Here is a 52383-nt window from a genome sequence, read left to right as displayed (position 1 = left end):
ACTTGAGATCGTGCCACTACACTCCAGCCTGGGCAACAAGAGTGAAACTCCATCTCAAAAAAAAAAAAGTAAAGAAAGAAAATTGCAATTTTCATATAAAAATGTATAAATTTTTAAATAGTCTTTACTTGATTGGTAATTTATTTTATATAGATTCTTCCCCCTGCTGAGATGCAAATGTTTGTAACCATTGCTGTCTTTTTTACAGGTCTCTATTGGGCCAGCAGGGTGGTGGCCCTGCCCTGAGGAGGTCCTTTTGGCTGTGGTCTCTGCATCCAGCGCTCCAGACTTTAAGTCATCCTTCTTAATTGTATTGTCTCTTTCAGTCCAGACTGGCAATGTTTCCACTGGTATAAAATTCTCAAAAGCCTGGTCGACCTCCCAAGAAATTCATAGTGATCTAGGCCTTCAGACAAGAGGGCCCTACACAGATCTTTCTCGAACAACTGCATCTCTATTCCTGGCTTCTGATGAGATAACCGACTGGATCCACAAGCCACATACCTCATTTATTTAGCAAACACTTGTTGAGCCATACTTTTGACATTTCTGTAATATACGATTTGGGCGGATGGAGAATTTTCCAAATCAGTTTCTGCTTCCTTTTTGCTTAGCAGTTCCTTCTTTGAGTTATCTCTTTCTTCTCACATTTTATTACAAGCAGCAAGGAGAAATCAGGCTTCCTTTTTGCACACTTTGTTTGGGAATCTCCTCAGCTAAATATCCAAGTGCATTATCACTTACAAGTTCTAGTTTCCTTCCAACAGCACAGCACAACATAATACAGCCAAGCTCTCTGCTACTTTATTACAAGGATCAATCACCTTTCCCTCTGTGTTGAATAAAGTTTCCTTCTTTCCATCTGAGACCTCACCAGAAATACCTGCAATGTTCGTAATTCTAGGAACATTCTGTATGTGGTGGTACATCTATTCTCTAAGACAGTGGATGCTTTCTCTGTAGCTCTCCTCTCTTCCTTTTGCGACCTCATCAGAATTGTCTTATTTTTCCCCCTGAGATGAAGTCTTGCTCTGTTGCTCAGGCTGGAGTGCAGTGGCAAGATCTCGGCTAACTGCAACCTTTGCCTTCCAAGTTCAAGCAATTCTCCCGCCTCAGCCTCCCAAGTAGCTGGAATTACAGGTATACCACCTTGCCTGACTAATTTTTGTATTTTTAGTAGAGATGGGGTTTCACTCTATTGGCCAGGCATCAAACTCCTGATCTCGTGATCCACTCACCTTGGCCTCCCAAAGTGCTGGGATTGCCGGCATAAGTTACCACGCCTGGCCCCAAATTGTCTTTTATGTCTGTATTTCTACCAACAATCTCTGAATGTGATCTAGGCATTTTCTATCAAGTGCTTAAAACACATCTAGCATCTACCCATTACAAAATTACATATTTGGTTTCAACATGGTGCAAAAAATTACAACCCCCGACAGAATTACATATTTGGTATAGCCGCACCCTACTTTTCAGTACCAAAATTGCTATCAACAATTCATTGAGCCTTATGATTTCATGGGTGACAGAGAAACGGGCTATTGAAATGAGTCCCTAGTCCTAGCTCATGGCATCCAAATAGCAAGATCTGTGACATTGACCATTGAAAGTGAACTGGGAGGATGCTCATCACCATTAAAAATGAAGAGACTACACAGTCAGTGGGTGTTAACCAACATTGCCTGGAAAAACGGGCCGGCCAAGGTTCAGATGGGAAATGTTGGCGTGGATAAGTAATCTGGATAAAAAATACTTTTAATGCTGAGAGGCATGAGTCATGAGGAACTAGAATGCAGGGATCACTTCCTTTCAACTCTTTAAAAAGTACATCTGGTAAATATTTGCTGATTTAGACTATGTAGAGAAGAATCAAAATGGGGAAGAATATGTATGAAAAGCGTGTATTTTGAGCAGAATCTGATGAAGCTGACCAAGAGTTCCCTATGGAAGGAACTATGGAATGAAGGACTAAAAATTTGGTTAAAGGGCAGATAAGAGTGATTTGTTACTATTCTTACATAAATCACCATTTATTAAGTGCTTTTGGACAATGTAATTCCTTAAAGAAATGATTCTCCTTGCAACCTTAATTCAGCGATAAATTTACTTTTTCAATCTCTCATTCTTCCAGCATAGCCTTGAAATTGATTTTGTAAACTTTTACATTGATTTTTGCACAGATGATCAACAATCTATATTAACTGGGTCTGACATTATGAGCTTTTATTTTATCACCAATTCATTGGTCCCTGTGATCTTCTGGGTGACTGGGACTAGACCAGATTTTCAAAGAAAAGCAAGGGAAAGACAGCCATATTTATTGTATTAGGTACAGCTTGGATTCCTCCCCTAATGATCTTATTTACTTCTTACAACAAGACAGTGGGTAATTTTTATCTTTTTTTTATCAGTGGGACTCAGAAAGGTTAAGGAGTCTGAGTAAGATCAGCTAGCTGTGATTAAGTACAACAGAAAAAAAAAATCTGATGGCAGTAATAGCTGGGATGTTCATAAATATACGAAGCTCCTCAGAGCAGCCCACCAGCTCTGCAGGAGCCAGAGCCCCCAAGTTCCAGGATTCCCTGTACATAGCAACACTAGTTGCTGTCCCAAACCAGAAGTCCACTGCTTTCACTGCACCCAACTTCTTTGCAAAGGTTAGAAATTTGCATTTTAACATAATTAGGAGCAAGTCAGAGCATTTCTTCGGTGACATTTTAACTGGTTTTCAAATGACCTTTGAAGCAGAGGTTAAACACTAAATAAAAACTAACACATGCTTGATTTATTAAAAAGTATGCCACTGGGATAACATGGGATTGTAAATTCACTGTTGTCTTTTTTTTCCCCATGGTTATAACTCTGCCTTTAATTGTAAAAATAGAAAGCATGCCTTGAAGTTAGAAAAACAGCCCTAAAGAAGGAGTGTTTGAATCTTTCAGGCTGAGTTTTTGTTCCTTTCCATCTCAGAGAGACCAATGATCAAGAAATATTGTACTATTTATGTTTTCAAAGCTTTTCCTAGGTAGTCATTCGTTTTCTGTAGTCCATAAGGAAAGCCGTTCAGTTCAGAGGGGCTGTGTAAGCAGAATGCTAACAGATTAAATAAATACATACCATTCATCTACTTTTTACAATAAATGAAGATACTAGCAGGGGGCAAACTTGGTGCCCATCTTAATCAGAGTCATGGGAATCTCACATTGAAGAGGATTTGTCATACCTATTGCTCCATGTGATCACTCATTCCTTGAGTCTTTTCGTTGTGCTGATGATGGACTTCCTAATTTAGTTGAACCAACCCACCGAACCATTTTGAGTTATACAGTCTGCTGCTAGCATTAGGGGAGGAATCAGGAGTTATTTCCAATGTAAAAACCGAAAGCATGGTCTCTCCTGGGTCTCAAAATGGTGAGTGATGTTTTGTCCATGCCTGATTCAGAAAGAGGATTTGAGATTTCCTGGCTAATTTGGGGGGCTTTATTTGAGACAGGGTCTCACACTATTACCCAGGCTGGAGTGCAATGGCATGATCATACCTCCCTGCAGCCTCCATATCCTGGGTTCAAGTGATCCTCCCATCTTGGCCTCCCAAAACTCTGGGATGATAGGTGTGAGCCACTGCACCTGGCCCTAAAAATCATTTCTACTCTGTATTTTATTATTAGTAACCCAGGAATTAATGTTCTCCAAAATACACTTGTAAAAACTGCAATGGATCTGGTGACAAGAAATTATGGATTTTTATAAAGTATGCAATTATTTAATATCTCACTTTGCAGAGGATTATTTCTAATAAATTCAAGTTTCGTCTGGCTATTCCCCTTAACTGCCAGCAGGACTAATCAGTGTAAATAACAATCTCAATTGCTAAACTCACTTAAAACTTAGTGGTTTCAGGCTCCAGCACAAGCCTGTGGCTTAGATGAGCTGGATGATGACCAGTCCCTCCATTCTTTGTAGATGGTCTTTCCCTCATCCATGGCCATGGAAGCTAGATATGGGTTCCTACACAGAGACTGGATTGTAACCCATGTTATACACCTGCTTCCATGAAGGCATTATAGCAGGAAATCTCCTCACGACTATGCCTGTGTGATGCACATTACAATCTCCCTCTTCAGGTAAGGAAAACTGAGGCCCCAAGACACAAAGAAACTTGTACGGGATCAAAGGACTTGAAATAGTGGTTTAGAGATTTAAATTTACCCAACTACAATCTCCATGTTCTTCCCACCAGTAAATCCTCTTTTCCATATTCCAAAGCTGTTTTAAGAGTAAATAACCAACACATTCTTGAGAATCAATGGTAGCTTGTAGTTCTCATTCCAAAGAATAACTTTAAATAAGTTAAATGCTTGGAAAACATATTATTTGACTTTTTATGGTCAGTTAGAAAAGTCTCGTTCAATGACTGTGCTTTCAACAAGCACTTCTAGGTTACCTAGTTTTGTTTTTTTTTTTGTTTTTTTGTTTTTTTTTTTTTGACAGGGTCTTACTCTGTTGCCCAGGCTGGAGTACAGTGGCGAGATCTTGGTTCACTGTAACCTCTGCCTCCTGGATTCAAGCGATTCTCGTGCCTCAGCCTCCAGAGTAACTGGGACTACAGGCATGTGCCGCCATGCCTGGCTAATTTTTGTATTTTTAGTAGAGACAGAGTTTTGTCATGTTGGCCAGGCAGGTATCGAACTCCTGGCCTCAAGTGATCTGCCTGCCTCTGCCTCCCAAAGTGCTGGTATTACAGGCTCAATACCTTTGATGGGTCAGAAACTGTGCTAGACTCCAAGGTGACAAAGCTGAATTCCTGCTCTCCAGGAGATCCCAGGCTAGTGGTAAGGTGTGCGTGTCAACACATCAATACCTTTCAAAGCCATCAGTACTGCAAATTGTATAGCTTACAATTGATGACTGTGTAGTGTGTGGCAGGCATTGTTTTAACATGTACTAGCGAATGGAATCCTCAAAACATATTATCATCCCCACTTCACAGATGAGGAATCTGAGATATAAAGAGGTCCAGTAACTTGCCAAAGGTCACATGTTTGTAAGTAGCAGAAAAGGATTTTGACCTGACTGTCTGACTGCAGAGTCCATGGTCTTAAATGGCATGCCAGAGCTGGACTGAGATGAGGTCTAATGGAAAGAGGGGAGGAGATAGAGAGGGTCAGGGAGGCTCCAGGAAGGAAGTGATGAACGACCAAGTGGGTGAGACCTCAGCTGGAACTGCTGGAGCCTTTCTATCTATAATAAAAGGTGCCCTCGGACGGGCGCGGTGGTTCACGCCTGTAATCCCAGCACTTTGGGAGGCAGAGGAGGGTGGATCATGAGGTCAAGAGATCGAGACCATCCTGGCTAACATGGTGAAACCCCGTCTCTACTAAAAATACAAAAAAATTAGCTGCGCATCGTGGCGCGCGCCTGTAGTCCCAGCTACTCCAGAGGCTGAGGCAGGAGAATTGCCTGAACCCAGGAGGTGGAGGTTGCAGTGAGCCGAGGTCGCACCACTGCACTCCAGCCTGGCGCCCGGTGAGGGAGTGAGATTCTGTCTCAAAAAAATAATAAATAAAAATAAAGAAATAAATAAAAGGTGCCCTTATCCTGCCTGCCATCAGCCAACCCGGAGGCTTCTCATTTTGAACATAAATTCTTACGTTTCAGTATGGGTACATAGCGGAAAAGAATTGTAACGGAGGCCAAAATATCAACTTAGAAAATTACTTCTAAGTGTCGTATTTGAATTTTATCTGTGACGTGATCTTGTTTAGGTATCACATAATTCTTTTAGAAATAGGTACTAAAAACAAATAAAATAGCCCGGATGGTCATCTTAGCCTCCTGAGTAGCTGGGATTATAGGTGTGCACCACCACACCTGGCTAACTTTTCTATTTTTTGTAGAGACAGTGTCTTACTATATTGCCCAGGCTGATCTCAAACTCTTGAGCCCAAGCATCCCCCCACCTTGGCCTCCCAAAGTGCTAGGATTATATTTATGAGCCCCTGCACCCTGTCAAAAATAAATTTACAGCAAAAACGGAATGAATGCAATGCAGCCTTACTTAATCTTTCAGCTGTACAAAAACACCTGAGGTCAGGAGTTTGAGACCAGCTTGGCCAATATAGTGAAACCCCATCTCTACTAAAAATACAAAAATTAGCACGTGGTCATGGTCGCCTGTAATCTCAGCTACTGGGGAGGCTGAGGCAGGAGAATGGCTTGAACCCAGGAGTCAGAGTTTGCAGTAAACTGAGATATTGCCATTGCACTCCAGCCTAGGCAACAGAATGAGACTTTGTCTTAAATAAATAAAAGTCTTAGAAGATAAAATGAAATTTGGTGGGGAGGGTGGGGCAGGAGAAAAGTTACTGACAACCATGTGAAAAGTCCTCTGATGATTTTCCTGTCTTTATTCATAAACATTAAGGCCGCTTTTAACTTTGACTACAGTCACAGGAATAAGAAGCTTCTAAGTCAGTGCTTCTCAAAGTGTAGTCTCTGAACCAGCATATCAGCATCATTTGGAAATTTGTTAGAAATGTAAATACTCAGACCCCATTCCACACGTATTGAATCTAAATGTCTGTTTCTGTTCTGTTTTGTTTTGTTTGTTTGTTTTGTTTTTGTTTTTGAGATGAAGTTTCACTCCTGTTGCCCAGGCTGAAGTGTAATGCCACAATCATAGCTCACTGCAGCCACAAACTCCTGGGCTCAGCCTCCCAAGTAGATAGGACTACAAGTGGCAGGCTAATTTTTACATTTTTTTTTTTTTTTTAAGAGAGAGTCTCACTATATTGCCCAGGCTGCTCTTGAACTCCTGGGCTCAAGCAATCCTCCCACTTTGGCCTCCCAAAGTGCTGGGATTACAGCCATGAGCCATCACACCTGGCCAGCAATTTTCTCTTATTTTACCTCACTTTCCTAGCTGTGATCTACATTCACCCACCTCACACCAAGTAGCTTTTGCCTTCTAAAGCAATCCACCATTTTTCCTCACAATAAACACCAGTACATGCCATTAGGTACAAACTGGTTTAGCTGGAAGCTATCATTGGGCCTGATTCAAACACCAGAGATCATCACAAAAAGCATATCTGCATATGCTTTTCCCATGTTACCGATTACACCCAAAAGCCAAAAACAGCAAGAATAAATTTTTACCCAACTTGAAGAGCGCTTGGGTAAAAGTCTACCTGAGAACCCAAAGAGTGAGGACACAGATTAGGTCATAGCAAAGGGCATTCTCAGGCTTAGTAAATCTATGGGTTTATTTCAGTTGTCTAGAAATTCAGGGGACAGGGATTTGAGGAGGCCTAGCCCAACCGCCTTCATGCCATCCTCCACCCACTGTGCATTCCCCTTATAGCAAATGAAATCATCACTACAGGTGGGCTCAGATAACTGGCTAATGCCACCAGTTCCAAGAGAAACTGTGGCCGAAACTGACTTGACCAAGAGAGCTACTAAGTAGTTTCTTACGATTTCTTCAGGGCCGCCCAAAAAAGTAAAGCCAAGAAAACGGAAGAGTAGAAGGCAAACTCTCACACATTTCCTCCCGTGACATTCAACGTCAAACTGGTCGTTCGCCCTGTATTTTCCTGACCACGGAGATGGTATCGCAATGGGCTCCTCATTTTCGTACTGATAAGTATCAAAGGGAAAGAAGACGGTCCGGTTCTTCCAGTACTGAAACACCCTTCTTAATCTTTCGGCTCTGACTGGGAAGAATAAACTATTTTGTTATGTACTAGTAAGCAACGGTATCTGAGCAGCCCTAGATTGTTCCGGAAATCTTGTCAAGTGTAAAAAAGATTCATTTATCCATTATGACCTCTTCTGGCCACCATAGCTTATTGCAATCAAATTACATTTATAAAGTTTAAAAGGCGGATCACCAAGACAATAGCTGCTGTGTTTTTTACACCTGGAAGTATGAATTCACACCTTATGAATATCTGTCATTCAATTTGTTTCCCTGAATTTCAGTTTCCCATTGCTTTCCAATGTATTGTTAAAAACTCATGTAAACCATGAAACTAGACCCACTTTGGCAAACGCCAAGCTATGATTCCTGGGGTTGATACATGTCATCCTGATGATGTTAAGTGTCAGAGGCCCAGGGTGTATTTCACGTCCTGATGTTTTTTGTCTTTGCACTATCCCCAGTTAATCTTGCAGATGACACATGAGATCTTCCCCGTTTGGACATACTCCTACTTGGTGCTGCTGCTGCCTGTGTTTATCTTCACCGATTACGTCCGCTACAAGCCAGTCATCATCTGCCAAGGCATTAGCTTCATCATTACCTGGCTGCTTCTCTTGTTTGGCCAAGGAGTGAAGACCATGCAGGTTGTCGAGTTCTTCTACGGGATGGTCACTGGCGCCGAGGTGGCCTACTACACCTACATATACAGCGCAGTCAGCCCTGAGCACTACCAGAGAGTGAGTGGCTACTGCAGGAGCATCACATTGGCCACCTACACGGCAGGGTCCGTGCTGGCCCAACTCTTGGTATCCCTGGAGAACCTGTCGCACTTTTACTTCATTGTCATATCCTTGGCCTCTGTCTCATGGCCTTCCTTTTCTCACTTTTTTTCAAACCAATGCCCAAGAACAGCATATTTTTTCATGCAAAACCCCAAAAAGAAGCTCCTCAAAAGCCACCAGGAGAGGATGCCATCTTAGAGGAATCTCACAAGGATCACAAAGCAGTTCACTCAGAATTATTCATCGTTTCAGGGGACCTGGATGCCAGCAGTGGAGCAGCCCAAAGCCTGGCAATGTGGTTTGAGAGATTTTGTGCAGTGGTTCCGGGATTGCAGGACTGCTACTCCTCAAAGCATCTTCATTACTGGCCTCTGTGGTGGGCTTTTCCCATAGCAGGTTTTAATCAGATTTTAAACTATGTTCAAATCCTATGGGATTACAAGGCACCATCTCAAGGTTTCACAATACATGTAAATACATCCATTTTCATGCTGCTGATAAAGACATGCCCACGACTGGGTAATTTACAAAAGAAAGAGCTTTAACTAACTCACAGTTCCACATGGCTGGGAGGCCTCACAATCATGGCAGAAGGCAAAGGAGGAACAAAGTCACATCTTACATGGCAGCAGACAAGAGGGAATGAGAGCCAAATAAAAGGGGAAACCCCTTATAAAACCATCAGATCTCGTGAGAGTTATTCACTACCTTGAGAACAGTATGGGGGAAACAGCCCCCGTGATTTGGTTATCTCCCACCAGGTCCCTCCCACAACACATGAGAATTATGGGAACTGCAATTCAAGATGAGATTTGGGTAGGGACACAGTCAAACCCTTTCAATATATAAAGGAGCAGTAGAAGCCCTTGAAACCTTTGGGTTTCAAAGTGTATAAAATATGTATATAAGATTTTTATCTCATCAATGTGCAGAAAATGTGTTGCTCTATGTTGCTAAGACACTCCATGGTACAAAATTAAGCCTGTTTGGAAGTAACTCCAATCAATGCATTTCAGTGCCATAGAGTCCTAAAAAAGTAAGATAGTAAGAACTGATATTACAAGACCTAAGCTAGGACAAGTATACCACACATATTTAATTTTTATTTTTGCTGCTTATAAAGAAGCTAATTAGTAGCTTTAAAAAATAAAATACTGGGCTCAATTTTTTATGTAGGTTCTATCATCTGACAAGTAGGCAAAGCAATGAAAATTCTAGCAATCCATTTTCTCTTCTTTAAAAAGCCAGAACAGTATCTACTAGTTTATTTAGTTCATTTCACATAATTGCTTTTTTTTGGAGACGGAGTCTTGCTCTGTCACCAGGCTGGAGTGTAGTGGTACGATCTTGGCTCACTGCAACCTCCAACTCCCTGGTTCAAACAATTCTCTTGCTTCAGTCTCCCAAGTAGCTGCATGGGATTGCTTTAAAGATCAAAAGATACCATGCATTCAGAAGCATTTGTGTATTGTAGTACCTTAGGTAAAAATTTATTGTTTGTATTTAATTTTCTTGAACATAAAATAAATGATACAACTTTCAAATTGTATTATGTAGTGATCCTGTTGTACTGATTTCAACACCAACTACCAGATAGTTTGAAAAATAAGTTTTGTCACAAATTTAAAAGAGACAACTAACATAGGGTTAAAAAAAGGTACACTCATCCCTAAAAACAGGGCTACAAACTGGTGTCCTGCTGTCCAAATATGGTTTGACCATGTAGAGTTAGATGATTTAAGGTTAAACCATCAAAACTCTTTTCAGGCAAGCAAGGTGGCTCATGCCTGTAATCCCAGAGCTTTGGGAGGCCAAGGAGGGGAGGCTAGGAGTTTGAGGCCAGCCCAGGAAACATAGTGAGACCCTGTTTCTATACATTTTTTTTTTAATTAGCTGAGCATGGTAGTGTGTACCCATTGTCCTAGCTACTGGGGAAGCTGAAGCCAGGAAGGTCATTTGAGCCCAGGAGTTCTAGGCTTCAGTGAGCTATGATTGTGCCACTGCACTCCAGCCTGGGTGTCAGAGTGAGACTTTGTCTCTTAAAACAAACAGGCCGGGCATGGTGGCTCACTCCTGTAATCCCAGCACTTTGGAAGGCCAAGGTGGGTGGATCACGAGGTAAGGAGTTCAAGACCAGCCTGGCCAACGTGGTGAAACCCCATCTCTACTAAAAATACAAAAATTAGCTGGGCATGGTGGCATGCACCCGTAATCTCAGCTACTCCAGAGGCTGAGGCAGGAGGATTGTGTGAACCTGGGAGGCAGAGGTTGCAGTGAGCCAAGATCATGCCACTGCACTCCAGCCTGGACAGCAGAGCAAGATACTGTCTCGGAGGGAAAAAAAAAACCTTTTTACTTTCTCGACTCTTTCAATAACTGTGGTCTTTAAAATGTGATTTGAAAGGCCGAGTGTGGGGGCACATGCCTGCAATTTTTGCACTTTGGGAGGCTGAGACAGGTGGAGCAGCCTGAGCAACATGATGAAACCCCATCTCTACAAAAAAATGCAAAAAATTTAGCCAGGTGTGGTGCGTGTACCTGTAGTCCCGGCAATTCAGGAGGCTGAGGCAAGAGAATCACTTGAGCCCAGGAGGTGGAGGCTGCAGAGATCCGAGATGGCACCACTGCACTTTATCCTGGATAATGAAGTGAGATCCTGTCTCAAGAGTAAAATAAAAACTAGAATGTGGTTTGCAGACCGTTAGGTAGGCATACTCAGGGTAATGGTCTGCAAACTTGATATGCAAAAACCCACACTAAGCCATAGTTCACTGCAGCTGATAGTTTTACATTTTTAAGGGACGTAGAAAAAAATATGTGTCAAGAGTTATTCACTATCTGGCCCTTTAGAGACTGTGGATCTTGAACTCAATATAGTGGGTTGCTGACAAGCATTTTTAAATCAAAGAGTAGACTAGTCTAGAATAGGGAGCACATCAGCTTGTAAGGATACTTTTTGTTTTGCAAAAATTCTGTTCACACACATATATGTGTACTAATTAATATATAAAATATATTCTTCTCAGGCTATGGTCAAAGAAGATTGAAAACAAGACAACATAATTGCATCTTTCCTTAATTGTACATATGGGGATTTGCCAAAGCTTGTTGCCTTCTGATTTAAGACTTCTCGACACTCGGCTTTCCCATTCTCTACCATATCCAAATATTTGCTCAATTAACTCTTGTAACTTCTCATTCTGTCTTCTCTCCACAACTAAGTTATTGCATTATCCTGTATAATTTTCTGTCTGGCATTTTATGCATCTTATATTTTTATTCCATTGTCATTAGTAAGACCCTCAGACCCAAGAACAAGTAGTGATCCTTGATGAGGTGATAATGGCAGCAGGAAACAAATGCGCTAGGAGAAAGTCCAGGTGGGAAGTGGGGGATGAAGCTGGCTCTCCCAGTGGGTGTGTGTGCGCCCGAATATCATTGCTGTCCCTTGAGGTGGCTGATGTCTCCTTCTTCCTTATTCAAAGATGAATTTCTGATATTGTGTGTTGTCTGACAGGAAAAAAGGCAGGAAGACTGAGCAACCAAGAGAAACCTTGGGAAGGTCTCTGGGGGATTGAGCGTTTTCAGCTCCCACTCCTGTGTTCACCCTTCAAGCCTGGGCCTTCTGCTTGAGCAAAACCTTCCTCTTGGCTCAGAAGTTACAGTAGTTTGGAGAGTTTTAGATGCTTGTCCATGCAGTCTTCATCTCTTCCAGAATACACTTTGTGAAGTTAAAATACTCTTTCACAGGGAGTGTGGTGCAAGAAGGGAGAGGTGGGCCAACACAGGCGTTAATACTCCAGTGTGAAAAGGGCAGGCCCAGAGCTGTCTTTGAAGTTAGCCCAACAATGCGCATGTATTTTCCTGACAAAACAAAGCTTTCACATCAAATGAGACTTTGAAGCTATTTATTTTAAAGCTAGGCTGTTCCACACCCACCTGTTTATTGAACATGGCAGGGCCCATTGTTGAGGCCATTATTGAACATTCCGAAAATTCCAGACATTGGTTGCTTAGGTCAAGGCTCAGATCCATGTTTCATCTTCTGCTCTTCTGGTGTCTTGGGCTGGGGGATTCTTTGTTGAGGGAGACTGTTCTGAGCTCTGTAGGATGTTCAGCAACACCGTATATGCCTTTAAGCCACTATGTACCAGGATGCACCCCAATGTGACAACCAAAAATGTCTTCAAATATTGCCATCTGTCCATTAGAAAGCAAAAACACCCCTGGTTGAGAATCACTGGATTAGATTTAGGGTCAGAGCTTTATTTGAGGGGGTGGGGGGAAGTGGGGAACGGAGTCTAGCTTTGTCACAGGCTGGAGTACAATGGCGCGATCTTGGCTCACTGCAACCTCCGCCTCCCAGGCCCAAGCAATTCTCCTGTCTCAGCCTCTCTAATTTTTGTATTTTGAGTAGAGACGGGGTTTCACCATGTTGGTCAGCCTGGTCTCGAACTCCTGACCTCAGGTGATCCACCCACCTTGACCTCCCTACAGACCTCTTTTATAATCTTTTTCATACTGTATGCATTTATTTATCTATTAACTTAAATTTATTTAATTTCCCCACTAGGCTGTATTGTTTTCAAAGCAAGGACCCAAAGTTTACTACTATATTGTTCCACAGAGAAGTGCTTGCTAGTTTAACGAATGCAGGAAGGAAGGAACAAATAAAGAAGGGAATGATCATTTCAGGCATAGTGGCTCACACCTGTAATCCCAATATTTGGGTGGCCAAGATGGAAAAATTGCATGAAGCCAGGAGTTCGAGCCCAGCCTGGTCAACATAGTGAGACCCCATCTATATATATATGAATTTTAAAAAAAAAGAAAAGGAAGAAGGGAGCCGTCCCCCTCGACAAAGAATTGCCTAGCCCAAGATGCCAGTAGAGCAGAGGATAAAACACCAATCAATCAAACCATCAAATAGAGAAGAAGTATGCAGAGGGGAATTCTTGAAAAGAAGTTTGGCATCTGTCAGGGATCTTGAGAAAAATTTTTAAATGGTGTTACAGAAAGGAAAGAGAAAACAGAGACAAGGGCAAAGAGAGAGAGGCCATCCTTCCTAGGGCATTGATAATAAACACACAGAAAGGACATGGGAGAAAAGATCAGGCCCCACCCATTAGAAACCTTTAGGCTCCAGACCTTGTGAATCTTAAGCCAACGACCAACTGTTCAGTTTCCCATTTCTCATTCTCTGTTTGTCTTGATCAGAGTTTATTCAGGCACCTTGATTTCCTACAGGCCCCTAAATGCTGCTTACTCCAAACCCTGAGCAAACACAAAAAAATGTGGAATGTGTTCCTCTTATCAGCTCCAAATGGGAATCGGCTGACCACAGTGGGACACTTTCCTGTCAAACGCCACTGAACATTTCCCGTTATGAGTCCAGCTTCCTCTGCAGAGATTCTGCTTATCTCTGCTTGTACCCTCTTTACCCTATAAAAGAAAATCCTTTTTCTGTTTGATTTTGAGTCATGCAGATTTCTGCAATCAGAGAGTTCTTTTTATTGCAATAGTCTTTCTTCTAAATAAAGCCTCTGCTATCTAAGTCACATATCTTTTTAACTTGACTCCAGGTTTCTAAGCCTGAGTTTTAACATCTGCAAAGGGGAAGAGGAAAGAAAAAATGGCCCTCCATGGGTCCTCTCCAGTCTATGCTTCATGGAAGCCTAAATTCAGCTGGTCTATTTCAACCCTTAAGAGAAAATGATATGTACAGTTGACAGAGCTGGATCAAGCAATTTTTCATTCAAAGTTCACAATAAGTCAGCATTTTTTTTAACTGTAGTCTGAAAATGCTTTAGTGCTTCTGTAACTGTGGATTTTAACACAGCTGTGTGCTATTTTTATTATACATGGATTAACAAGATGTAGTACATGTTATTTTATTTTATTTTATTTTATTTTATTTTATTTTATTTTATTTTATTTTATTTTATTTTATTTTATTTTACAGGCCGTGGCAGCCTTCACAGTGGCTATGTCAAAATTAACCAGGGTCTTCTGGGAGAGTTGCCCTTGATGTTCTTCTCAGCAGCAGATGCAGGTTCTCTATTTCTCATGCATTTCACAACTAACATTTGGGTGTGCTAGGCTGGTCTCTTGACATTCAAGTAAAGTTATATGTTCCTTATAACCATAGCTATGTTAAGTATTTACCATTTCTTTCCTCTAACTACTTAAACCTGAAGCAACGAAACATGTTTATTTATTCTTCCAGTTCCTCTGAATAGCATTTTGCAATGTTATACTTAAGGCTCCCTAAAAGAGACAATGAAATTGTATACCCATTTGAATCAACTTTCACTTACCACTTGACTAAGATTCCTAATGGGAGGGGGAATGAAGCTCTTACAATTCATAAGCGATAGTACATTGTTAGGTTTTGATTTTGTCTGACTTAGCAACATGGATGCAATAAGATGCGATTCTGATTTTGACTAAGTTGAGTTTTCACTCCCAATTTTCCTTGACTACTTGTATAGTCAGAACATGTCTATTTCTCCTTGAAACAACTTATCAGATATTCTCAGGGCTGTTATAGAAGTGAAGCTGTTCTATAAAACTACATATAAATACTATATCACACGGTAGTTCAGAAATATGAAGTCTTAGATTTAGATTAATTATAAAGTAAAGAAAACGAGCTAAGGAGGTGGTGATGCTGGTTGGAGAACACCTCAAGGAATTAGATGCTGTTTCTCATTTCCTGTGTAACAATGTGTTTCATTCTGTATAGCAAGTTAATCAGAAATAAACCTCTGAAAATATTTTCCTTGGCTGAACATTATTGACAGAATAATCTTTGCCATGCTCTTTGGCCTTCAAGTCTTCCAGTCTATTTGTCTACAAAATGAAGGTGATATGTATTTCTTTCAAAGGAGTATTAGTAAGAGTGAGATCTGAATTCTCAGCAAAAATGCTGGAAGCCAGAAAACAATGAAACAACATTTTAATTTTTATTTATTATTATTATTATTATTATTTTGAGATGGAGTCTTGCTCTGTTGCCCAGGTTGGAGTGCAGTGGCACAGTCTTGACTCACTGCAACCTCTGCCTTCCGGATTCAAGCGTTTCTTCTGCCTCAGCCTCCTGAGTAGCTGGAACTACAGGTGTGCACCACCACGCCTGACTAATTTTTCTGTTTTTAGTTGAGATGGGGTTTTATCATATTGGCCAGGCTGGTCTGGAACTCCTGACCTCATGATCTGCCTGCCTTGGCCTCCCAAAGTGCTGGGATGAACCACTGCACCCAGCCTATTATTTTTAATTTTTTAAAATAATTTCACTTTTTATTTTAGATTCAAGGAGTACACGTGCAGGTTTGTTACACAGGTATATTGCATGATACTGAGGTTCGGGATACAATTGATCCCATCACCCAGGTAAGCATAGTACCCAATGGGTAGTTTTTCAACTTCTGCCCTCCTCCCAAGAACATTTTTAAAGTGTGGAAAGTAAAGAACTGCTAGCCTAGAATTTTATACTCAGCAAAATAGTCATCAAAAATTAAATCAAAGACATTTTAAAGACAAACAAAAATTAAGCGAAACTATTGTGGTTTACACTGAAAGAAATATAAAGGAAATTCTTCAGGCAGAACGAAAACGATCGCCATTAGCATTGCAGTAATGTAGGAAAAATAATACTGGAAAGGATAAATATCTAAGTAAATCTAAGCAAATCTTGATTTTTGAGACAGAATCATGCAGGCTGGAGTGAAGAAGTATAATCTGAGCTCATTGCAATCTCTGCCTGCCAAGTTCAAGCAATTCTCATGACTCAGCCACCTGAGTAGCTGGGATGACAAGTGTGCACCACCATGCCTGGCTGAATTTTTATATTTTTTGTAGAGATGGAGTATCACCATGTTGGCCAGGCTAGTCTTGAACTCCTGGCCTCAAGTGCTCTGACCCCCTCAGCCTCCCAAAGTGCTGGAATTCTCTTGCCACTGCCATGTAAGAAGTGCCTTTTCCCTTCCACTATGATTGTAAGGCCTCCCCAGGCATGTGGAACTATGAGTCCATTAAATTCTCTTTTTCTTTATAATTTAGTCTCAGGCATGTCTTTCTCAGTAGTGTGAAAATGGCCTAATACAGATGGTGAGCTTATTCAGCTCTGTGTGGATTCATTCAGCCGCCATGTAAACCTGCATTGAACATATACTATGTGCCAAGGAGTCCCCTGGACTATGAGGACACAATGGTAGTAGAAATAAGAAAATGCCTCCACTTTCATGGAACTAACAGTCTAATGTGGGAAATGATCAATAAGCAAAAAAAAAAAAAAAAAAACGGGATAAGGAGGGAGGATAATGGGGAACCCCTTCTGAACTCTGGGGGTTAAAGATGTGAGCCACTGCACCTGGCCTAATGTTTCTAGTTTTAAAAATATATGTAGATGTTGGGCATGGTGGTTCATGATTATAATCCCAGCACTTTGGGAGGCCAAGGCAGGAGGATCACCTGAGGTCAGGAGTTTGAGACCAGCCTGGCCAACATGGCAAAACCCCATCTCTACTAAAAGATACAAAAATCAGCTGGGCATGGTTGCAGCTGCCTATAATCCCAGCTACTCAGGAGGCTGAGGCAGGAGAATCCCTTGAGCCCGAGAGGTGAAGTTTGCAGTGAACTGAGATCCCACCATTGCACTCCAGTGTGGGCAACAGAATGATACTCCATCTCAAGAAAATAAATAAATAAAAATCTTGTGGAGATAAAATTTATGATGGTCATAGTAGAAAAGGAAGGGGAAATAATAAATTTAAAGTATTACAAAACTCTTATATTGTCAAAGAAGTGGTAAAAATACTATTTTAGGGTAGCCTCTGCTAGGTCAAAAATTCATGCTATAACATATATGGTAAGCACTGAAAGAATAATATGATAAAATATTACTAACAAACTAATGAAGAGGGGGAAGTGTTTTTAAACTTAATTAATGCAACAAAAGGCAAGAAACACAACAAGGAACATAAATCAGGCAGGACAAATAGATGGTAAATTTAAAACTCAATATACCAGCAAAATCAATAAAATATGCTGAATAACTACTCCAATTATAAGACAAAGTCAGCTGAATGGATTTTAAAACTCGAAACCTAATTATGTTGCTTTTAAGACACCATTCTTGAAAATAAGGTCTCCAAAAGGTTGAAAAGTTAAATGGGAAAAGCACTGTACAAATGCTAATACAAGGAAAGCTAGTTTAGTTATCCTAATAGCAGAAGAAATAAGCAACAACACCAGAGTTATTTGTCTTTCCATTGTGAGTTTCATAGTCATTTTATAATGATAGAAGTGTTAATCAACAACTAGATAAATAAAGCTATTATTATTATTATTTTTTTTTTTTTTTTTTAGAGGGAATCTTGCTCTGTTGCCCAGGCTGGAGTGCAGTGGCACGATCTCATCTCACTGCAACCTCCGTCTCCTGGGTTCAGGTGATTCTCCTGCCACAGCTTCTGAGTAGCTGGGATTACAAGTGGGCACCACCACACCCAGCTAATTTTTATATTTTTAGTAGATACGGGGTTTCATCATGTTTGCCAGGCTGGTCTCAAACTCCTGGCCTCAAGCGATCAGCCCGCCTCACCTTCCAAATTGCTGGGATAACAGGTGGGAGCCACCTTGCCCGGCCAATGGAGCTATTCTAAATTTGTTTGCACAAAAAACACAGCCTCAAAGTGTATTATGCAAAATGCCAAAACAAAATTTAGAGAAATAAAGAAGTCCACACTCACAGCTGCAAATGTGAACACACCTCTCTAAACAACAAGCAGACAAATAACATCAGTGAGGATTAGGAAGATTGAAACTACATGTTGAATAAAGTTGCAGTGATGAATATGTGGAAACCGTATGCAACTGCAGGATAAAGGTTATTGTCAAGGGAACATACAACAGTTAACCAAAAACAGGCTTGGACTAGGCCAAAAAGTAGCCCTCAATAAATATCAAAAGATTGAAATCCTATGGAAAAAGTGTTCTGACAACCACAAGCTAAAAGCAGTAGCACAATTGTAATTTTAAAATACCCAAATGTTTTATACATAAAGAAAGAACATCATCAAAAAAATTATACTTAGAATATAATTTGAACTGAATGGCAATGAAAATATGAAAAAATCACAACTTATAGCATGCAGTTAAGCAGTACAAGGACAGAAACATACAGTCTCAAATGCATTCATTTTTCTAAAAAAGAAGACAAAAATTAAGCCACTTAAACATTCATCTTCAGAAGCTAGAAGAGAACAGCAAATGAAACTCAAAGAAAAGAAGAAAATGTTAGACATAACAAAAAATAAAATCAATGGAATAGAAAATAGGAAAAATTAGCAAAGCCAAATGAGTCATTTGAAAAGTCTAATAAATGTGAGAGAGAGTGCTCATGCATAGAATGGAAAAAACACAAGTTATTAATATCTGAAATGAAAAACGGGACATGGCCACATACCTTCCTCAGTTTACTGCAACTTCTGCCCCTGGAGTTCAAGTGATAAGTGATTCTCCTGCCTTAGCCTCCCAAATAGATGGCACAGTAGGGTGCCATCTAGCCCAGCTGATTTTCATAAATTTTGTAGAGACAAGGTTTTGTCATGTTGCCCAGGCTGGTCTTGAACTCCTGAACTCAAGCAATCTGCCTGCCTCAGCCTCCCAAAGTGCTGGAATTACAGGTGTGAGCCACCATGCCTGGCCTAGTTTGCCCACTTTTTAATCGGAGTGTTTGATTTGGGCTCATTAATTTGAGCAAGTTCCTTACTGATTCTGGATATTAGACCTTTGTCAGATGCATAGTTTGCAAATATTTTCTCCCATTTTGAAGGTTATCTGTTTACTTCATTATAGTTTCTTTTGCTGTGCAGAACCTCTTTAGTTTAATTAGGGCCTATTTGTCAACTTTTGTTTTTGTTGCAATTGCTTTTATTTTAATCAATTTATTTTTGTTTATTTATTTATTTATTTGAGACCCAGTCTCATTCAGTTGCCCAGGCTGCAGTGCAGGGGCACGATCTCGGCTCACTGCAAACTCCACCTCCCAAATTCAAGCGATTCTCCCGGTTCAGCCTCCCGAGTAGCTGAGACTACAGGTACAAGACACCCCATCTTGCTAATTCTTGTATTTTTAGTAGAGTTGGGGATTCACTATGTTGGCCAGGCTGGTCTCAAACTCCTGACTTCAGGTGGGCTGCACCCGACTTGGCCTCCCAAAGTGCTGGGATTACAGGTGTGAACCACCGCGCCCAGCCTGCAATTGCTTTTAGATTTTCTGTTTTTATTTTATTCTCAGCAGTTTATGCCTATTTTTTCTTTATGGAAAAATACGATTTTTAGCTTAACTTGTTATTTTCTTACTGTAACAGAAAGTAAATCTCTATCTTCCCCCAATATTCATTCTAAATATTTTGTTTTCTCTTAGCAATCTACCTCTTGATTAGGAAAAATAATTCCAGCCAAACCTAAATCAGTTTAGCTTCATGATCAATAGCTATACTTAGGAAGGAGAAACTGAAAGTTAGTAAAAATAATAACAATTTTTCAGTTATTTTTACTATTCCTGACTATAACCTCCATGCTGTTAAAAGGTAAATGCATATTATTCTTGGATATTTCAGAACATATTGGTTAGCAGCCATATTGTATTTCTGCTGCATGTTAGTTAACCTTATTCTACCGATGGATGTAAGTTAACACCATTCTACTGAAGAAAATAATAGGAAAATTAGAAAAATATTAATAACTAACTGTCAGGATATGAGATATTTAGAAAAAACAAACGAAATCTTTTGATGAATTAAGAAATGCTCAGAATGCTTTGTTATAGACATGGAAGGAGTGAAAGATTAAGCCATGGCCGGGTGCGGTGGCTCAAGCCTGTAATCCCAGCACTTTGGGAGGCCGAGGAGGGTGGATCACGAGGTCAAGAGATTGAGACCATCCTGGTCAACATGTTGAAACCCCGTCTCTACTAAAAATACAAAAAATTAGCTGGGCATGGTGGCACATGCCTGTAATCCCAGCTGCTCAGGAGGCTGAGGCAGGAGAATTGCCTGAACCCAGGAGGCAGAGGTTGCGGTGAGCTGAGATCGCACCATTGCACTGCAGCCTGGGTAACAAGAGCAAAACTCCATCAAGAAAGGAAAGAAAAAGAAAGAAAGAAAGAGAGAGAGAGAGAAAGAGAGAAAGAGAGAGAGAGAGAGAGAAAGAAAGAGAAAGAAGGAAGGAAGGAAGGAAGGAAGGAAGGAAGGAAGGAAGGAAGGAAGGAAGGAAGGAAGGAAGGAAGGAAGGGAAGGAAGGAAAGAAAGGTTAAGCCACATGAAGAGATTCTAAGAGGCCATAAAGTGAGACTCAAAATCTGAGTGTTAGGATTTTCCCAGAGAATGTGTTCAGAGCTTTCTATCAAAGCCCGCACAATCATCTTTTATCTCATTTGTCAATTCAGTCAGATGATCAGTAAGTTTAGTGAAGAGAAAAATTATTTCAGACATGATTAATTTCGGTGACATTTTTAAAATTAATTACTGGACAAGGATTGAATAAAGTTAGTAATTTAGTGTCTGAAGACATACTCAGTAGAGAAAAAAGGGAACTTGACCAAATTGATGTGTGAACTTTGGCACTAAATAAAATTATCATTTACATATCTAACTCAACATACTGACAAAATATCATTTTCTACATATGTGAATTCAATCTCTGTAAGTTCATTTACATCTAATTACTGCTCTAACTTCTAGGCAACTTACAAATTTAGCAAGTGTAGAATAAATTTACTTCATACAAAGGGTTAGTAATCAGGTTTATAAGAAATTCTAAGACTGTTGATCATCCATGATTTCAGACATTATGCAATAGAAGTTTCTATAAAATAATTTGTGATTTTGTTTTTTGGAGTCTCGCTTCATTGCCAAGGCTGGAGTACAGTAGTGTAATCTCAGCTCACTGCAACCCCCACCTCCCGGGTTCAAGCTATTCTTTTGTCTCAGCCTCTTGAGTAGCTGGCATAATAGGCAAGCAACACCACGCCTGCCTAATTGTGTATTTTTAGTAGAAAGGGGGTTTCTCCATGTTGGCCAGGCTGGTCTCAAATGCCTGACTGCAAGTGATCTGCCCACCTCTGCCTTCTTAAGTGCTGGGGTTACAGGCGTGAGCCACTGCACCTGGCCTAATTTGTGATTCTTATATAAAAAGATATTTACTTTGCATTTTTATGATAGAAAAATGGATCAATCTAATTAAATATTAATCAAAGCAGTTATCTGGTACTAATTTATTCCCTGAGGGAGTGCAAGCTCCATGGGTGCCCTCCTTGTCTAGTTTGTTTGCTGTTGTGCCTCTGGCGTTTCCTCGAGTTCTTGCTTCACGTAGGCACTTGGTTAGTATGTCTTCCAAATAAATAAATACAATATGAGAAGAAAACTTTGAGCTATTGAAATGTTTTAAATGTAATCATTGCATTGTTACACAGGCACAACCTAATTTTTTTATGCTTTGTCAGATGCTCCTATTACTTTCCTTTAAGTCATAGAGTAAATTGGGAAATGCTAATCTCATACTTCCATAATACACAATATATAAATGATCAAATAAAACTTCAAGGTAGTTCTATTTTTTAAGTTACAGACGATCTCCCAGAGGCTCATCTGTATTTAGTGCTAAATGCCAACTAGAAGAACATAAATACCAAACTCATTTTTCTAAGAACTTGCTAGTGTCCTAGGCAAAGTTCTCTGCATGGTAGCTCAATTTCTCCACAGTGACCAAGTGGAGGCCACTGTGAAATAACTCAGCGGGAGTTTCAAGTTAAGATTTTAGAGGTGGCTCTCGTGGAGGCAGCTGTCTCGAGGCTGGGGAGCATTGATCCACGTGTCATGCCCTGCACTGCCCAGACTAGTGAACAATACAGTCAGGATGGCTAAAGGTGACCCCAAGAAACCAAAGGGCAAGGTGTCTGCTTATGCCTTCTTTGTGCAGACGTGCAGAGAAGAACATAAGAAGAAAAACCCAGAGGTTCCTGTCAATTTTGCAGAATTTCCCAAGAAATGCTCTGAGAGGTAGAAGACAATGTCCAGGAGAGAGAAATCTAGATTTGATGAAATGATAAAGGTGGATAAAGTGTGCTATGATCAGGAAATGAAGGAAGCAGCTAAGGGAGGCAAGAAGAAGGATCCTAATGCCCGCAAAAGGCCACCATCTGAATTCTTCCTGTTCTGTTCAGAATTTCGCCCCAAGATCAAATCCACAAACCCTGGCATCTCTACTGGAGATGTGGCAAAAATAGCTGGGTGAGAGGAGGAATAACCTAAATGACTGCGAAAAGCAGCCTTACATCACGAAGGCAGCAAAGCTGCGGGAGAAGTATGAGGAGGATGTTGCTGAATGTAAGTCGAAAGGAAAGTTTGATGGTGCAAAGGGTCCTGCTAAAGTTGCCTGGAAAAAGGTGGAAGAGGAAGATGAAGAGGATGAGGAGAAAGAAAAGGAGGAGGGGGAGGAGAAGGAGGAGGATGAATAAAGAAACTGTTCATCTCTCTCCTTGTGAATACTTAGGGGAGCGTCGTAATTGACACATCTCTTATTTGAGAAGTGTCCGTTTCCCTCATTAGGTTTAATTATAAAACTTGATCAGGAGCATACTGTAGTCTCTCAAAGTGCTCGAGAGATTGTCAGTGGGTTACGTGAAGTGGCCATGGGTGTCTGGAGCATCCTGAAACTGTATCAAAGTTGTACATTTTCCAAACATTTTTAAAGGAAAAGGCGCTCTCGTGTTCTCCTCACTCTGCACTTTGCAGTTGGTGTGACAAGGCATTTAAAGATGTTTTGGCATTTTTTTTTATTTTTAAGGTGGTGTTAACTATATGGTAATTGGCTAGAAATCCTGAGTTATCAACTATATATATCTATAATTTATAAAAATAACAAAACAACCAAGAAAAAAAAAGATAAGATTTTAGATGGTATGATTACATGTAATTTCAGGTATCTTGGAAATAATTTGGGGGTTTGAACTGAAAATTCTAGGATTCAAAGCCACTCTGAGCCCACCATCAGAACTGTTTTTTTCTAATCCATCACATGTAGAGGTCTTATCCAAAACCAAATAAATCACTGTCAAGCTGCTTAGGCATTTGTACGGATTAAATCAAGATTCCAACATGAAATAATTTGCATACTAAAAGGAAATCTGCCATTTGAGTTCATCTAAGTTTTAAAAGCATCTATGTAGTTCCACATTTGTTCAAGGGAAAAATTGTTAGCTGAATAAGCAACACCTGAAATTACAAATCCCATTTGGACCACCTGTCATGGTCACTGTGTGGGACCTAGAGTCATTTAAGGTTTTTGCTATGTTTAGTTGGTAATATCCTGCATTGAAATAATGCCTTTTCATTGAATCACATAGTTTTAAAATGCTTATATTTGTTTTTTTTCTGCAAAGAATTTTGGAAGGGACATAAAAATAGTTCACATTTTTCATTTGGTTTCATTTTGTAAATAGATTCACGTTACAAATGTTTTAACTAAATTGTGTGGAAGAACTTTAACTATATATGTCAGTCTTGGCTGACTAAATTTAACATCCCAGTACAATTATTTAAAATGAATTAATTACAAAATTGAATTAACTATGGAAGGAAATAATTTTAGGACTTTCCAGAGAAATATTCACCAATTTGACTCTGAAATTGCTAATTCAGACAATTAATAATCTAGTAATTAAGTCTTTAAATAAATAAAAAATTCATCATACTGACCTGTTTTCACTTACTGATAAGTCTAAATTTTTTATTTATTTATTTATTTATTTATTTTTTGAGATGGAGTCTTGCTCTGTCATCAGGCTGAGAGCACGATCTCCCTCACTGCAACTTCCATCTCCCGGGTTCAAACGATTCCCCTGCCTCAGCCTCCTGAGTAGCTGGGACTACAGGTGCGTGCCACCATGCCTGATTAATTTTTTGTATTTTAACAGCATTTCACCATGGCCAGAATGGTCTCGATCTCCTGACCTCATGATCTGCCCACCTCAGCCTCCCAAAGTTCTGGGATTACAGGCATGAACCACTGTGCCCAGCCAACTTTTTTTTGCCCAGCCAGCATTTTTTTTTTTTTTTTTTTTGGTACAGAGTCTCCCTCTGTTGCCCATGCTGGAGTATAGTGGCACAATCTCGGCTCACTGCAACTTCCACCTCTTGGGTTCAAGGGATTCTCCTGCCTCAGCCTCCTGAGTAGCTTGGACTACAGGCATGTGCCACCACGCCCAGCCAATTTTGGTATCTTTTTTGTAGAGACAGGGTTTCACCATGTTGGCCAGGCTGGTCTCAAACTACTGACCTCAGGCTATCCACCTGCCTCAGCCTCCCATAGTGCTGGGATTACAGGTGTGAGCCACTGCACTCCGCCTGATATGTCTACTTTTAAAAATTACTTACTAAGCCATATTTATCTCAAGCAATGTTCAGTGTTCTTTAGTTGCAGAGTATTTTGAAATTTTGCTTTAATTGTAGAATTGGTTAGCTAGTTTTAAATTCTTAGCATACTATATCCCATCCCATGGAATGTTAAAATGCATTGCACCATTCCATTTGTCTATTTTTTCAGACTATCTCTGCTAAAAGAGGTTTTAGAAAGAAACTGTCAATAGAAACCTGGGCTTCCTCAGCAGAGCAAAGCCTTGAGAAGAACACAATTCACTGTTTTGTATTTGAATGCCTGTGTGTGTTCTCTGTGTGTGTGTGTGTGTGTGTGTGTGTTCTTTTAAAAACTCTTTTCATTTGTATGATGACAGATTTCAGATGGGCATTAATCTGAGTGTGGAACACTATGCCCTGGTGTTTGGAATCAATCCCTTCATTGCCTTGATGATTCAGCCCGTCATGATGATGACTGTGGTTGACAACCAAGGACTGGGGCTTCCTGTTGACATTCCAGTAAGTGCGTGGCCACTGTGCTCTCATGGACAAAGAGGCATATTTTCAAAACTATGTATCTGTATCCATTTATCTTTATACTTTTAAAATCAAATTTATTGATAAATAAATTACATGCAGTAAGTTCACACTTTTTATGTACAGTTCTATGAATTTGGGCAAATGTGCAGCTGTGTGACCCCCACAACAATGAAGATAAACAGAGTTCCATCAGCCCAAACAGTGCCCTTGTGTTCCTCTACCGCCAATCCCTTCTCCCCACCCCTCATCCCTGGCCACAACTGATTGATTTTCTATCCATGTACTTTGGCATTATAGAATGCCGTATCAATGGAATTATTTTATATATAGCCTTTTGTTTCTAGTTTATTTCACTTAGCATAATGTCTTCAATGGAATAATTTTGTATTAAAAAAAAGACTTATGGTGTACTTAAGGCACATTCTATTTCTTAAGAAACCTTTTCATTAAACAGGTGGCCTTTTCACTTAACAGGTAAAGGATAAAAAAACTGCATAAAATAAAGCTGTAAGGTCATTCCAGTGGAAGTGGTTCTCATTAGCTAGAGCAAAAAGTTTTTCCTTGCCCTAGCTAAAGTTCAATCTCATTAAAGATTAGTTCACAAATTCCATAAATCTACTCTGTCTCATGGATGAAATCGTCATTCTCGCCTATCTCTATAAATAGCTAATTCCTACAAAATGTTTAGAAGTTATCTTCTTTAAAAACAAAAAGCAAAAAGAAATCATTTCAGAATACAAAATTAAATGAAGTAACACAAGACATTTTTTAAAAATCAATTTTGTCATCACATTTGTTCAACAGGGAGAAGATTGCTTCCATTTAATAAATCTTAACACTAAGATTCATGTATGCTTGTTTGAGGCCATTCAACATGCGAGTATTACTTTCCAAAATAAAACTTAAATTCTTAATTTACTATCTGGTTGGCAAATTGCTCTTCAGTTTTTCAGAAATCATTCTGTGTATCATATATTAGAGAGAGAACAAGCTTGAAATCAGCAAAATCTGGTTTTGAATTTTGATGTTTATTAGTGACATGTAAAAACTTTTCATTTTGGAAAATTTCAAATAAATAAAACATTTGGAAACAATAGTATAATGAAACCTCACTTTCTCCTTACTCAACTTTAACGAGTATCACTTTATGGCTAATCTTGTTTCATCTGTACCCCATGAGATTTCTCACCCCTGTTTCTAGATTATTTTAAAGTAAACCCTAAAGTGCAATTTTTTTTAATGTCTCAATTTTCTCATTAAAAAAGTGGAGACTATAAATAAGACTTACTTATTCTTCCACAGGTTAAGTGCTGGCCTCTAAACCACACTATTCCTGGCCTTTAGTGTTGTCAATATACAAACATCTCTCTCTCTCTTTTCCTAATTGAAAAAAAATAACATCTATTTACATTAGTCAACATGGTTAGGAGGCACTTACCTTTTCTAAAGACTTTTACATTAATCAGCTCCAGATATTTCCTTTACTTTTCCACAAATCCATTATATCCTAATTTGAAATGAATGAATTCCTGTAACTAAATTAGATAAAATAAGACTAGTCATGAAAATAACCCATCAATCCTATTCTCCTTTCTGCCACTATTTTGTGTAATCTAATTTAAGTGTCTTGTTTGTTGGCAAATCAATACCTTTTGCTCTTTCTTCAAAAGGGAGGAGGTCACACAAGCATGAAAAGCTGAAAACAAATCTAAAATATGGCAGAAAAATTCAAGCTTTACCTTTTGTATTCCCTGATACTTCAAGATGTCCAAATCCTTTTAACTTCTTGACCAAGAGAAATATAAATTTAAGTCACTCCTCTAAAATCTTTGTATTGCTACCACATCTTCTCTGCTAGTCTCTGCTGACATCCTCGATGCTGGAACAACTTTCAATTCAGTTCTTCCAGGGAAAGTTATGTTAAAGCTCAGTTGATAAAGAAGAGACCAGTTTACCCAGGTACAGAGCAGGATAAGCAAAAACATACACCTCAGAGGCATAGCAGAAGACAAATCCTATTCCCGTAAAATATTTCCCCGGACCAAAAAGAAAAAAGATGTTATTAAAAATGTCTGGTCCTGAACACTGTGCTTCTTAAAAATCGGTTTTTGGTAGAAATCTAATTAAATATGCTTGCATTCAGTTTTTAAGAGCTAATAATATGGAAATACATTGATTAGTAACTCCCAAATATCAGTTCGAAATGTCCCTTTGTCCCTGACTCCGCACTCATGAGATTCCACTAATAGGATGCCAGATGCCGTTTGTAAAAATTGGAATCTGAAAAGTAGAAAATACAAACCAAATCAGCATTTTTCTCCGACACAGAGATTCAGCAAAGAGTGGGCTGCATCAACACTTCCTGAAGCAGTTCCTTCATTTTCCCAGCCTTTCTCAAACTGCTATCACAAAGTAAGCCATTTATGGATTTTAAAAGATCTTAGAGGATTTATAAAGATCTTAAAAAGAGGTTTCAAGATGCATCTTTGAAGATGACTGAAAGATTAGGGGAGGAGACCCATGAGAAAAGTTAAAAGAAGCATTTTTATCTCAACTAGAAAAAGCTGAGGAGTAATTTAGTAATAATTACTAAGCCAGTTACGGAAGAAGTGGTAGATATAATCATCTTTACTGAAGGCGTAGGACTATAATGTGGTTGCCTAATGATATAAAATGATTTTCTGGCAGGATCTTATTTCCAAAAATAGATGAAATTCACAAGTTTGAATATAAGAGGGATTTGGAGGGGGTGGGTAAATAACCACACATCTCAAATAAGCTTAATTTTTAAAAAATAAGCCTTTAATTAGGTAAATGAAGTAATAGCACCCCACAGATTTTACACCAGAACACCCAACTCTTGGCTACCTGTTACCAGACCTCTTCATCCCTCTCATCACCCCCCACTTCCCCACTTTCATCCGCCAATTTGCAGAGATAACTTTTGGAATGAGAAACAGATGGAGCAAGCGTCCATTTCTTCTTGATCACAGAAATTGTCAGTGAGACCCCCTCTGTCATTCACTAATTTCTTTCCCTTCACTGTCCTCCTCCCTGGATGGTCTTGAGGCTTAAGACGCGAAAAGCAACTCTTGCCACCAAGTTTGGGGAGTATACATAAATTTTTAAAAAATGGAAAAGGCCAGTGGTGCCGAGTGCCCCCTTGATATCACAGAAACCACAGCTGCTGTGCTGCTCTGCCCTCATTTTCCTCACTGGAAAATACACCGTGACCCTGCCCAGCACTCACAGCCAGCAGCCGGTGCACTCAGCCACTTCTGGGACCAGCTGATGGCCTCTGATTGCACCCTCCATTAGATTAACCAGCTAGCATTACTGGTACTTTAATCTACCTATAATTAAATAAAAGTTAGAATCATAAAAATGGATTTTTAGTTGCAACCCCAAAGGGATTAGTAAGGAAAGGGGCACTCTGCATAGAAAGATCACCTCCCAAAAAGTCAAACACAGCGATGATATTATTTAAAGCGCATGAAATGAGGATTCGTTTGGATTTGGAATCGGCTCACATACATCAAATGGATATTTTTCAGTGTGTGTAGAGCATTTGGTATTTGAGAGTCCAGATAGCCCAGATGAGTGCTCTCACTATATTCATGAACTCAAATGCAGCATGTGTGTGGTCTATCAGCCTTAGGTTCCACTATTTCATAAACTATTTTTTGGTGTCTTAAAGAATAGCTTAAGTTGAAGGCCAGATTTTCTTTCTTTTTATTTTATTTTGAAAGTCTTGCTTTGTCACCCAGGCTGGAGTACAATCCCGCCTTCCAAGTAGCTGGGATTACAGACACATTCCACCACACTTGGCTGATTTTTGTATTTTAGTAGAGACAGGGTTTTGCCATGTTGGGCAGGCTGGTCTCGAACTCCTGATTTCAGTTGATCCACCCACCTCGGCCTCGCAAAGTGCTGGTATTACAAGCATGAGCCACCGTACCTGACCTAGATTTTCATTATCAAACAAAACAAACTCCTTAAATGGATTTTCAGAGAGTTTGGGTCCTGATAATTTAGACATTGCCTTGTTTTCTTACTTTTCTGTCTTAATGGAGATGGTGTCCATGCAATTACCTTAGGAGAATGGGATTGAGGGTTGAGCTTAAAGGAGAAGGGGGTACCATGGCTTGACTACGACACCAAAGCTCATGCTGAGGCTCGGTGCCCAGTGTGGCAGTGTTGAGAAGTGGTGTCTTTAGGAGGTGATTCGGTCATTCAAGAGGGATCAATGCCTTTCTCCTGAAAGTAAACTCTTGCTTGCTCGGGGATGGATTAGTTACCACCAGAGTGAATTGTTAAAAGCAAGGCTGCCTCTCATGTCTGGTCTCTGCATGCACACTTCCCCTTCCTTCTCCACCATGTTATGACACAACACAAGGTAAGGCCCTTGCCAAAAGTCAGCCAGGTGCTGTCACCTGAGCTTGGACCTCCCAGCCTCCAGAACTGTGAGCGAAATAAGTCTCTTTTCTTTACAAATGTTTTAGTCTCAGGTAGTCTTAGTCAACAGAAAATGGACTAAGACGGGGACTTTAGGGTTGTTTGAAATTTAAACAAATTTCAATGAGTGTTTTTAATTATTTTTTAATTAAGAAAAGCTTATTTATTAAAGGCAGCAAATTTTAAAAAATAATAAACTAAGAAAAGCTTACTTTCGTTAGGCAGCAACAGACTGGATATCAGAAAAATCTTTACACCACGAAACGCTTGTATTTCATGGATATAAATTTAATTTTAAAAAAATAAATGGCTGAATGGGTAAGAAACTAAGAAAAATCCTCAGATGCCAAAGCAAGACCAGGATGCAGATAGATAGATAAGGAAGCATTGACTCTGCTGTGTGTGCTGGGATTACAGGCATGAGCCACTGTACCTGGCCCAGATCCTCATCCACATCCTCAGTAAATGGTGAATCAGAACAAAATACAAAATAACAGGGAGAAAATTCCTAACAAAGAAGACTAATCTGGGTGGAGTCTGAAGAATATACCCTAAGTATTTACCTTTATAAACCAGCACTCACATAATTCTGGAGTCCAGTTCCTACAGGCTAGACTTTTTTTTTTTCTTTTTTTTGAGACAGAGTTTCTCTCTTGTTACCCAGGCTGGAGTGCAATGGTGAGATCTCGGCTCACCACAACCTCCGCCTCCTGCATTCAGGCAATTCTCCTGCCTCAGCCTCCCGAGTAGCTGGGATTACAGGCACACGCCACCATGCCCAGCTAATTTTTTGTATTTTTAGTAGAGACGGGGTTTCACCATGTTGACCAGGATGGTCTCAATCTCTTGACCTCATAATCCACCCGCCTCGGCCTCCCAAAGTGCTGGGATTACAGGCTTGAGCCACCGCGCCCGGCCCTAGACTTTTTTTAAGCTGAAAACTTAGTTTAAAATGGTCCTGATTGGCAATATCTCCAGGCACCTACATGTACCAAAGGCAAATGATTTCTGAAAGAATGTACCTCAATACAGGAATCAAAATATTGCCACAAGTCAAATTCCATAGAATATGAGATTATGCTTTTTAAAAATTCAGAATCATACAATGATATAAAGTTTCATGAACGAGCCAACTGAAGCAATAAATAGCAGAATCAGACCAATGAAGATTTGACATAGAATTATCAGTAATAGAATATAAACTAAATGTTTTATATGTTTACACACAGAGGAAAATAACATCATAAGAAAAATGTTTTATATGTTTACACACAGAGGAAAATAACATCATAAGAACATAACAAGGTACATAATTAGAACATCATTAGAACAAAATAATCATGGATTTGGGGGGGAAATAGAACTACAGTCATGGGAAGCATAACTATGTTTTGGTTAATGATGGACCATGTATATCAGCAGCCCCAGCCTTAGAGACCAGGGACTGGTTTTGTGGAAGACAGTTTTTCCACAAGCCAGGGCAGGAGGTATGGTTTCAGGATATTCACGGGGTATGGTTTCAAGTGCAGTATATTTATTGCACATTTTATTTCTATTATTATTGCATTGAAATATATAATGAAGTAATTACACAACTCACCATAATGTAGAATTGGTAGAAGCCCTGAGCTTGTTTTCCTGGAACTAAACACTTCCATCTGGGGGTGATGGGAGACAATGACAGATCATCAGGCATTAGATTTTCATAACGAGCATACAACTTAGATCCCTCACATGCACAGTTCACAATAGGGTTCACACTTCTATGAGAATTTAATGCCGTCGCTGATCTGACAGGAAGCAGGGCTCAGGCAGTAATGTGAGCAATGGGAAGTGGCTGTAAATGCAGATGAAGCCTCTCTTGCTCACCCATCTCTCACCTCCTGCTGTGCAGCCCAATTCCCAACAGGCCACAGACCCTGGTACAGGCCCTTGGTTGAGACCCTGGCATATATGACAGTGGTCCCATAATATTGTAGTGGAACTGAAAAATTCCTATCACCTAGTGACATAGTAGCCATCATGATGTTGTCGCACAAAGCATTACTCGTGTTTGTGGTGACACTGGTGTAAACAAACCTACTGCACTGCAGTCTTACAAAAGTCTAGCACATGCAATTATGTACAGTATATAAGACTTGATAATTAAAATAAATGGCTGGGTGCAGTGGCTCATACCTATAATCCCAACACTTTGGGAGGCTGAGGCAGACAGATCACTTGAGGTCAGGAGTTCAAGACCAGTCTGGCCAACACGGGGAAACCCCATCACTACTAAAAAATATATATAAAACTTAGCTGGGCATGGTGTCAGGTGCCTGCAATTCCAGCTATTCAGGAGGCTGAGGCAGGGAGAACCGCTTGAACCAGGGAGGCAGAGGTTGCAATGAGGTGAGATTCCACCACTGCACTCCAGCCTGGGCGACAGAGCAAGACCCTTGGAAGAGCCACCATCCAGCCCTGAAGCTCCATTCATGTAAGTGCCCTATATGGGTGTAGTATGTTTGATCTCTTATACACATTTTTACTGAATCTTTTCTTGTCTTGTCTTTTTTTTTTTTAAGATGGAGTTTCACTCTTATTGACCAGTCTGGAGTGCAATGGCACAATCTCAGCTCATTGCAACCTCCACCTCCTGGGTTCAAGAGATTCCCCTGCCTCAGCCTCCCAAGTAGCTGGGATTACAGGTACATGCCACCACACCTGGCTATTGTGTGTGTGTGTGTGTGTGTGTGTGTGTGTGTGTGTGTGTGTATTTTTAGTAGAAGCGGGGTTTCACCATGTTAGCCAGGCTGGTCTTAAACTCCTGACCTCAGATGATCTACCTGCTTTGGCCTCCCAAAGTGCTGTTCTTCAGGTATGAGCCACCATGCCTGGCCTTTTACTGTATCTTTTCTATGCGTAAATATGTTTGGATACACAAATGCTTGCCATTGGGTTATAATTGTCTACAGTATTCAGTACAGTAACATGCTGTACAAGTTTGCAGCCTAGGAACATAGGCTATGCCATCTAGCCTAAGTCTGTAGTAGTCTATGCCATCTGGGTTTGTATAAGTACACCACATGATGGTCATACAATGACAAAATCGCGTAGCAAGGCATATCTCAGGAAGCATTCCTGTTATTAAGGATGCATGACTGTAGTCAAGATTAGAAGCTTAATAAACAAGCTAAGAGCAATTTAGACATGTATAAAGAAGAAAATATTGAAGTAGAAGAACTCATTTAGAATATAGCACAGAGAGCTACAAGTGAAAAACTATTAACACACATGGAGATAAGAGTGAGAAAATTCCTCAGATATGTATTTGGAGTTCCTTGGGGAGATAATAAGGTAGAGTGAAAGACAGACAAAGAAATATTCATGGAGAATTTTGCAGATGAGATGAAAGCCATGAATTAGGATTAAGGAAGCCTAACAGCTCTCCAATAGAGTAAACGAAAAGATATTCAAATCTAAACACACTGTAGTGAAACTGCAGAACACCAAGGAAAAAGAAATCTTATAAACAGTCAGAAGAATAAAAAGAGCATCGCCTACAGAAAAACGATCATTAGATTGACAAATGCCTTCTCAACGGCATGCAATGGAAGCCAGAGAGTCAGTGGAATAATGTCTTCAAAGTGCCGGAGACAATAATTGCCAGCTTGGCACTGGATACAAAGAGAAAAACATTTCAAAAATGAGAGTAAAATAAAGACATTCTCAGACAAACAGAAATGGAGTGAGTGAGACAGGCTCACTGTGTAACAGTGTAACAGACGCTTATAAAAGCAATTTCTAAAGGATGCAGTCGAGGAAGAAGGAAAATTACCCCGCATATGATGCAAGAGGGAGTGTGAAACAGAAGAGAAAACAGGTGAGTGAATTGAAACGAATGCTGGCCATGTAAAACAGTAGTAATGTTTTTATATCGTGAAGAGTTTTGAAAAACGTAAGACTAAAATTCTGGATGATAATAAATTAGAAATGAGAAGAATGTCCAAAACCAAAGATTTTTGTACTGTTCTGGAGAAAGTAAAAGTTATTAATTAGACATTGCCAGGGTGGCACACCGAGCAGTGGGGTGGGTAGCCCCCCATCTGGTGGGAAGCATACTTTGTCACCATCATTATTTAGAACTGCTGGTTCATGGCAACAATAAAATGCAGACAGGCTATTCATCGGTTTCACTATTGCTTTTAAATTCTCTGCAGATAGTTCTCCTCCTTACTGGTTGTACCCAGGGAAGACCACTTCATCACCAACACCATTGTCCTAACTACTTGGGAGGCTGAGGCAGGAGGATTACTTGAGCCTAGGAGTTCAAGGCTCCAATGAGCTATGATTGTCATAAGGAGTGAGCAGCCTAGATCCCTCATATGCACAGTTCATTATAGGGTTCACGCAGCCTGGGCAACAGAGCAGGCTGTTTAGACCCTGTCTCTAAAATATATGTGCATATGTATATGTGTGTACACATACACATACATACATATATTTTTATATGAATATGGTTGGGCATTCTTACATAGATTGTTTTGCTTAACATTGTGAGATGAAGTCATTTCTCTGCTTCCCTTTAAAGCAAAAAATTTGGGAAGTGTTGTCTATTTCCTGTCTCTAATTCCTCTTCTCACATTTTTTCTTAAACCCATCCATCTCCATCTTTTGTCTTCAGTACTTTGCCAACACCATTCCTATCAAGATCACCAGTATCGATCCAGCCGTCAGTCATCACTGCTCATCTCACTTCACTCATGTCATTGCACCCGTCGCAAGCATGGTCACCATTATCACTCTCTGCTCCTTGAAACCATTCCATATGCGCTTCCAGGGCACCAGGCATTCATAATTTTATTCTTTCTCCGCTGGATTCTCCTTTCTGCCTCCTTTGCTTTCTGTCTCCTCCTCTTTTTTTCAGAGGTTCTAACCCTGGAGCACCTAAGGTTAAGTGCTTAGAAACTCTTTTCTCTATACAGTCTCTGATGGGTTCATGCAATCTCTGTGGTTGTATACTGATGACACCAAAAATGATAGCTCAGACCTTGACTTTTCCCCTGAACTTCAGACCTCTGTATCCAGCTGCCTACTACTCAGCATCTCCCTTGGGGTGTCTAGTAGACATCTGCAATTCAGCATGCTCCAGATGGAAGGCTCATCTCGCTCAAAACGATGCTATCTACAGTATTTCCCCATCTTTCAAGTTGCTTTGGCCCAAATCTTTTGACTCCTCCTCTTCTCTCTCAGCTCAGATATAATGTGTCAGAAAATACTCCTTTCTCTATCTTCAAACTAAATCTAGGAGACAGTCACTTCTCATCGTCTCCATGGCTACCACTCTGTTTAAGTTGTCACTATCTCTTCCACTTGGATTATTGCAAGACCTTCTAACTCATCTCTGCTTCATCCTTTGCCGTCCTCAAGCCATCCTCAAAATAGCAGTCAGAGCTCTCCTTACACAATATGCATGAGATCATATCACTTTTCCGCTCTGAACTGTCCATTGGTTTTCCAGTTCATACACAGTAAAAAAACACAGGCCTCCGGATGTCTCTGCAAACCCCACCTGGTCTTCCTGCCCTCCCTTTACCTGTCTGGTCTCATTTTCTACTATTCTTCCTCTCACTTACTCAGCTCCAGCTACACTGGGCTCCTTGAGAATCTTTAAACATTTCAGAAACCATCTTTGCACTTTAGCTTCCCTTCCCTGGAATGCTCTTTCCCCCAGATATCCACAGGGCTTTCTCTGTGACTCACTTCCTTTAAGTCTTCATTCAAATGTCTCCCTTTCAATGCTGCCATGATTATCATATTTAAAATTGCATTTCTTCTTACCTTGTAATACACTCTTTCTGAATCTTTATTTCTACATTCTGAATCCTTATTTTTAAAAACACAAACTGAAATATTTATTAAATTATATGATACAGGTTTCAAATTAACCCATGGGGGGAAGGGTAAATGGTTGGGGCATTGATGAAACCAGATTTGCCATGAGTTGATAATTGATGAAACTGGGTACCATGAAAGACTGGGCCATCATGAGCCCCATCAAAACCACATCCATTGGCCAGCGAACTGGGTACAGTCAAATTATTTAATTGAATAGATTGAAACAAGCCATCTACACAGCCTCAGTGAGAAACTGAAACCCCACATCCTGTCTCAACACATTCTAGTCCACCCCCAAAACAACATGGAAACCAAAAGAGTGAGACCAGGTGAGAGTGCTAACCTTGGGGTTGCTGTAAAGTGTTTTGCAGATATGATCCAACTCCATAATCAGTTGATTTTAAATATAATCCTAGAGGGCCTGATTCAATAATCTTGGTGGACCTGATTCATTCAGGAGAAAGACCTTACCAGGAGTGCTGAGGTTTCTCTGAAAAGGGAGATTCCTTCTGGGTTCAGGAGCTTCTGACTGTGCCTGTGAGTCCTAGCCCACTCATTCTGATGTGCTGTTCTGTGAAATTTGAACTGCCTTTCCCCATCACCATGAAAGCCAACTTTTAAAAATTAATTTATTAATTTATATCTCTTACTTGTTCTGTGTCTCTGGTTGAACCCTAACTGATACAGATTCAAGCAAGTAATGTACTTTTTTTCACTTAGTTCATAGTACTGCATTTGTTGAATAACCCATTAGGCTTGGGAGCTTAGGTAGCCAGCAGCACTTGATATGCTCCACTACTACAGCTCAAATTCTCAGCTGTAGAGGGGCATATCCCCTCAGACCACAGTGATGTTCTGTGCCACAAGCAGCCTATGTTAGCGCTTGTAATGCACTACGTGGTGGGAACCATGATCACCAGCACCCAAAATGGCCCAAGGGTCCCACCTAGAAGCAGATAAGCACCACAGGTCACCATGTTTGTCCTCAAACCTCCCAATGTCACCAGGTTAATTTTTCCCCTAAGGGGACCTGGAAATATTGCCCTATGGTTTCCAGTATTCAAAAACCCCAGAAAAGTCTGAACTCCCCTTCCTTCCCCTTCTATATTGACTAGAGTATAGGGCTATTGGCCTCCATTGGAGACCCAGAGACCTTGGCCTCAATCTAACCACACCATTCAGCCCAAGACATTGGGTCTGCAACGTCCCTTAATCAAACAAGCACACCAAGCAGGCTGCATAAGGCTTCTCTGAACCATCTCCATTCCTGTCCTTTAGCTAGAGAGTCTTCCCTTTTGTGGCAGCCTGCATTGCATGGTTGCTCCCTGCTCAGATGCCTCAGGACCTGTCTGAGTACCTCTTTCCCCATCCTTCCCAGGTGCCTCACGGTCCATCTGAGCATTCTTTCCCTGAGCTCTCCAGCCCCAGGAATGAATGACCGCATCAGTGCCCAACCAGCAGGGGCCGTGCGTTGCACTCCCGTTTCTACGTTCCTTCCTGGCAGCCTCAGTCCATGGCCAGCTCACTCATATCCATGGGTCCCATGGATAACCCCTCCTGACTCATAAGATGCCCAGCAGTATTGTCCAGCTCTTGTGCCCACAGGCTAATGTCTCCACCTTTAGTCAGGTACTGGGGGGTATTGCCCCCTGCTTCTCCAATAAGCCATGATTCTGCAAGACTGGACCCTCCCCCAGTATAGGGGAGCAGATTCACTGTGCGATTACCAATTCATCTGAGTCCAAGGAGGCTCACACACACACACACACACAATAAGTGACATGAAGCAGGCTGATTACTTACAGGTAGGTAGTGATAGCCATCAGAAGCCTGAGATTCATTGTGATCAAGAAGCAGGGCACAGGAAAGCCATGCAGAGCAGATGAAGTCCCTCAGGGTTATCATTCTAAGTGCAAGGTGTTTTTGTTTCCATTTCTCTCATTTTCTCTTCTCATCCTATAACACACGCACCCTGACCCACCACCACCTGCCTCTACCTGTGTAGCAGTTTTGCAGTTGTCTTTTCCTATCCCAGCCCCAGGCCCCATCCCATAGTGCTAATGGGGATAATAACAGATTATTCTCAAGCCTGCAGGGAATTTAGATCAATCTGTAGTCTGAAACTGTGTCTGGGCTGGAAGTGGTGGCTCACGTTTATAATTCCAACACTTTGGGAGGCCAAGGCAGGTGGATCACCAGAGATCAGGTGTTGGAGACCAGCCTGGCCAACATAGTGAAAACCCATCTCTACTAAAATACAAAAAAAAAATTGGCCGGGTGTGGTGGCAGGCACCTGTAATCCTAGCTGCTCAGGGGACTGAGGCAGGAGAATCTCTTGAACCCAGGAAGCAGAGGTTATAGTGAGCCAAGATCCCACCACTGTACTCCAGCCTAGGTGACAGAGCAAGACTCTGTCTCAAAAAAAAAGAACCCTATCCTCTATCTCTGTGTCTGTATCCTCTAGTATCTGTAAGGCTGTGGTCCCCAACCTTTTTGACACCAGGGACTGGTTTTGTGGAAGACAATTTTTCCACAGGAAGTGGGTGGATGGTTTGGGGATGATTCAAGCACATGACATTTGTTGTGCACTTCATTTCTATTATTATTACATTGTGATATATAATTAAACAATTGTACAACTCACCATAATGTAGAATCAGTGGGAGCCCTAGCTTGTTTTCCTGCAAATAGATGGTCCCATGTGAGGGTGATGAGAGACAGTGACAGATCAACAGGTATTCGATTCTCATAAAGTATGTGCAACCTAGATCTCTTGCATGTGCAGTTCACAATAGGGTTTGCGCTCCTATGAGAATCTAATGCTGCGGCTGCTGATCTGACAGGAGGTGGAGCTCAGACAAGAGGCAGAGCTCAGGTGGTAATGTGAGTGATGGGGAGCGGCTGTGAATACAGATGAAGCTTCCCTGGCTTGCCCACTGCTCACCTTTTGCAGTGAGTCCTGGTCCGTGGCCTGGTGTTTGGGGACACCCGGTGTAAGGGGTTAGCAGTTCAGAAGCCACAGCCCCAGGGCAGCAAAAGGCAGCAGGCTTATTCCAAGACGAAGCAGGCCCCACTCTGACACCTATTTTCAAAAGTGAGGCTGGCTCTGATCCCCCACTCTTATGGGATATTTGGCCTCTCTTGTATTCCTACGCCCCTCATGCCTGTGACTCAGAACCCAGCAAGCCCACAGCTTCAGCCTTGCATTTTACGCCTTCAATCTGTGGTCCACAGAGATAGATGTCTTGTTTTTGAGCTCAGCTATGTCTTTATTTTATTTTTATACGTTTCATACACGTATCTATCCTGTGTATATAAGAGCTGAACTGAAGGAAATTGAGACACGAAAAACCCTTCAAAAAATCAATAAATCCAAGAGCTGGTTTTTTGAAAAAATCAACAAAATAGATCACTAGCCAGATTGATTAAAAATAAAAGAGAGAACAACCAAATAGATGCAATAAAAAATGATAAAGGGGAAATCACCACAGATTCCACAGAAATTCAAACCATCATCAGAGAATATTACAAACAACTCTATGCACATAAACTAGTAAACCTGGAAGAAATGGATAAATTCCTGGACTCCTGTGTCCTCCCAAGCCTAAACCAGGAGGAAGCTAAAACTATGAATAGACCAATAACAAGGTCAGAAGTCGAGGCAGCAATTAAGAGCCTACCACACAATAAAAGCCCAGGTCCAGACAGGTTCACAGCTGAATTCTACCAGACACACAAAGAGGAGCTGGTACCATTCCTTCTAAAACTATTTCAAACAATCCAAAAAGAGGGAATACTTCCCAAATCATTTTACGAGACCAACATCATCCTGATACCAAAACCCGGCAGAGACCCAACGAGAAAAGAAAACTTCAGGCCAATATCCATGATGAACATAGATGCAAAAATCTTCAATAAAATATTGGCAAGCCGATTGCAACAGCAAATCAAAAAACTTATTCATCATGATCAAGTAGGATTCATCCCGGGGATGCAAGGCTGGTTCAACATACGCAAGTCTATCAACGTAATTCAACACATAAACAGAACCAAAAACAAAAACCACATGATTATCTCAATTGACGCAGAGAAGGCATTTGACAAAATTCAACAGCCCTTTATGCTAAAAACCCTCAATCAACTCGGTATCGATGGAACGTATCTCAAAGTAATAAAAGCTATTTATGACAAACCAACAGCCAGTATCATACTGAATGGGCAAAAACTGGAAGCATTCCCTTTGAAATCTGGCACTAGACAAGGATGCCCTCTTTCACCGCTCCTATTCAATATAGTTCTGGAAGTTCTAGCCAGAGCAATCAGGCAAGAAAAAGAAATAAAGGGTATTCAAATAGGAAAGGTGGAAGCCAAATTGTCTCTATTTGCAGACAACATGATAGTATACCTAGAAGACCCCATCACCTCAGCCCAAAAACTCCTGAAACTGATAAGCAACTTCAGCAAGTCTCAGAATATAAAATCAATGTGCAAAAATCACAAGCATTCGTCTACACCAATAACAGACTTAAAGAAAGCCAAATCAAGAACAAACTGCCATTCACAATTGCTACAAAAAGAATAAAATACCTTGGAATACAACTCACAAGGAACGTAAGGGACCTCTTCAAGGAAAACTACAAACCACTGCTCAACGAAATCAGAGAGGACACAAACAGATGGAGAAACATTCCATGTTCATGGTTAGGAAGAATTAATATCGTGAAAATGGCTATACTGCCCAAAGTAATTTACAGAATCAACACTATCCCCATCAAGCTACCATCGACTTTCTTCACAGAACTGGAAAAAAACACCATGAACTTCATATGGAACCAAAAGAGAGCCCGCATAGCCAAGTCAATTCTAAGCAAAAAGAACACAGCGGGGGGCATCACACTACTGGATTTCAAACTATACTACAAGGCTACAGTAATCAAAACAGCATGGTACTGGTACCAAAACAGAGATATAGACCAATGGAACAAAACAGAGGCACTGGAGGAAACACAACATATCTACAACTATACAATCTTTGATGAACCTGACAAAAACAAGCAAGGGGGAAAGGATTCCCTCTTTAACAAATGGTGTTGGGAAAACTGGCTAGCCATGTGCAGAAAGCAGAAACTGGACCCCTTCCTGACACCTTACACTAAAATTAACTCCAGATGGATTAAAGACTTAAACATAAGACCTGGCACCATAAAAACCCTAGAAGGAAATCTAGGCAAAACTATCCAGGACATAGGAGTAGGCAAGGACTTCATGAACAAAACACCAAAAGCCAAAATAGACAAATGGGACCTAATGAAACGCCACAGCTTCTGCACGACAAAAGAAACAGTCACTAGAGTGGATCGGCAACCAACAGAATGGGAAAAAATTTTTGCAGTTTACCCATCTGACAAAGGGCTGATATCCAGAATTTACAAAGAACTCAAACAGATTTACAGGAAAAAAACAAACAAGCCCATTCAAAAGTGGGCAAAGGATATGAACAGACACTTTACGAAAGAAGACATATATGAGGCCAACAATCATATGAAAAAATGCTCATCGTCACTGGTCATCAGAGAGATGCAAATCAAAACCACATTGAGATACCATCTCACGCCAGTTAGAATGGCGATCATTAAAAAATCTGGAGACAACAGATGCTGGAGAGGATGTGGAGAAAAAGGAACACTTTTACACTGTTGGTGGGAGTGTAAATTAGTTCAACCATTGTGGAAGACAGTGTGGCGATTCCTCAAGGCCTTAGAAATAGAAATTCCATTTGACCCAGCAATCCCATTACTGGGTATATATCCAAAGGACTATAAATCGTTCTACTATAAGGACACATGTACACGAATGTTCATTGCAGCACTGTTTACAATAGCAAAGACCTGGAATCAACCCAAATGCCCATTGATAATAGACTGGATTGGGAAAATGTGGCACATATACACCATGGAATATTATGCAGCAATCAGAAATGATGAGTTTGTGTCGTTTGTAGGGACATGGATGAATCTGGAGAACATCATCCTCAGCAAACTGAAACAAGAACAGAAAATGAAACACCACATATTCTCACTCATAGGCGGGTGATGAAAAATGAGAACACATGGACACAGAAAGGGGAGTACTAAACACTGGGGTCTATTGGGGGGAAAAGGGGAGGGCCAGTGGGAGGGGGCGGTGGGGAGGGATAGCCTGGGGAGAAATGCCAAATGTGGGTGAAGGGGAGAAGGAAAGAAAAGCACACTGCCATGTGTACCTACGCAACTGTCTTGCATGCTCTGCTCATGTACCCCAAAACCTAAAATCCAATAAAAAATTTTAAAAATTTTAAAAATAAATAAAAAATTTAAAAAAAAAAAAAGACACACAAAAAGCTATTTTTTTCCTGTTTTAAACAGAGAGGTCGCAGCAATGTATGAAAACATGAAACCATCTTGATCTCCTCAGCTTAAAGTCTCTACGGCAAACAAAACCGTAGACTCTCAACAGCCAGAAAAAGTGTGGAAGCTGGAGAAAATGTTCAACAAGAAAAAAAAAAGGGAAGGGAAAGAGCAACATGCTCATCATTAAATTGAAGCAGTTGAAGAAAAGACTTCAAAGAAACTGGAAAGCCCCTTTCCCACGGGCTTTCTTTTATTAGGCCCTGATTTCATTTCCTACTTTTACTAAAGATAGTAGAGAAATTAGTGCAACTGGGAGAGTTTTTTCGCAATTGAATGTATTTGATTTTAAAACATTTCAATAAATATTAGCCAGGCATGGTGGCAGGCTCCTATAATCCCAGCTACTCAGGAGGCTGAGGCAGAAGAATCACTTCACCCCAGAAGGCAGAGGCAGTGAGCCAAGATGACACCATTGTATTCTAGCCTGAGTGGCAGAGCGAGACTCTGTCTCAAAAAATAAAATAAAGCGTTTCAAATGTCTTCCATGGAATGTTGCAGTATATGGGGGGAAAAAAAAGAAGAAAACCTCACACACAAGAGAAAGAGAGAAAGAAGAAAGAATGTGAAACATGCAAATGAAAGAAACTTATCAAAACCCAACTAAACTTACCTCACCATTAAATTCCACATTTGGTCTTGATTGGAACACCCGAGTTTGGCATGTGGGTCTGTCACCGAAGGGCTTGATGTCATTTTACATCAATAAAAGAGGAGCCCCAGGCCAAGTGCTGTGGCTCACACCTGTTATCTCAGCACTTTCGGAAGCCAAGGCGGGCAGATCACTTGAGGTCAGGAGTTTGAGACCAGCCTGAGCAACATGGCGAAACCCTGTCTCTACTAAAAGTACAAAAATCAGCAGGGCCTAGTGACTCATGCCTGTAATTCCAGCTACTTGGGAGGCTGAAGCAGTGAGCTGAGATAGAGCCACTGCATTCTAGCCTGGGGAACAGAGTGCGACTCTATCTCAAAACAAACAAATAAACAAAAACAGGGACCCTGTATCTCCAGGGAGGAAGACACACGTCAGGCGTGTTCTGAGGCAACATGATGTGTCACTGAGTGGGGCTGGTCCCCAGAGGCCTGGCCACAGCTTCCTTTTTTCTTTTTGAGATGGAATCTCACTCTGTTACCCAGGCTGGAGTGCAGTGGCACGATCTCAGCTCACTGCAACCTTCGCCTCCTGGGTTCAAGGGATTCTCCTGCCTCAGCCTCCTGAGTAGCTGGGACTACAGGTGTGCGCCATCACGCCTGGCTAATTTTTGTATTTTTTAGTAGAAATGGGGTTTCACCATATTGGACAGGCTAGCCTCAAATTCCTGAGCTCATGATCCGCCTGCCTTGGCCTCCTAAAGTGCTGGGATTACAAGCATGAGCCTGGCCCAAGCTTCTTACGTGATCCCTTGCTGCATCACTGCCATAGCAACTGTTTCTCATTTTTTTTGGTTGTTTAGTGTGTGTGTGTGTGTGTTAGGGTCTTGCTGGGTCGCCCAGGCTGGAGGGCAGTGGCATGATCTCAGGTCACCACAGCCTCAACCTGCTAGGCTCAAGTGATCATCCTGCCTCAACCTCCCGAGTAACTGGGACTACAGGCACGTGCCACTACATCTGGCTAATTTTTGTACTTTTTGTATAAACAGGGGTCTTCCCGTGTTGCCTGGGTTGGTCTTAAACTCCTGGACTCTCCTGCCTTGGCCTCCCAAAGTGATGGGATTACAGATATAAGCCAGGGCACGAGCGTTTCAAAAACTTGGTTCAAAGATAGAAAAGATAAAGTCTCTCTCCAGTTTCTGAACAGACAAACCAGGATTCAGTGTGCTCAAATGGAAGAAAGACAGAAGGAAAGGTTTTTATGGACCCTTAGTTTATTTTATCAGGAAATTTGAACAATGTTATATGATAACTAAGAACACAAAAGCAAAAAACAAAAGAAGTACTGCGATGTTGGGGTCCGGCACGCCTGCCAGGGGACTACTGACCTGCAGGAGTCCCCGAGACCACCAACGTAGATGTCTCATTCAACCTGAGGGAGAGAGTGCGCGGAAGTGAAAGGAAATAGAAAAGCGGAGTCTGGAGGGTTGGCTTAGGCTATGTCCAAGCAGCAATTTTATTTTTGCAATACGTTTCATTATATTCTTTTCTGAAGTCAAAGTTGTTTACGCCAGATCAACATACTTAATTTACAGTAAGCAAGTTATGCCCACTAAGTTACGCCCAGTAAGTAAGTTAATCCCAGTAAGTAGGTTACGCCCAGTAAGTAGGTTACTTCCAGTAAGTAGGTTATGCCCAATAGATCAAGGTAAGTAAGTTACAGTCACGCCCAGTAAGCTATGGTAAGTAAGTTACAGTTACACCCAGTAAGTTACGGTAAGTAAGTTACCAAGTGTAAATACTTAAGTTAATATTTTACAATGAAGGTAACAAGGGTCCAAAATGAACACAATCAAGCAATAAACCATAAGAAGCTGAAAGTGGACATATTGCCTCCCAAGTTCTCATATCCACAAAGTAATGTCTGTTAATTATTTTGAATAGCATAGTCCCTCTTTCGGTTCCTGCTTTCCCTCAGCTCGACTCCCCTAACCAGGGATCTGTGTCCGGGCTCAAGCTCACTGTATGGCGAGGCCCATTTCCTAGGGGCCTCACACAGGAGTGATCCCCACAGACTCCCTCACTGCATGCTGATGGGAAAAGTGGAACTAAGACGGAGCTGCATAGCCATGAGTATCTCCATCACACCAAACACGAGGAGCTGTGATTTCATTTCCCCAAGGTCAGTGACCTGGACAGTTACACAGGTGCTGCGCTGCTCTCATATTTTTCCATGAGATGGTTCCTATTAGTTTGGAAACTTTTCATATGGAAAGGCATGAAACATCAAAGAAAAACAGCAACAGGCCATAGAGGAGGGGGAGACCAGACAGGATGGGAAGGATGGGCGTCTTACCTACAGGACACCACAGCCACCACAGCCACTAAGGCCACCATAGCCACCACTACAGCCACCAAGGCCACCACAACCACAGCAACCCATGCTGTCAGTAGAGAAGACTCGAGTGAAGTGAGGAGAGAGGTTTCAGGAGAGGTGAGGGGAGTCTGATGCCTCCTTCTACTGGGGGAGGCCCTTATGTACCATCTTCAGAAAAGGAAGAGGGAGTGACCCACGACTACGACCAGTGATCACTTCCTTCTTGTTGCTACTGCAGTTTCCATGATAAGGTTATCTGGGACTATTCCTTGTTTACATCCTTAAGGACTATATTTGATCCAAAACATTTACTAATTTTCACTTGTCTGTTAAAACCAGATTACAAGCAAGCCAAGAGATGCTGACATGTAGGCGAGGCTCTTCATTTTCTCAGAACCAGTTGAATCCTGAGACTTCAGGTTAAGCCGGGACTCAAGGTTGCTGCAAGCTGCTTTTCCATCTCTGCAATGGCTTCTCTCCAGGAAATCACCTGCTTTCATGGAAACTCCCGAGACGCAAAAGGGTAAATAAGAGCATCCAAATGGAACACGATGTTTTTACAAAAATGCTCACTTCTCAGCTCTATTTCTGAAGGGCTCTTTATAGTAAATGACTCTTGTTTCTTCTTTGTTACCCCTCACAATTGCCTGTGATAAGGCTTGAAGCAACACTCCCCTCCCTTCTCACTCTGCCCTCACTCGCTGAGCGCTCACATTCACACCCAGGGTGTGGATTTCCTCATGTGTGTTCCTGGGTTAGTTCCTCCACCGGGTGTCTCCAGCTCAGACTCTCCTGCAGACTCCAAATCCATCAATCACCACTCTCCATTCCATCTTCTCCCCCTGTGGTTCCAGAGACACCTCTAACGTCACATGCTCCAGACTCAAGTCATAATTTTCCCTGCCCAATCACCAACTCTCCATCAGAAAAAAAAAATGCATTTTTCCTCTACTGTGCCATATCCATCAAGATATGAATCCATGTTAAAAATTATCTTTGAATCTTTATTTTTTTGAGACGGAGGCTCTGTCGCCAGGCTGGAGTACAGTGGTACAATCTCAGCTCACTGCAACCTCCGCCTCCCTGGTTCAAGTGATTCTCCTGCCTCAGCTTCCCAAGTAGCTGGGACTATAGGCATACACCACCATGCCTGTCTTTTCAGTAGAGACCAGGTTTTGTATTTTCAGTAGAGACTGGGTTTCACCATGCTGGCCAGGATGGTCTTGATCTCCTGACCTTGTGATATGCCTACCTTGCCCTTCCAAAATTCTGGGATTACAGGTGTGAGCCACCGCACCTGGCCTGAATCTTTCTTTTCTCAGTTCCATTTCTAGTCTTTCACCAAATTCTGTTGCTTCTGCCTCGTTAATAACTTCAAACCTATTTGCATATGTCAGCTCCACTGTGCCTGTCACCCCAGTTCAAGCAACTCCCTGACAAGTTGAAAATGCTCTCTTTAGTCCAAATACCACACTGACCGCTTGGGTCATTAATAAACAATTCTGATCAGTCATAGGGACGGGATAGCACTTTCTCTTCCTCAAATTTCTGAAGAACAATTTTACCAAGTTGGGAAAACAGGCTTTGGGCAGTGAGTTTGTTATCAACGAAGCTTGGGCAGAGATGCTGACTATGTCTGCTGAGCACTGACCAATCACCAGAAGCCTCTCATCAGCAGCGTGGAGAAGACCTTGCTTGCACTCATATTTTTCTTGCCTTTTTTACAGGCTCCTTGTTGGTCACAAACTCTCAAACCCTACCATGATCCACAGCCACAGGCTTCTTCTTGGAGCCATAAACTCCTTTTCCTTCCCATGTTGGGCCTTCATTTGGCTCAGCAAGCTTCTCTGACCTCTGGACCACACTTCCCTCAATGTTCCCACCCTGCACTCTCTAAATAGCCCAAGAGCCTGCCTCTAGGGAGCCCAGGCCAGGCTATTAAGCAGATTTGTTTATCTCAGCCATAACTGACATCACCTAATCAAAGACAAAAATGAATTCCTGGCTGGGCGCGGTGGCTCAGTCCTGTCCTTCCAGCACTTCGGGAGGCTGAGGCAGGAGGATCGCTTGAACTTAGGAGTTCAAGACCAGCCTGGCCAACATGGTGAAACTCTGTCTCTACTAAAAATACAAAAAATGAGCTGGGCATGGTGACACATGCCCGTAATCCCTGCTACTCGGGAGGCTGAGGCAGGAGAATCGCTTGAACCTGGGAGGTGGAGGTTACATGAACAAGACCAAGAATTACATCACCAGAATGCAGACTCCTGAGATGATTGATTTCTGCTTTTGAAATAACCACTAAGAGCTGGTGTACAGAAGACAAATCACAATGAGGAGCTGCAAATGAGGAGAGAAGGCAGCCCCAGCTCCTTCACTGGTTAATAAATGGGATGATGGCATCTGACTTTGGCAGTGACCTTTGAATCTGTTGCCATTTCACCTCCCAGCCTGCAGTGTTACTCACTATTGCAAGCCCTTTGATGTGAGTGACTGTGCCTTCCATGTCACTGTACCTATTGCTGAGAAGCGCTCAGGTTGTTCAGTCCAGGGGCTGCCTGGTGCTGTGTGGGGTTTGTAAGCCCCGCCAGCAACTCATGGACCTGTGCCCATAGCGCTTATTCCCTGGACCTCTTAGGAAGAAGGAGAAGCCTGTCATTACTATGGTTACCGTGAACCAGACCAAGAATTACATCACCACACTCCAGCTCTCAGAACGCTTCCTGGAACTTTTAGGCCTTTTAAACTTAGTTTTATGAAAAAATAAAATAAAACCAAAAATGTAGTGAAAACAAAGATGCCTGAAATGATAGCCAGTATGAGATGGAGAGATTCTTCCGTGTAAGTCAAATGACAACCAGGAAGTGGTCACATGTCTTCCCTCTCCTCTCCCCAGAGCTGGTATATAAGGGCCTCCCCCAGCAGAAGGAGGCATCAGACCTCCTTACCTTCTCCTGAGTCCTCCCTTCTCACTTCGTCCACATCCTCTCTACTGACACCATGGGTTGCTGTGGTTGTGGTGGCTGCGGTGGTGGCTGCGGTGGTGGCTGCAGTGGTGGCTGCGGTGGTGGCTGCAGTGGTGGCGGTGGTGGCTGCAGTGGTGGTTGTGGTGGCTGTGGCGGCTGCACCACCTGCAGGTGCTACCGGGTGGGCTGCTGCTCCAGCTGCTGCCCCTGCTGCCGCGGCTGCTGTGGGGGCTGCTGCAGCACGCCTGTGATCTGCTGCTGCCGCCGCACCTGCAGCTCGTGTGGCTGCGGCTGCGGGAAGGGCTGTTGCCAGCAGAAGGGCTGTTGTCAGCAGAAGTGCTGCTGCCAGAGCTGCTGCTAGGCGGGGCAGCTGGCCTCTGGCAGCTGCTGCAGGTCACTGCTGTAGGTCAGCTTCCACCATCTGTCTGCCATTGACTAATAGGACACAAGCATGACCTGAACCTGTCACCTGCCCGTGAGTATTTCACATTTCTATAGTTTTTGGGATTCTAATCATCACCAACAGAAGTAATAACCATGCAGCCTTCTATGTGGATTACAATTCAAGTCATGACCTCAACAAAATGGAGTCAAGGCAGTAAATGTTAGACCTTCTTGAAATGCCTCTAAGGTTGCCTTCATTTATGTGCTGTTTTTACCACTGCCTGGGTATATTTGAATACACAAAGCAACACCTATCTTAATAAATGACACTAAATCATTCTCAAAGAGCTGTCTTTTTTGTTCTTTCCAGTCTCAAAACTGTCTGTCCATGGGGAAAAATGAGTTTTATCCCAAAAGATAAATCAAAGAATAAAAAACAATATAAATTGTTTACAATGACACATAGATTCATGGATGATTAATCCATTGTGGGTTTGTAAAGAAGGAAGGGACTGGGGGCACATCCTCAGCCTGACACTTCATTATCATAAACCAAAACTTTCCCCAAATCTCTCTTGATAGAGTCTTAGAAGTCTGGAGTCATAAATACCTGTTCAGACTCCAAATGGTCACACAATCGTTTAGAAGCCTGATCACATTTGAGCAATGATGAAATTTGGCTCTTAGCCCTGTCAAGTATCGTGGAAGTCTGTGGTATCAGCCACTTCAAACTACAAAATTACCTTTCAGTTGTAATGTGAGAATATCAGCATTAGAATCAAAATAATCATACATCTTACTGAGAGCATCCCATACACAATAAAAAATGTCCCCGAACACCCCTTCTGCTCATTTTTCCATAGAGATCCCTTCCCCTTTGCTGTGTAGACTCCAGAGTCTTGATTTTTTGTGGCTGGTTTAGCAGCAAAGTGAGCAGGAAACAAGGCAGAAAGTGGGGAATCCCAACTTGGGTGAGCAGCGGGCAGGGACCGAGGGAAGCCAAGCTCCTTGGGTAGGTCTCCAGGTGAAGCTCATTCTTGCACCAGCCTCACAAGGGCCATTCAGGGTGTTTCCTTCTTCCTCTAAGCAGATCTTGGCTCTGGAAAGAAGCTAAAACAGGTTGAACTGACCAAATGAACGTTATAACCAACGGAAACATGCGTCAAATAACCAAGTCAAGTAAGATTTCCAAAGAGGGGAAGACGCCGTTGCAGAAAGACAGTTTTCCTTCCACCTTGAAATTCAGAAAAGAGGGTTTGGAGTGGGTTTAAGATGAGCCCCCCAGAGTCTAAGTTGACAAGGTGGTTTTGGGTACTCACCTGGCTCTGCTTCTATTTCCTGTTCCAGCTCCAAGAGCCCTGAACCTCTGGTACCCTCAGGCTACCCAAAGCCCCTTAGTTACTCTCAGCCTTTAGGATTTACCTCTGGGGCCCCATCCTCTCACTCATTCTTCCCTCCCAGGCTTCACCTGTAGAACTGCCCCCTTTCTTGTGATTGTTCTCAGCTGGAAGAGTAGGCTCAGGAGAGAAGCACCACTTCATCCATCTTAGGCTAAAGCCAGGGACATCCGCTTTTCCTCATGGAGGACCCCTCAAATCGCTTTCCCCACATAGTAATGTTGACCAATCCAATGGGCCGAATTCTGGGACATGTGGCTTTTCCAGCCACCAAGATAAAACACTTTTTAGGCATTTACCCCTCTTGTCCCACTCGCTGAAAACGTGAGTTTGTTTTCAGCCAGCGTAAATAGAAGACGTGACTGTCTGCCAGGATTTACTGGGTGTCATTACTCGCGTTGACATCGATTTGTGAAAAAAGAATCTAGGTGGCCTGCTGTGTAGTTTGTGATGTGTGTGTGTGTATATTTACACACACACACACACATATACTATGAGATGGTCAGATGGTCCATCAGTCACGGCCACAAGAAGAGACAAAGAAGTCTGGGCACAGTGACTCATGCCTGTAATCCCAGCACTTTGCAAGGCCGAGGTGGGTGGATCACCTGAGATCAGGAGTTCAAGACCAGCCTGACCAGTATGGTGAAACCCCGACTCTACTAAAGAATATATATATACAAAAATTAGCTGGGTGTGGTGGCATGTGCCTGTAGTCCCAGCTACTTGAGAAGCTGAGGCAGGAGAATTGCTTGAACCTGGGAGGCAGAGGTTGCAGTAAGCCGAGATTGCACCATTGCACTACAGTCTGGGCAACAGAGTGAGATTCCATCTCAAAATAAAAAGATTAAAAAATAAAAATAAAAAAAGAAGAGACAAAGGAGAGGTTCAGGAAAACAGTGTATTCCACTCACAGATCCTAAAGAGATGGAGTCACTGTGTGCCAAGAGGAGAGTCACATGGTAGGCAGCACTGGGGGAGTGGTCTCAGCCAGGCAGACACGGAGAGAGGACCCACGGGCTCGCTCAAGGGGGCCAGGGTGGAATATATGAGCAAGAGGTGCAGGGGCATCCATCAGTGCATCTGAATATTACTGGGTCTCAGTCAGGGGAGGGCAGGGAGGGGGACCTGTGGCAGGGGCTAAATGTACCACGCTGGGGCTCACCTGGGAGGGCTGTGTGAAACTTACAATGCTGAGCACAGGGGCATCTGTCTGCATCTCACCTCAGCTGAGGAGTGGCTGTAGGTACCTCCCTGTAATCCAGTTGTGAATTTGAGTCTTGGTTTAGGTTGTCTGAATAATTAGCACAAATGTAGTCAACTGTCCTTTACTGTAGGTAGAGGAATTTTCTTTTTCTTTCTTTCTTTCCTCTCTCTCTCTCTCTCTCTCTCTCTCCTTTCTTTTCTTTCTTTCTTTTTTTTTTTTTGATTTGGGAGTTTCGCTCTTGTTGGCCAGACTAGAGTGCAATGGCACGATCTCGCCTCACGGCAACCTCCACCTCACGGGTTCAAGCGATTCTCCTGCGTCAGTCTCACAAGTAGCTGGGATTACAGGCATGCTCCACCATCCCCAGCTATTTTTGTATTTTTAGTAGAGACGGGGTTGGACAGACTAACTCCCGACCTCAGGTGATCTGCCCACCTCGGTCTCCCAAAGTGCTGGGATTACAGGCGTGAGCCATGGCGCCTGCACTGTCGGGGAATTTATAGGTAAGACTTACAGGAATTTGTAAACCAAGTGAGAATAGTAGCAGGGAGAAACTAGGGCCTCGGGCCCCAGGGATGAGGAAACTTGCTGTACTAACATGCGGCCTGGGGCCTCCGCCACGCAGCTGCACAAGCTCCAGCCTGAAACTCTCTCCGACACCGCCCTAAACAGACCACGTGTGAGGGAGGGAGCCCACAGGGAACAAAAAGCCGCAAGATCCAGTGCTCTGAAGTCATTCTAGATGGTTTCAGGGGAACTAACTTCCCACCTCTGACAATGACACCACGGCAAGTACCACAATTTGCCTAGGATTATAATTCTTTGTGCACAATGCATCCCATTCAAAGACAGTCCACAGCATGGCGTGCTCCCTCTCTGAACTGGTCTCACCCCCTTAAACGTGCATTCATCCATTTATCTATCTATCTATCTCTCTACCTATCTATCTATCTATCTATCTATCTATCTATCTATCTATCTATCTATCTGTAGAGATGGAGTTTCACTCTTGTTGCCCGGGTTGGAGTGCAATGTTGTCATCTTGGCTCACTGCAACCTCCGTCTCGCGAGTTCAAGGGACTCTCCTGCCTCAGCCTCCCAAGTAGCTGGGATTACAGGCATACACCATGGCCAGCTAATTTTGTATTTTTAGTAGAGATGGGTTTTCTCCATGTTGGTCAGGCTGGTCTCAAACTCCCAACCTCAGGTGATTTGCCCGCCTCGGCCTCCCAAAGTGT

General features: G+C 41.8%; 3 protein-coding genes and 1 pseudogene across 3 annotated transcripts in view; all 4 read left to right on the top strand.

Annotated features, from left to right (window-relative positions):
- Positions 1-9382, top strand: part of LOC118142811 (thiamine transporter 2-like) — a 21457-nt gene extending 12075 nt beyond the window's left edge. Inside the window, 4 exon segments of the mRNA XM_078375641.1 lie at positions 6190-6237; positions 8179-8569; positions 8572-8930; positions 9308-9382. Coding sequence (XP_078231767.1) covers positions 6190-6237; positions 8179-8569; positions 8572-8930; positions 9308-9382 — 873 coding nt within the window.
- Positions 9383-22391: 13009 nt separating this feature from the next.
- Positions 22392-23008, top strand: LOC118154683 (high mobility group protein B3 pseudogene; annotated as a pseudogene).
- Positions 23009-25289: 2281 nt separating this feature from the next.
- Positions 25290-51906, top strand: LOC100389184 (putative solute carrier family 19 member 4). Its single transcript, XM_078375640.1, is given in 7 exon segments — positions 25290-25420; positions 29832-29908; positions 50046-50262; positions 51678-51752; positions 51754-51787; positions 51789-51838; positions 51840-51906. Coding segments are annotated over 7 exon segments (651 nt in total).
- On the top strand, positions 47396-48863 carry LOC128932435 (small cysteine and glycine repeat-containing protein 10-like). Its single transcript, XM_054257998.1, has one exon. The coding sequence runs from the start codon at positions 48192-48194 to the stop codon at positions 48516-48518; it is 327 nt and encodes a 108-aa protein (XP_054113973.1). The 5' UTR covers positions 47396-48191; the 3' UTR covers positions 48519-48863.
- Positions 51907-52383: the final 477 nt, after the last annotated feature.

This window comes from Callithrix jacchus, chromosome 6 (assembly GCF_049354715.1).
Source record: "Callithrix jacchus isolate 240 chromosome 6, calJac240_pri, whole genome shotgun sequence".
Classification (NCBI taxonomy): domain Eukaryota; kingdom Metazoa; phylum Chordata; class Mammalia; order Primates; family Cebidae; genus Callithrix; species Callithrix jacchus.
The sequence above is the reverse complement of the archived record's forward strand: the minus strand, read 5'-3'. Positions and strand labels throughout refer to the sequence as shown.

What these genes read in the sequence shown, in the direction of transcription:
- LOC128932435 (XM_054257998.1), top strand. Translation starts at nt 48,192, where the DNA reads ATGGGTTGCTGTGGTTGTGGTGGCTGCGGTGGTGGCTGCGGTGGTGGC.